This window comes from Chiroxiphia lanceolata, chromosome 3 (genome assembly GCF_009829145.1).
Source record: "Chiroxiphia lanceolata isolate bChiLan1 chromosome 3, bChiLan1.pri, whole genome shotgun sequence".
Taxonomy (NCBI): domain Eukaryota; kingdom Metazoa; phylum Chordata; class Aves; order Passeriformes; family Pipridae; genus Chiroxiphia; species Chiroxiphia lanceolata.
Window position 1 is genome coordinate 33,346,912 of NC_045639.1, and position 56,499 is coordinate 33,403,410.

The 56,499-nt window shown below is 39.8% G+C and overlaps 1 long non-coding RNA gene across 1 annotated transcript; it reads left to right on the forward strand.

The window, feature by feature from the left end:
- The first annotated feature begins 30,469 nt into the window (after window positions 1-30,469).
- Window positions 30,470-49,620, forward strand: LOC116784817. Its single transcript, XR_004356257.1, has 3 exons — window positions 30,470-30,545; window positions 41,554-41,561; window positions 49,608-49,620. It is a non-coding gene; the product is annotated as an uncharacterized LOC116784817 (long non-coding RNA).
- Window positions 49,621-56,499: the final 6,879 nt, after the last annotated feature.

Below are 56,499 nucleotides of genomic sequence, written 5' to 3' on the forward strand. Positions count from 1 at the left end.
ATTGCAGAAGCCAAAATAAATTTGAGAGCAGCCCAGAGGCTGCTCCCAGTTTATGCAAAAGGACAGTCAGAGAAAACAGCTATTATAAAGTTTGTGTAAGCAAAAGAAAAAAAGAATTCTGTAATAATTCCTGGCTTCTTTGGATATGTTTCCAACTTTGCAATTATTCAATTATTTATCCTGTGTGAGTGTACTCCACACTACTTTTAATCTACCAATTCTACTCTTGAGACTACTTTTTCATTTAGGAACCTAATTTAAGTGGTTTAGAACTTTTAAAAAGGGTTACTGTTGATGACATTGTTCATACTTCCTTTTAGTTCAGAAAGGACGTGTGTGGCATGCATGTGTGTGGCGCCATGTGCTGAAGCTGAAGAAAATCCACACAACCGTTTCTGAGGACAAAAGAGACAAACACATGGATTCGTTTGCTATAATAACAGGCTGGCAACATTTGACAGTGGTGCACTCAAAAGCTTGTCTCACTCATGTCACACATCCCTGCCTCTTCTGAATACTTTCCTTGGTTCTCCTCTTCAGAGCTGCGTTTCAGACCTCTGTGTGCCACTCTATTGCACCACAGTTGGTTTTACTCAAGTTTCTCTCTTGTGCCCTTTTGGGTCGTGACCTCCTGCATCTCTATCTGTGGCACCTGTTCTAGCTTTTCCTCTTCAGTTTCCCCTTGTCTTTTTCCCATCTGAGATTCGTGCTTGTTTTCACTGTGGTGAGGAGAGGAACAGCTTTACTATAGCCCTAAAAGCTGATTTGGCCCAAAGGCACAGCCATGCCATTCTTGCTGGCCTTGTATCATTGCCATTACCTTTTCCAGTCCCACGTTAGCCATCCCAAGGTCATCAAAGGCAGGCTGCAGCCCCCAGCAAAAGGAGCATGTTCTTTTCCCTGCACTGTGCCCAAGTGTACCATCATAGGCCGTAATGATACTGGTTTGTTCTCCTATGTAGGAGCAAAAGACATATTAATAGGAAAATGTCAATACAATTTGTGTTTTGAGGCAGTAATGGTTAAGAGCAAAGCTTCAGTTTCTCTGCAGAAAAAATGCTGATCCTTTTCCCAGCTAAACATGTTACGAGAAACACTGGAGGACAGACATGTAGAGGCCAGAGGCAGAACCAAGGTTCCTAGGATTCTGTTCAAGTTCTGAATATCTTCAGCTTCTCAGCAGCTAAAGTATCAGTGTTATTACTAACACGCAGGTTATGAATTGGTCACCAGGAAAGAGTGATGGGATCCTCTGCTGTTCAGTCTCTTTTGATCACAGATTTATGCCCTCTCTCCTTGTCGTTTCAAACCTCTCTCATTAGGAATTAAAACTGGAGTTTAAAGTATGGTCTCAAGATTCCTAAATGGCAGGCATACTTGAATACTTAAATACTTGAATGCTTATGTCCCTGTGATATCTAGAGAATTTGAGTATCTGTTTAAGTGCTTTGCTGAATCAGGGCAACTTCTATTTGTCATAATATTGGGTTTATTTATATATGCCCAACTCAAGTGTGTGGTGCTTTTGCTCGTCTTTCAGCTAGAGCCAGACCATGAATTTAGTGAGGTGTGTTAAGCAATCTGTTATGCTTTGAAATTGTGTGTTTAAAAGCTGTACTTTGACAAAGGTTTCATGATCCTTAAGTATACATGATTAAACATAAGCTCTGGAAACTAAGTTTAATTTAATGTAAACACTCTTCATAGTACCATAAACAAGAAAATGTGACTAAAATCTTTTTCTAAAACTGTCCGTTTTCCTGTGTTCTTGAAGATTGCGTTCTGAAATACTATTGCTAAATAGTGTTTAACAATACTACCTAGGAATGGTCTAAATATTTGCTCTTTTTTAATAATTCCTGTGGATTACCAATGCACACATATCCAAACATACTACATTTCTGATAAGTTACTTTATAGATCAACTATAGTGTAGACTACTATAGAACTGTAGGGTCAGAACTGAAGGGGCTTTGGGGTCATCTACTCCATATTGTGCCCTGATGGAGGATCAAGCAACTTATTGCCGTGCTCTTTTTCAGGGGACATACAGCCCCTTTAGAGTTCCCTAAAACAGGCTGCTACATAGTGCATACAAATTTGTCTTCACAGCCACCTTTCACAGTCCCTCCCAGATCCCTGTGGCACTGTGGGCAAATGAGTCAACCATGTACCCAGCCTATTCCCGCACATCTTCATTTATCCTCTGTTCCTGAAATCACCCATTGATGGAAAATCCACAACCTCCTGAGGTAGCTCCATAGTCCCATTTTTTCACTATCTGTATTTTTTTCTGTTTTTCCCAACAGATACACAACTTACATCTGTCTTGGCTGCAAATTAGTCTAGTTTCTTCTGTCAATGACCTCAGTGAACAGTGAGACCATCTTCTTTATAACAATCCTATTTGGAGGCTCTTATTTTCCCCAACTTTATAGTTTTTCCTCACTGTTTGCTCTTACCAATTGAAAACAATGATAAGAGCTACATCATAAAGCTTCTTTTCATGGAAATTATTATACAGCATGGGAAAGCAAGAATATGATCTGACTGAGGGAAAAAATCTTCTGCAACTTGTTTGCCACAGATTATCTCTGTAACTGTCACTTTGGGAATTTCTATAAATAAAATCACTATCACTCTTCTGAGAAGTGAGCATTTACTACCATTTTTTAAACAATGAAAAAATACAGATCTGTTTTTCATCTAAATTCTTTATATATTTGAAATCACTCGGAGAAGGGAGTCCAAAGAAATGTGGTTAGGTTTGACGAAAAGAAGTCTCCCAGTGGGATATTTAACAGAATACCTAGAAAACAGTGTTGAAAGACTTATAATATTTGGAACCCTTTTTTTTGACTCTTGTTCCATGACCTCTGAGCTTCAGAGGGCCTTACTTGGCTTTAACTCATTATCCTCTGTGGTGATAACACCTTGGACCCAGGGGAGGAAAGAAGGATTAATTGACCCACAGTTTGAGCAAGGCTTTTGCCTGACCTTGTGCGTATTGGTGATGGATGTTTGACTTTCAACTTTTTTGATATTCAAACACTGCACAAGATTTGGCTTTGCTAGTCTGCCTTTTCTTTTGCTTTTTCTACTGCTTTGTGAAATGCCAAGTGGAAGCAGGGATCTGTGCAGGTACCAATCTTCCCCCTCTTCTCAGTCTTCCCAAGCTGCCCAGTAATGCCTGGAGGAGTGCATGAAGTGAAGTGGTGATTCATCTGGTGAAAGGAGGTGGTAATTCACATATTGGCCCAAAGGGCTTTTCCTTTCTTTTTTCATCTGCTTTCTCTTGGTCCTCTAAGCTCAGAGCACTTTTCCTTAGGAAACACCTCAGGGAGGCAACAAAAATTCCGCTGTGTTTGGCAGGAGGGCACGCAAACAAGTATCTAGTGCCAGACAAATGTCACTGTCTGTGATCACCAGCAGCTTCAAATGCATCACTAGTTAATTTTCAATAAAAGGACATTAATGGCTGTTTTAAGCTTAGAAGGGAAAAAGTAAGATAAAAGTAATTTGAAAGGATATGGCAGTAGGTCACATAAATGTAATAAATGGATGTGACACAGAATAAATATTATGTTTATCAAGAAATACAATGAAAAATAAGAGTGAAAGAACAATGGGAGCTCTGCAAAATGTTGTCTTGCTTAATACGAAAATTTGCGCATAACTATCAGCATTTAGGGACTAATTCTGAAACTGCTGAGTACTCTTCCCTTCTGTTAACTACTGTGGGAGTTGAGAGCACCTGGCACCTTGAGAAATTGGGCTCTTTGGCGGTTTTAATTTAGTCTGACAATAACGCTGAATAAAAATATTCTTGGGGATAGCCCACAATTATATAGCATGAGCTCATTTCTTCATTATAAAATGTGAGCTGAAACCATTCATACCTGCCAGCCAATATTACAACAGGCAATTCCAGTTTTTCATTGCATGGGAAAAGCACTAGCGAGCTTTAATGAGTTTCAAAAATAGCTGCCACATCAGAAAATTGCAATGGTGCTTGTTTTTCTAATGCGAATACCTGTTCAGCAGACATCGCTTAAACAATGGCACCCAAATAGACCAGGGCATGTAAAATAGCTACCTCTATTTGTCAGCTGCACACCCATTGTTTTAAGTCAGAGCCAGCAGAGCAGCTTCAGCTGTACATTCCTGGGAAGTGAATAATATCAGTTGAGATTACGCTACAGTACCACATCTATTACAAGCACATTATAAAGATTGAATATAACCTAATTAGGAAATGCTGAAGTCGGCTGGGTGTGGATGTGGGCTGGGAAAGAGTCATTTTACATGACCTTCTCTTAATGAAAATGAGAGTTCACAGAGGATAAAGCAAAGGTAACAGTGTAGATTTCAGTCCCAAATCCAGATGTCACGTGCACATCCCATATTCCTCATGCCCTTCCTGCTAAGCTGAATGATTGCTCCCTGTTTCACTTCGATTAAACTCGTTTGTAAACACTTTGTGAATCCAGCATGACAAGCCAAATTTGGTCCCATTCTTAATTTTCATGCAGGTTAGAACTAGAGCTCTATTTTGACTTTTAGTGGTGGAAGGAAGAGGTTGCAGAGGGAGGCAGGGAGTTTCATCTTCACTGGATAAGTAAAGGGGCAAGGTCTTCCAACAGCTTCATGGGACCTCGCTTTTCTTGTAGATCTGGCTCTTCTGACACCCCTTCTTGTCTTAAGACAGGGTTGTTTCATTGCTTTCTGCTTGCAGCCTTACTACAACATCATGATCAGCATCATGGGATTTCACAGTTAAGAAAATCTGTATCAGCTGCCCTTGTATCTGCACGTTGTTAGCCAGGCGTGCTGCTGGCTAACAAGTCGCTGACAAAATGCCTTCAAACATGTCTCATGTCTTGCATTTACCTCCTGGTTCCAAAATGAAAGTTGCATTAATGCCAACAGCTGGAACAGATCAGTGCTCCAAGCTGGATTCATGCCTTACCACTGATTGGAACAGAGGTTGCAGAGAGAAAACTTCAGCATGCCAAGCTGAAAGTAGTTTACTGTGTTTATGGGACAAAGTCTCATCTGTACAGGTACTCACAAAGGACAGACCAGTCTTCCCATAGCACACCACAGAATAGTGCAATTGAGCATGCAGTCAAAACCAGTAAATATAACCTCAGACATCGTGGTCTGTCCTATAACTGAATACACTGTCAGAGTAGATACACTTGAGCAGAGCTCCACTGTTCATGTGCTTAAAATCAACAATTACCCATTTTCTTTGCCACGAATCTATTTTTGAGATCCTGTTCCCACCAGAAACAAAGGAATGATTCATCTCTTTTTATGTTGGCCTTTGCATATTAAATACTATGAAATCGATTCTCAGCTGATTTTACTGTAAGTTGAGAATAACTGTTAATATCAATGACATGATGCTGGTGTGAAATTACATTCAGGAATCACTTAAAGAAATGGACCTCATAGAAACGTGCCTTTACTATGTATTTTATACAGGGTGTACTTCTGCATCTCATGATGTTGCCATAGGTGTACAGTTCCTGTCCTCTGCCTTGTAGATTGGAACTAAGTCTGCTTCTGCCTTAGACTCTATAAACACTGGAGACTTATTTCTTCTCACAAATGGAGTTAGCTATATCTATCAAAATCTGCATTTAAAATGCAAAATGAAATTACCTATTCCACAGTCCTACAAATATTCTCTAGTTAACAACTTATACAAGTCACAAACCACCCAAGATCGTAAAGATGTGACTTTTCTTCTGTTCCCCAGTGTCCCCAAAGTGGTGAAGTGAGTTGCTACCTTATTTCTGAAGCACTAGTTTTGAGCCTGTTGTCTGTGGGGCCTTGTTGCCCAATTCTGAGGCCCAATTATGAAAGGTAAGTAAGAAAAGAATGCTTATTGTTAGTAGGTATGGATCTGCAAAGGAAAATTTTTAGGAGTCTGCAATTTGAGAAAGATGGAAGTAGCTAATCCAGGACACACCTTTTTCTTACATATGGCAAAGATGTAGTGCATTATTTTAGACTGAAGAGTATTAGTGGAAACAAAATACAGGAAAAGCTTAAAAATGGTTAGCATTATAAAATATAAAATAATTTTTTTTAAAGATACTTCCATTTCATAAGATACCTAGTGCATTTTCAGAAAAATGTCTGGAAACTTAATAACAAATATAACTGTTATACATGTTTCGATTTTCATAATCTTCACATCAATTATAGTAATATTTTTACCAGTACTTCTGTTATATAATTAGATAACCTGACGTCTGGCTAAGCAAACAACATACCATATGTGATTAAAACACTGATCAAATTGCACAGGGTAATAATATGACAGTGCTGGAAAAATTCATTTGCTTGTGATAAATAGTGCGTTTTTATCTCCCCAGACAAAAATACTTTCATCTGAAGAATATAACCATCACTAACTCCTTCTCTCTCTTTCTCCCCATCCCACACATATGTTATCATCCTGGAAGATCATTTGGGAAGCAAATGGACTAATCTTTTTAAATGTGTAAACAGCCTACGAACTGGCTATTAACTACATGCAAATGGTGCATTGCAAATGTAATAAGAAAACACCCACTTAATTCAGTAGGAATTTTGTCTGCAAAATTCCTGCTGCTTAGTCCAGAATCAGATGCTTATGTTTGAGTGGAGTTTTGTCACTTAGTGAATATTTTAAATCCTATTCTGTTTTAGCTAAATTATTGGTTCTGAGTAACCTCTTAAGAAAACTGGTATGACTGGAATACATATTTTAGTGAAGAAAGACGTGTACCAAACCTTAATCAACAGTCTTTCTGCTGAATGACATAATTTGTTTTTCTTAAGTATCCACAACACTTGGAAGTTTTTATTTGGGATTTGGTATGTTAAATGTTGACTTTCGTTTGTTGGTTTTTTTAAAATGGTGTCTACTATAGGTGTATTATACTTACACTTATGTCTGTCAAAACTGCTGGAGTGGAACAAACGGAGTCAGTTAGTAACATCTGCCAGTTTGCTAGAAACACACAGAGTGGTTTTTTTGCAAGATTTCGCAAGATTCAGTGCTCTGAAACCTCTAAGAACAGTTCCTTCTACTTGGCCTAAATTTTCAGAATGCTACACAGAGGTATGTGTTAGCCGAAACCAGATTATACATTTGAGTTGATATAATCTGATGACAGAATTAAAAAAAAGTACAAAAGTTTGTTTCAAGTCCTCCTGTAAGTGCAGTCAATATGGAATCTAATGAACCTTTCCAGATCTGAGCTAGCACTGCATAGAGAACAGAAAATCACACTTCTTTCCAACCATTTGTTTATTCAGCCTGACTGAATACTTATAAAATCTATTGCATGAATCTTTATATTTCACTTCTGTGTGTCTGTTCAAGACTATAAATCAGAAAAAAATGAAATTGCTTTCAGTATCTAGTTTTTCTCCATTTTGATCTGATTTGTAAGTGAGAGTGTCCTTTTTCCCCATTAGCTTTGAGTTCCTTAAAATATTTCAGGTAGATTCATCAATCTTCAGTTTGATGTTTGAGCCACATCAACTTAAAGCTAGGGTGTTAGTGCTTAGCTTTCTATTTCAAGCCATGTATGGTTGTCTCGTATTTCTATCCTCAAAGAGATGACTTTTCTACTCAGTCCATTCCATTTTTAACTGGACTCCTAACTGATGTGCAAATCGCAGTTGTATATTTTATGCAGTACAGGCGCAGCTTTTGGAAAAAAAGACCTTGGCACCATGGAAAAATGTCATGTGATGACTCTCTCATGACCTGTCCAACCATGAAAAAAAACTACTTAAAAAATGCATCATTGGAAAAAAATGCCAGAGCATATTTCAATACATTCCCTAGTGAATTCCATCAAGAAAGGAAGTTGTCTCACTCAGCGTTTACTCATAGCCAACCAGTTCCTGAAGTCCTGAACAAAGATTTACTTAGGCTCTGATTTGGTAGGATGTTCACATGGAGACGCAGAGGCAATCCTTCCTGACGGGATGCCAAAGCTCTCAGCATGTCCAGTGGTTTGGAGAAGGGAGGAAAGTATCAGCTAGGAGGAGACAGAGGATGGGATCTTATTTCTGCATCTCAGTGTTTTCACATTTACCTTGGTTTGGCCTTGCTTACTGTTGTATCGTGTTTGTTTTAAAAATGAGTCAGAATTTATGGAGCCATTCAGGAGGATGTCCAGCAATCTGTGATTCATGACATCCTGAAGAAATTGCATGCTGATTAATAATACCCTCTCTGCATGGAATAGCACTTCTGTGCTGTGAAAGGTAAGAAGTGCTGACAAATCCTTCTAACTTAATTCTGTCAAAGGCCTATTTTGTGATGTGCAGCCTTTCAGAGTATAAGTCTACCCCCCTAAAAGGCTTCCAGAGTATTTGGTGGTGCTCACAGGCCTCACAGAGCCCATCCCTCCACACATTGACCTACAAGAAATAAGGGGTCCTATTTAAAGTTATCTGAAAAACTGTTGCATATTTAAAATGTGAACTTCATAATTAAAGTTTTAGTTTGTAAAGCCAATCACCATGCCCAGCACACCCTGCTATAGAACAGTCCCAGGGATTTTGCCTGGGGGAGGTAATTGTACAGCCCACTTGAGTTCAAAGAGAAGGTTTTCGACTTCAGGTAGCCCACTCCCTGGGCTCCCTGGAACACATTGACTAGCTAGTTGTTTATGTCTAATTTTAGATTACACTGTCATTTAGAATAAATAAACCCCCACAATATTAACAAATTAATAGTATTAGCACTTAGAGAAATTAATTTTGAAATATGCAGTCTCTTCAAAGTAAAATGGAAATAAAAATGTAGAAAGGAAAATGCCATTAAAAGCAAGCTACTAAAATGACACAGCATGCTAATGGATGGGCTTTATAGTTCATTATTAATTCCCATGGAATTTGCTCCAGTAATCAGCCTTTCTCTCCCTCTGCAGTTGGTGCTTCTAACTAGGCGTAGATTGGGGGACTTTGCTGCTGAGATTTGGCAAAATGCCCTAAGCAGTAAGTGCTGCCTGGGCACCAAATTGACTTACCAAAACATAGGCCAATGACATTATTGTGCATGCCTTACTGTTGTGGGGGGGGATTCCTTTTCTGCAAGGTATGAAAGTTCTACCCTTCTCAACAGGAATTACCTGAAAGAAAATTATTGCCCAGGGAGATAAATACTGATCCGAACTGAATCACAGCTAAAAATTTCTGTGGGTGCAGACATGACAGTCAACACTAGAGAAAGATCAAGAAACATTGAACTTGTACATTCCAGCACTTCTCATGTTGTAGTATTTCCATGTGCTGTAAATAGCTCTGGCTTCAGCAGAGCAGTACAGGATATTGTAAACTGAAACACTTCCTAAAAAACACAATGCCTGCACAGGTGCAGTGAGCCAGCAGGATGACATAAAGAGTTGTTCTGTGACGCTCATCCTCACAAATATATGTCTCTTGATCTCTTTGGCCATAAGAAACCCTTTGGCCACCTTTCCTCTTAGCGTTGAAAACTCCAACATGCGAAGAATGTTTTCAAACAGGATGACAAGGCTACATCCTGCATGGATTTGAAAGGAATTGATTGCAAAGAGCAGGCAATAGCCCATTATATCCTTCCTGCTCAGTTGGCCCTCCTATCGCTGCTGATCTCAATATGGGGAAGTCCCAAATAAATAGGAGCTTTAAACTTCCCCTGTTGTACTGCATTCCTATTTGGCATCTAAACCCCTATTATTTGCTATCCAATGGGGAGACAAATGGATCATCGATTAGCTCATGGTAGGTTTGAATTGAGGAATGTGAGTACGTGAAATTGCAGCACCATTAGGTCACCCTGGACTGATAGCTGCTACAAACGAACCTCGCCCCATTGTTTTTCAAGGATCTTTCCCATTCCCTGTGGAACACAGATTCCCTGGTAAGTGCATCTGGCACATCTAGGCTGTGTCTAGGCTGAGGGTAGATGCTTGCTTTGGTATCCAGTGAGGATCCTGATCTTCTCACAGGACTATCAAGGTCTTGCCCTGAGCAGGTGGCAGCTCTCAGCTCAGTTTCCAAGTTGCTTCCTGTACAAACCAGGGCAGGGAGGAGACAGCATGTGTCTGAGTTTACCTCCAGGACGCAGCTGGGAAGTGACTGGTCTGCCCTCACCCAGGGGATCGGAAGTGCTTCTGGATCAACCAGTTTAGACAGGCCTCAGGCGGGTTCTACAACAACTGTTTGGTTTGATGGTGAGAGCCATCCCTTTCTAGGTTCAAAACATGAGCCACACCTCACCCTTGTTTGCATCTCACATCCAAACTCTTTTCACAGCATCCATATGGTGCTTCTTGATCTTCCAGCAGTAATGACCCTCTAGTAATCAGCCTTTCTCTCCCTCTGCAGTTGGTGCCTGTAATTAGGGGTAGATTGGGGACTGTGGGTAGGTTGGAATGAGGGATTGCTGCTCAAGGACTCCTTGCACTGATAGTGTCCTGCACTGGGGTGTTTTGAGCAGAACAGGACTCCCCCTAAGGTGCTGATGTCCTTCTGGCCACGTGGTAAGGATCTGCCAGGAGTGAAGTGAGGGATCTGCTGCAGAGATGAGGTGTGGGTTTGGCAGCAACTCACAGACCCATTGGCTACCACTGGGGCTCTGCTGTGGACATCTTGAAGGGAAGTCAGGGACCAGATTAATTCTGTGGCCAACAGCAGAGATGTGTTTTCTCTTAACTGTCCTGCAGTTACACAATAATTGTGTAACTTTTATCAGGTCTGTTTGTTCTTCCTCACAGTTCATCCATGTCTTATGTTTTCACTGTGTTTCTTTTTCCTAGTTTTAAAGAGTGAGAATTTCATATGATTTTCTGGGACAAGACTCCAGTGGTAACTGTGTCTTTCACTAATATGCTTTTTGTTAGCAACCAAATGTGACGATTAGTGTTTCATTTTCATAACAGAGGTCTCATAAGGAAAATGGCATAAGCAAATAATGCAGCATTTTGTATTGCTTAATTGACAGAAGGGAAAGGCTGAGATAATTTACCACTTCATCATCCCTCAAATTAAAAATCTGGTGCTTGAGGCCTCTACCCAGAACTCCTAGTTACTGTTGGGTTAAGGAAAAAAAGGTTATGGCAACAGGCCAACTTCTGATAAAATTATGATCTTCTAAGGCACTGATTCTGCTTTCATTAAGCGTTGTGCAAATCAGAAGGAAACTCCATAGGTATCAGGCAGCTGTAATGCGAAAACATCAGTAATATCTGGATCTTAGATATTCATAAAAAACCATGCAGTGTTCCTGTCTGTCCTACACTTGTTGATAGTTTAGTTTGAAGAAGAAGGTGCAGACCAAAATCCCAGACTGATGGTGATTACTTAATTCCTGTTTTTTATTTTACATATGTATATGTATAGATTTTATTTTACCTTGTATTTGGATAATTTCATGAATTAATTACCTTGTATTTGCATAATTTCATGAATTAATGAATAAAAGAGGAAATAAAAGAGTCTGCACTAAGTAGATAACATTGTACTTTTCCTTAAAAGCAAGTCCTCAATGTAATAGACTAAGCTAAGGTACTGACATGAAAATCAACTCTAAAGTGAAGATTAATATACTTTTAAAGTGTTCTCTGTATCTCCATGTATATCAGAGGAAGTAATTAATTTTTTTAGCAATGGCCGAGTGGTTCTGGATAAAAGGCTTAAAATTGGACTTTGAAAGTGTTATTGTTTTCATTAATTGGAGGGATGAACAGGATCAGAGCTGATGAGTCATTGCAGGAGCCTGCTGGAATGTTGCTCCAGCTTTGTATTGGGATTTGCAGGTGCACATTTCTTGGCCCAGATATTCAAAATTAGTAGGGAGGCATTCAACATTCAGCAAATTCTTACGAGATGGAGAATGTTTTCTACAAAGGAGTAGCCAAACTCCTCATGGCAACATACAGTGCACATAACAGTATGGAAATACAGTGATTTCTGATCTGCTTTGACTTTCAGCCTTGGTTTCTTTTTTTAGCAGTACAAACACAGTAACACACTAGTGAGCAGGACCCAGTATGAAGAGCTGTCTTGAATGTTTTCCTAAATTTTTTTTGCCATTTTTTTCCTCTAGCCTACACTGAAAGAAAAAGTGAACATCCTGGGACTGACAACCAGCCAAAAGCTCAGGGGCTTCTCACCTAGAAGTTTCCTGCAGAGCACAGCAGAGAGCATGTGCAAAAGGTGTGAGCTATTGTTATTCAGTTTGTAATCTGAACAAGTTGAGTCAGATCTGCTGTGCTCTGCAAAGGACTCTGCCTGTAAAATCCAGCTTACTCCATTGGTACCATATTACACTTCCCTAAAAATATTGAAAATTATGTTTCCTTTTAAACAACATGCATTTTTAATATGATTTGTATTTTTTATCACATATCTTGTAAGTGATAAAATTATGTTTTTGCTGTTCCTCCTAAGGTTTCCTTTAATCCTAAATGAGAAATTATAGTTGTATGCCTTTAATAGGACTTTTCTGACCTGACCAACAGAAAAAGATGGCTGTAATCATGGCAAATTATGCAATGAATCCGAATTGAGTTTGGTCCAGCTCTAGTCATTAATATGTAATACAGACTTTTGATTACATGATTCTAATCATGATTCCTTAAGTGACTTTATAACACTCATTCACAACAAATAGTTAGTAGGAAGACATGCTTAAGCAGAAGGACTTTGGAATTTATATTTATATACTTTACAACAGCAATAGCATGCATTGACAACTAGGAATGATACAGCGAAAACTGCCATTCCTAGCATGTCCCCTTGTTTGATGTTTGCTTTCTGTATCCCAGCATTTATCCTCTTTCTTCCTACCAGGCAATCTTACCTGGGCAAATTTTGATCACTTTCTATGTTTGTCTGGGATTTTAAGCCTTCCTGTTCTTGGTGAAAGGTCAGATGCTGTTTTTCATATGCCCTGAACTGACATGTGAGCTGACAGTTTTGGACCTGGCTTGTATTCAGAGGTCAAAGACAACTGTACTGTGAGTGGACACACAGTATGGATTTTAAACCTCACTTGCACAATGCCTGGTGGTTTGGCAAGCATGTGATATACCCCACACGCATTATACAGCCAACTTGGAGCTGTGCAATCAGTTCGACACTTACAGGAGGAATCAGCTTTAATTACTGGGCTTTGTGGAGGGACAGTAGGTCTAGGAAACCCCAAAGGTATGTATGGAGGTGCCACACAGAGGTGAAGCATCTGTGGTAGAGTTCAACTGGTCCTATCCTCAATTGCACAAGAATAGCTGTTGAATCAACCTTAATATTGTACTCCCTGTTAATTAGACTTGACTTTCTTGAGTGCTTTCTCAGAGACAAATTCTTATTGGAGATAGTATTTTTTCTAATTTGACCCAGCTCTAGTTTTTTTCAGGACTACAAGAGGTTTGGACACTGCTTCCTTGTGTGGTTTATTATGAATCCACATTAGAGAGTTAATTATGCTTGTGATCTCAAAGAACTCTTGATGATCTCCTGTGACAACCTCATTCATTCTGTGGCCTGCTGAGCACATGTATATAAGAGCCTCTGAAGTGTAGCTGAAACACTGATGTATAGTTCCTCTTTCAATTGACTCATTTTAACTGGAATTTAGTATAATCAGACATTCTATTTTTTTTTAGATTTATGTTATGATATAAGCACCACTAAGACTACAAATAAAGCCTTAGATCATTGTGAAACAGCCTCAAGAGTCCAAGAAAAACTCCAGGTTACCAGAAGAATGTTCACTTATGGGAGGAAAGATAAATATTTCTAAGACACACATCATAATTTTAGCAGTATCTGAAAGAATATTTTTTTTCAGTTTATCTTTTACCTTTGGTAATTAGAAGTTATAGTTCTTGCCCGGAGGATCTCCGGTTTCCATTTAACTTTAATTTCACTGCATGAATGGAATGTGGCCTTCTATTCAAAATCCACATGTTGCCCCGTGGCTTTCTCATGGCTGAGGATGTACCTGTCTGGTGCTAGAGTTGAAAAAACATTTTGGGTTGTGCAATGTCCTTTGCTTATGGATATATGGGACAGATTTGTACATAGCTAGGGCTGTTGGTGTCATTTCCATATATGTGAGCTTGTCAAATATATGTTTACATTTTAATCATGGTTGTGTTTATGCTTATTACATGGTTTTGTTTCATTAACTCTTTCATTCTGAATTTGCAGTCAAAAAGGGGTTCCCTATCCATTCTTTTCCAAGAACCACTATCATATAAGAATAAAGATAAACATTAAAAAAGAGGAATAATCTTTTGCCAAGGTTATAAATTCTAAGGAATTTAGTCAGTTTGTTTGACTAAAATGTTTTATTTTAAATAATAAGAGGTTTTATAACACACCACATCATTTCCCAACTAAGCTCTTTTGGGATCTGTAAAAGCAGTCAGAAAAACTGAAAAAAAAATTATCACGAGCTGGTTAATCATGAAATTTATTTCATGTAATTTCAGAACTCAGGCATCCAAAAATAATAAGATAGTTTCTCCCCAAATCATAAGAATCTAAGCAACAAAAAATGTTGAGGCTGTTTTTATTCCCTGCTGTTAGATACACTTTGTGTGACCTTCTACCTAGTCATACCTTGCTCTAAAAACAGCGCCTGATATTGTATTTCATTGTCCTTAAAGAGTCCACTATGTCCCTGGACATTCAGCAGGTCTCTCTGAAGTATCATCAGTTCCTGTGCAGTTTTAAGCAAATCAAAAATAGTTCTAAGTAAGAATCATTCCATATGTGCATTAAGTTAATCAGCACAAGTTTTCTCATTAATATGGTGTCTGCTTACACATACACATATTCGCAATAGCTGCTATGAAGCTTTAATGCTGTTTAAACAAAAGCTATGTACTGTATTTCTTAATTTAGCCTTACCAGTCCCAACATTTTACATAACCTGAGTCAAGCCTTGAGGTCAGCCTACAAATCACAGTATTAAAAAAACAAATAAATGTTGTACTTTTTTGTGTGTGTCTTTTTGTGTGTGTGTGTGTGTCTGGGGTGGGGCTGTGTGTCTTTATGACCTATTAAATAGTACCACCTGTTCATTCTTTTTGCAGCACAGAATTAAAGGAACTGTTTTTTTCATGAAACATAGTATATATCATAGGACTTTGAGTGAAAAGCTGTGTTGGCAGCTGTACTGCTATTGTAGCATCATTTAAAATGTTCCTGCTTTCCTTCCCTGCCAGCTATATATAAAGACATCTGAAGTGATGTAGAGGGAAAGATAGAGCAGTGTGGCTACCAAGGGCTTCAGAAGCTGTCACAAAATCAGTGACAGTCTAGTTTGAAAAAAGAAGTTTGTAATTTTAAGTACAGATTTTGGCATGTGCTTAAAAACACAGTGAGGAAATTTAAATGAAGAAGGAACGGTGGACTGAAAAAAGGATTAAAAAGCAAAATAATATATCTTAAATTTCCGGGTCCTAGCATATATGTCATTCCTAGAATGGCAGAGAAATAGGCAAAGTAAGCTAGGATTTCTAACATTGTATAGAAGGGTTTGTAGTATCTCTTGTGTTAAAATTGTAATGGGAATGGGTTTTTTAATTTCTGAAGATTGGTGCCAAAATCACTTACATTTTTGTTGTTAGACAAAACTATGTCTGCTAAAAGGCTCTTTTAATTTTGTCTAATAAAATCAGAATGAAAATTATATTAAAATATTTAAATCAAATTATATAGTTACATGAACTGTTAGACACTGAAGGCTGAGTCATACCATACTGCAAATGTAAATGCTGGTAATAATACTTTGCATTTTTTGATTCAAAGCACCCTTGATTATCAACTAGTTATCTACTGATTATCAATTATTTACTAATTTACCCTCTCTGACATAGCAGTGACTTCCATTTTATGCATGGAGTAATTTGGGTGTCTGATTTACCTGACACCACATTCTGATTCAATGATGCAGTGAAGATGAGACTTCAAATTTCTGTCTTCCACTGGCAGTTAATAATTTGATAAATTTAGGTAACTGAGTAAATGTGAACAAAGCTTTTCAGTTGTCAACATACATTATAAGGGATAATTTTAAATAATTAATTACTGATTGAATTTGATCTAGCTGACCTGGAAGTCTGCAACCTGTGTTTTCTCAAGAGTTTACATAGTTGTTTCCACCAAGTGAAAGTGAAGATAATTTGCTTTCAAGTCTGAAGTGCAGCATTTTACGTTCATTGTCCACTTCCAGAAAAGTGGAAGTGATTTCACAAGTGATATGGGTCTCTGAACATGAACCCTCATACTCGAACCTCAGGCTGTAGTGTCACCATGCACCTCACATGGTAAGGCAGACAGAGTACATTGCATTGCTCCGAATGTAAACTCTGGAAAACAAAGAATATGAGAGCAAGACACATATCACTTCTACAGTGCCATCTTGCCTCTTTCTGAAATGATGACACCACACACCAGAAATGGAATAGCTTTACAGATGATGTGAGGACACTTTGAAAAACAATGCCAAGGCAGAGTCCTTAAAGCTCTTTGTTCAGACAGCTCAGGTCAGTTACATTGAGTAGGAGATACTTATTTCACACGAGCCATCTCAAAGTCTGTAAATGTTATGTTTCTCCTTTCCTCTGCTCTCAACATGACTTCAGATCTACTGCATGGCTTTGACCTTCACTAAACGCTGGAGTTTTTTCTGCAGGATACATCCAGCTTGCTGGTAGTTTCTATGGTGATAGGAGAGCTTGTATACCTCTGCAGGCACAATCTGCAGAATTAATTGTCGACAAAAGTCTTGTTTCATGTACGTGTTTACTTCCCCTCTTGCTGCAGCCACAGCTCTGGCAAACTGCTACTCAGTTTGTTCACCATTCTCTACAGCTACATACAGCCCAGTGGCTGTAGCCAGACTGAGTACAGGGAATTATTGTGGTTTAAACCATTAGAATACAACCCCAGAAAAAAGCAATTATTTCTACTGTGTACTTTCCAGATTTTGGACACCTTGGAGGTTAAGTGTGACCAAAGCATGGAATGCCAAGCCTAGAGAGGGTGCCTCCAATTCACAGCCTGTTGCTGTAGCTGTGTAAGGACGGGGGGAGGGAGGGGACAGAGGGACCAGGTTCAGATGGAATAGCGAGCGTGTAGCTGCTGTCTTCTCTCACCTCTGGCTGCTCAGTTTTTTTCACAGCATTTGGCCTTTGCAAAGCAGGAACCTCTCACCGAATCATTCAGCAGCTTTATTTGACCACATTCAGTCTTTCATCTTTCCTCTATCTAATTAATGCTAATTTCCTTGATGATACTCCTAAAGTACAGTTGGAGCCTGGACGTAGATTACAGAGCACTTAACAATATCAACAGTAAATCAGATAGAGATTGTGAAGCACATATAATATGCATTTCCTGAGAGTTGTGAAGGGTGGGATTTTATCTTGCAGTGCATTAGTGCCCCTAAGATTGAATAACGCTATAAGTCACTCAGTTATCGTGACACTCGATTGCCTGGAAATCCTTTTGCATTACACCATGTGCCTATTTCATTTCTGTAGACAAATCAGTTTGGCATATGTAAACCTGAAACTATAATTTTGTCTTTTAGACAGTTTTCAAGAGTGATTTTCCCGAGGAGCAAAATGTGTTGAGAGAAATCAGGAGGGACTGAAATCATTGTATTTTGAACCCAGAAGTGTACCTGAGACATAAGAAAAGAACGCAGATTAAAACTAAAACATACATTCAGCTTGCACTGTAACAGGTATGGTATCATTGAATTAATGAAAATTATCCTCTGTTTTACAGACATTTGCCTCCAGCAAGAAAGGTATATGGGTTATTTGGTTATTTTTTAATGTAATGTTAGACCACTTGGCTCTATGACTTCAGCCAAATCATGCAGTCAGCATCATTCCATGGATTACTGAGAAGTCTTTCATATGACTATGTATGACTGCTTGCACAAGCAGATTTCAAGGTATATTTGTGGAATTACATTCAGAGCTGCAGGTGGAATTTGGATATCAAGCTTTAAATACATGTCCTAAATACTCTAAAAGCCAAACCTATCCAGCTCTGTAAGTCTGATTGCAGTTGTGCTCCATTGTCTGGTTACTTCCAGTGGTGGAAAGCAGAGATGAAATATGTCTCTTTTCGCCTGGTAGGATTTTGTCATCATTTCTTACTGATTACCCAGGCATCTGATGAAACCAGGGAATTCCCACAGATTTTGTCTCTGCTATTCTGAACAGTATCTCTTTGATGGCAATACATGCAGCCCAGTACAGTTTACAACTTTGACTCAGATTACTGTTGTAACTCTCAGTTACAGTATTGGCTCAGTTTCTTCTGTATCTCCTGTTACTGCCAAAGGTCAGAAAAGCTCTTAGTAGATCTTCCTAGCTAAAATACAGCATCTTCTAAAATCCATTCAAGGAAGGAAAACTCAACCAAATAGACACATTCCTCCAAACTTCTTCCCCATGTTTTTACCTGAGTTTTTATATAGATTATAAAATGAGAACAGGATCAGAGCACATGTATATAAATTTAGGGAAAATACTATAATGAGCTTTCTCCAGAGATGTTTTTCTGAGCCACCATGTATGAAAGTCCATTCATTTTTTTGATAATATATTAGCTTCAGTGACTACAGTTACCCAAACCCAAATTATTTTCATTGTATGTTATGATACCCATGTTTTCAGAACCTATGTGTTATTTAGTTGAAATACAGTAGCTGGCACTTCTACTGAAAAATCATTAAACATTTCCATATTGGCTTCCAACTTGTTTGGTGGTTTTGCCTGGCAGAATACAGTGCATCTTTGTGTGTTATTAATGGGCTGAGCTTCTGGACAAGACCATGCTTTTTGCCACTGTGGAATTTTCTTAGAAACAATGCATTATAAAACAGACAGAAACTTTCATACATCCAGAGGACTATTTTTGACAGAGTACGTTAAGTCACTTTCATTAGACAAAAGCTGCAATGGAGATTTCTTCCATTCAAAGCATAAATTAAGTGTTTTAAAAAAAAATTCTAGGCATTTTAGCAGTTGCAATACTGGGAGGAATATGGGAGGCTGTTAGTCTGCTGGTCCAGTCTTTGGCCTGTATGAGTCTTCACCTACTTTGACTCTAAGATGGATAACGGTATGAACACTTCAGATGCAGAAAGGTATAGAAGGGCTGCCAGATGTGAGTGATGCGGAAAAATCACTGTCAGACATTAGAGAAACCTTTCCAGGAGGACTGCGGGCTCTGGGATGGGAAATTTTACAGATTTCGTGGATTCACACTTCACAGATTTCACAGAATGCTCTGAGTTGGAAGGGATCCACAAGGATCATTGAGTCCAACTCTGAAGTGAATGGCCCATACAGGGATCAACACCAAAACCTTGGTATTATTAGCACCATGCTCTAACCAGCTGAGCTAATCTCAGGGTCAATGTGCCATTCCCAACAGCACTAGCAGCCATGTTCCACCCTGCTACATCCCCCAAGCACTCCTGAGATGTCCCAAAACCTAAATGCTGAAATATAGCATTTCAACATTAAGCACCCTTTCTGCCCTGGCACCCGGGAACCCTGTAGCAGAGCAGTCCATACTTATCTGCATACTCTGAAGCTCAACTAAGACCTCTCTGTGCTTCACGGCATGCTCAGCACAGATGGTAGAACAGGAGAGCAGCTGTGCATGGTCCTGTGCCCAGTGGGCAGGAGCTGGCAGAGCTGGTTCTTCTCATATGGAGGAGTTAAACAAGAAGTTTCTTTGGCTGTGCATCTGTCCTCTTAATCCTCACTCCTACAGCTGAACATGTCTTCTGAAATGACAGAAATGACAAAAAGCTGTCTAGGAATTGTCAGCCCTTTGAGATCTTTATACTACAAACAACTTTTGGGGAAACGTCCAGATATTGTCACCCCTGGAGCAGAAATAAACATGTGCCTTGGTCTCAGCTGCAGTACATCATAAAGCTGGGTAATGTGTTAAAGCTGGGAAGAGAGAGTTGTGCTGTTAAGCCAGCATGTGAGTTGTTGGGGAGTTAATGATACACTCTCCCGTGGGCTGTCTCCCTAGCGGGGTGCGGGGGTGGAGGGGAGTGGGAGGGGCAACTCTGTCAGACAGGCATAGAAGAATTTTCTGAAATTAACTGATCCAAATTCAACAAATGAGACCATGCCCCTTAAATGACAACAGGAAGGTCTCATGGAGATAAATATTTTATTGGCAGCGTTTCTGGTTTCCTTCATTTTAAAATGATTGGAATTGGGATAAAAACAGATTCAGGCAGACAAATTGGTCCCCTGAATCTCTTATTCATGAAGTTTAATATAGTAAAAGGTGAGGTAACAGTCACTCTTTAAATCTGCCTCAATCACTTGCACCAAATTTATGTATTTAACCACCAGCAATCTAAATTATTTCAAGTGAGCACCTTCCCAATCTTTCTGTTTACCCCGCCCCAAACCTACCCTCCTGCCTCAAGGCTTCTAGGTTTTGAATGAAGTGGTGTTATCTGTTATTTGTCAAAGTGAAGATTTCCTTCAGCTCAGTACAGGATGAAAACTTACAGTATGTCCCTAGCCTTGACTAGGTCACAAAGTGAAAGTCATACAAAGATAGGAGTCCATGTCCTAGGAGTTTCAGTGTTAATTTCCTGGGAGGGGGTGGGGATCTGACCAAGGTGGACTTGTATTTCCTGACTGGTTGGCAGAAGTGAATCTCTCAAAATGATTTTGTGCACAGTGGCTGCCCCATGCTTAGAAGTCTCATATCCTGGAATGAGACATAAAGAAATGAAAAAGGAAGCAGCAGTGGTTGAGTAAAAAAAAAAATATGTCAGGATATGAAAATGTGTATTGTTTTAAAGCAAGAGGAGTTTGGAGAAGGTTCTAACATAAGGTCTGCAGTGGAGGAAACAGAATATTTTTGATGAAAAATTTGTTCTCCCTTTTGCTGAAAGTTCTTCGCTCAATATTGCAAGAAAATTGCATTTTTAATCTACACTAACAAGATGAAAATTGAGATTGTTTTTTGCTTCAGCTGTGTATGCTCTACCACCAGCAGCCACTTGCTGGAAGCAACAACCTAAACTCGGGAACGTGCAGCACGTTCTTCAGCACCATCTACTGGCACTTTCCCCACCCACCACTTGGGCACTGCAACACCTACAGACCTTGAGAGAGTCAGGAAGAAAGAAAATTAGTAAAATCCTTCAACAGACCGTTGATACATAGCAAATCTAAAGACTAGCCTGACTGAATTGGTGCGTAAGTAGATTTTGATTCTAATAAGAAACAGTACAAATCAGTCAACTTAGAAGCTGTGTAACTGAGCTTACAGTTGTATAGGTCCCCTAACAAAAACGTAATGAAGGCCAGGGACAGAGTAAAACAGGTCAGATAAACTAGAACTCATGAGGTAATGGAAACACAAAATGAGGTTATCTGGGCAGGGAAAAAAGCTACAGGAAATGTAAGAAGATATTCCAAAAGAGCTTTTGGAAGCAGAGACTGCAAATAGGGTGTATTTCCTGAGATCTGTGCCTTAAAAATGGCATTCCTGAACAGGCATGGACTGTTATTCTCTAATTTTGCAACACTACTTTTTATTTGTAACACTGATTAAGAGGGAGGGATGACTGTGTTTTTTAAGAAGACAGTAGATAAACAAGCTCTGATCCCTCTGACTAGAGCAGCTCTACATACTGCTTCAGTGGGACAGAGCTGGTGTTATGTTTATTGACAGTCTTAAGAAACAGTGACATGAAAACAAAAAGGAAAATAAAATTTGGAGCACATCTAGACGCTGTAAATCAGTGCAAATCACTGACATCAAAAGCACTTACTGATTTGCTGCAGTGGAGGAACCTTTCTCTCTATTTGGTGCCTTTTCTGCCAGTGGAGTAAACCCAAGTTGTTGCACAGCCACTGACTGAGCCCTAAAATATATTCAGTATGTTGAGTAGTTTTCAGTGCCAATTCTCAGTATTCATTTCATTGACGAAAGATGGTGTGCCAGGTAGCCAGGAATGAGCTTTTCCTGGTGTTTCAGAAGACCAGAAAAAGTTACATAACAGAATGTGCTACTGACACATTTGAATAAATACTTGTTAAGCCTATCTAAGTTTTCTGGTGTTTTTGTTTTTTGATTATCTACAGCTCTATCTTCACAGATTTATAACAGTTCAGTGAAGCAGTACAGAGAAAAAGGTCTCCTCACCATAGAACTTGACCTCAGAGTCATCTAGTCCAATAAAAATTAATTGACAAAAGGCTTCTATACACAACTTTCTACTCACAACCTTTTCTTCTAATTAACATTGTACTTAATTGCAACATCAGCAAAATGCTGACAAAATTAATATTTTGCTGTATTGGTCTGCAATGTCTTTTTTAATGGCAACATCTTTTGAAAGATTGTCAAGTTGGCAGCTTGGCCTACTGACAATGATATTTAAGCAAAATTTCATTTATCATCAGTGCTTGCTTATGCTGTTGTTACAAATGCAAGTGCCTCCAGTTCTTAAAGGCAGGATAACTCAGTTACTAACTGTATCTGGAGAATCCAGTAAGCTGAATTTCCTCATGACATCTACAGGCTTGTGAGTTTTGTAAATTTTTTTGGAAGATGTTATTTCAAAAGGAAATACAAGGACCTGAGATGTCTTCCAAAGTTAATGGCTTTCTATCAATCTCTTATTGATAGAAATGGCCATATGTGTGGGCAACAGTTTATTATAGAAGTCAGTGGATGAACAGACCATGGGTAAAGCGAGACTGGACAAGCGAGGTTAGGGAGATGAAGGCTTGAAATTACAAATGCCAGTAACGTTCTTCGAAAAGGCAACTCATAAAGAATGGGCAAAGGCAGATTCAGAAAAACTAAAAATTTTAGAAAAATTTTCTTCAGAAGTTATTCTGGGATTGATGCAGATCAAGCTGTTTACTATTTACATGCTTCTTTAAAAAGACTAAAAGAAAACACTGGAGTATGCTCTTGGGGTTATAAAACATTCAACAGGCTCCTCTGCTGCAGTGCAATTTTATGTTTCCAAATTTAGTCATTTTAGCAACTATGAGCTCAGAAAGTTGCTACTGTACTCAACTGAAGATCAGAAGTTGGCAACGTATTATTCCAGATGGCTTTTAGACAGATCCAGGATGCCCAGACAGAGCTGAAAAGTGTTTGGTGAACATATGGGTGAGTGAATGGCTTGTAGATTTTGCGATACATTGATGGCATCACACTTCTGGCAAAACACAAACTACTTGTTCCTATTTATAAGAAATGAAAGCCTTGATAAGTGTTTGTCTTGGATGACAGTGCACCAAAGAATTTCCTAGTAACATCTATAGCAGAGTTAGAACAAATCCTAGAACTCAGAGATAAAAACATAAAACTAAGAAACCCCACAGCTGGAGTGCTAGAGCTGGAACTTGGCTGGGACATGCAGCTGTAGTGATAATCATATATCTTTTTAAGGGCTGCAACTCAGTGTCTCAGTCAGTGTTAAAATTTGGTCTTCAAGTGCAATTCAAAGTGCTGTTTCAAACTACCCTGTCTTCCATCCTCCAGGAACAAGTCAAAACTTGACATTAAAGGAAGATGTTATTTCTGGGTCTGAGGGTAGTCAAAGAGAGCTGAGAGCCAATACCTGAGCAGGTAGCCTGTGGTAGTAACAGATTTTAGCTCCTATTCCCTTCCCATTCAGCGTTTTCCACATGGCACATATATCTTTTGCTGGTACTGGCATAATATGTTCTGTATGCAAGTGCAGAGTAGCAAAGCCCAGAATAAGATTTAGGAAGAGTAAAACATGCCTCCCACATGCACGTGCAAAGGAGAGGATTTTTCCACATGTATCAACAAACTTGTCCAAGAACTACAATGAAAGGAATGTAGCTTCCTGTTAATAAAGCCAAAAACTCATGGCAAGGAGTATTTATAAATAATCCAGTGCTGATACTCCTACCTTCAGTTTGCATGGGGACATCTGTGCACCCGGAGAATGCATAGGCAGAAGGAAAAGAACTCCTAGCCAGTCCTTGCCCAATGTCAGGACTCAGCCAGCCCAGAGTCTCCTCCTGATGGGTAGGGTCCTACAGCTCAGTAAGCAAATCATATTACTGTATCAGTGAAGTAACTATGCTAGTAACTGTATTCTGTGTCACTTCCACTCTGTTTTAAATGTCAAATAGTGGATGACTCTCCATAGGAAATGAGAAGAACCAAGCATCCATTCACCTGTTTGCAGACATACAGCAAAGTCCAAATTTCTGGGTAATTCAACTATGCTGTCTTGTGTCAGGAACCTGAACACTGTTTAATGATGCAGGGTAATTACAGCTATGTAATGTGACAGCTGCATGTTGTTGTAGATCAACAGGATATAAGAGCACTTGGAACAGTTTTCTAGTAAACAGCATCAATAAGAGAGTGGTTGAGAGAGATTCTACCGGGAGAGCATGAAGAACACTGCCTTTGGGAAGAAAGCAAAGTTGGAAATTTCTACTTTGAGTGATCAGTAACAGGTCAAGGCTGGACTCCTTGTAAAGTATTCTATAATGTTTACTAGACAGAATTCAATAAACTAGTAATTGCTAGTTAAAACTAGCAATTTTTTTGTTCAATACAGAAATATATCCTTCTCTTAGTCTGCAGATCTGCATCAGTGTTCAACAGGCTCACATGCCCTCCTTCTCCAAGGTAAAGGAGCCCATGGGAATGCCATCTGGGGCTCTGCAGGAAGTCAATAAAATGTGCACATAATGCCCACTTCAGTCAACACTGATATCAAGTGTGATTTCATGAAGTTGAAGAATATTCAATAGCATTGCCTATTTATGTTTTAATGGACAAATTATTTTACTCCAGAGGACTGTTCATAGTCACCAAGAAAACTGAGTTTCTTACAGTCATTGCAATTGTGCTGTAATAGATAATTTAGTCACAATGCACAATCATAACAAATATCTCTCCTGCAGATGGCATATACAATAGTACTATAAAATAATTTACTTAATGGAAGTTTTGTCTCACCTGCAATTGTTTCATCTTTTAGGACAATATTTTTGGGAACAGAGGAGAAGTCATTCGTTTAACATCCATTTAAAATGAAGAGTACAGATTATTATACTTGAATATACTTGAATAATTGCAGTACTAGCAATAGGGTACAGGGCATGAGTGTTCAGTAAATACTACTTGTGACTCCTAGAACAGATATTTGAGCCTGCTTCAGTCTGATGATATGTGAAAGTTATAGGAGACTTACTTAAACTGAGCCTTTAGGTCTGGCTGAAGCATTCAAACCTATCCTTAAAAACCACCAAGTCATCTGAAATTTTTGCTTAAGCATTCAAGCACACCATCCAAGGTACAGCTAGGGCTCACTGACGCTAGTGCATCTTAACAACTGGTTAAAGTAACTTTAAAGAATTCTGAATTTAGAGAATGTTTTGTTTTGCTTTTATTTCCTAGCTACTTGTAAAAACTTGGCTTTTGGCCTTGCTTTTTACTATGCTTCATTAGCTATGAATCAGAACTTTAAGTCTCAAAGGGATGACAATCCAGCATTTACTAAGCTAAAACCAAGTCAAATTATTATCCGAGAAAAAATGCAGTCAAACTACTGTGCAGTGTTTGACAACTTTATTGGAAAGTCCAAAAGTACTTATTCAAAAAAGTACTATCTAAATCATAAGACGCAAAAACATTTCATGTTGATTACACGGTCCAACTGAGCATTTTCAAGAATACAATTTTTCATTTTATTATATCTCTAGAGAACTTGAAATATGCATAATACTGGGATATGCATAATACTGCCCTGCTGGGATGGGTAAGTAAACAAATGGTGGCAGCCTAAGTTGTTAATTATTTTTCTTGTTATAATAGAGTAATTACAATTCTTGCTAAGAGTGAAGAATGAAAGACTTTGGGAGGTATTCAGTAGATTTTAATACCAAAGTAAGAGCATGTGAGTAAGTTTTAATGATGTTGGATAGATTCAACTTCAAAGAGTGGGCATACTGAGGTCATTTAATTAAAAACGTACAGAATACGTGGATAGAATATGCTCTTGACTGGTTATTAGCCAAGAATATGCTCTTGATGGCTATTAGCCAAGGTAACGTATATGGCCAGCTTGCAAACCAAAATGCTAATGGCTGAAAACTTCAGTCAGAAGGACACTATTTTTTCATGGTGAAGAGAAGATCGTCTGTCAACCCTTGGCTACTTCTAGGCATATCGTAGTTTTATCTGAGAAAATAAGTTCTCATATGGTGCATGTATTTCAAATGCAGACTGGAGAGCTGAAAGCCACTTAAAAGGCTGCCTTTCCTGACACAGCAAACAAAGAAACCTGTGCAGTTGCAGTTTGGCTAGGAATATCACTGGTAAGGTACTCTGATAAAGACTGTAAGAGCTGGACATAAACTGCAAAACAGAAGGGTACAGACAAGTTTTCCAGCTGTGACATCTATATCTCTTTATTTTACCTAAAAGCACTGTCCTAGCTACAGCAGCCATCCACTGCATCCTAAGTAGATGCTCTGACTTGCTCTCTTTTCTTCCAAAAGTTTGGCTTTTAAAAGGTGCTTTTGGACAAGGACTTTTATGGGCAAAATCACAATTCAGCCCTTCAAAGGGCTGTTTTCTGTTTCTGCCTGAGCAGTATGGTGGAGTCAGCATCCTACGGAGTACCTGGTTAGAGGAGGGGCAAGCTGAAGGCTTTTAGGAAGAGGGACATGGCACAACTCTGTAAAGACAGGGATTATGCAGCAGTGCAAACAGCAGTAACTAGAGAAAATGGATTTCTATTAAGAAAAGGAAAAGGCCGGGAGAATGAGATGCTATGGGAGACGAGTGCTTTCAGCAAGATATCTCTCCTGTTCAGAGGCTGGGAGTGGTTAGACTCATTGGAAGAGTAGTAGAGAAGTACTGTGAGAAGAAATGCGGGGGTAGCCTCAAAGGTTGTCTTGTGCAATGTAGCAACTGATGGTTTCAAGTATGCAAGGCAGAAGATTGGAGTGTAATACCACATGCTTAAAAATGAATGCAGCTTCTCCTGCTGATCAGACCTGTAGCTGGATTATAAAATTTTGCGTGCCCCTGTCTCTCACTTGCATGGCTGCCACGCAAAGAGCACAGTGCTTGGCTGACCCTGGGCTGATGCACAAGCATCCAGAAGAGCTAAAAGTTGAGTTCTATCAAATGGTGGCTTGGAGTCACACAAGCTCTTAGAATAGGTATAAACCAGGAAGAGCAAAACAAAAATATATCTGTGAAATGTTCATCAACAAACATGTCAGATCAGATTATGATTATCCAGAGAAGGGCTGGTACATCAAACAGCAGCTTGGCTTTCTGAGGAGGGCGGCTTGTTGCATGTGGGGTATTTGGTGGCCTTCTTTGTGGGAGACAGCAAAAATTGCCCAGAAGAAAATATGATGAAGGGCTATTTTCAAAGAGCTCAGCTGACTCCTCAGAAGTTATTTGCGGCTATGATTTCTCCCATAAGTAATACGGCATTTTTCTGTTTCAACAAAAACGTATGTTATGTGTCTGCATGTGGTGAACTGCAGATGGGCTGGAGAGGAGGAAAAATTCATTTCAACCTTGCATGTTGAAACACTTCATGCAGTGTGAACTTATTTTCTCTTTAAACTAAATATATGTTTGTGTACATTAAAAAAGTGCTGATTTTAACTATTTTTGTTTCGGATCTGGGAACCCAAAGGGCAATCATCTGAACAAATTTTTGCTTTTACTGAGCTATTATTACACCTTAGAGACCTGACCAGTTCCAGTGGTGAATTTGAAGGTAATTTGACAAGACGTGTGGAATCTAAGGTAGAAGAAGTGTAGATAGAGAGTCATTTTCTTGCAGCAAAAAAAGATTAAGAGTATAAACCAACCTGAAGTGATGACTCAGCAACAAGGTGCCACAAAAATTTCTTTCCAAACATTGTGGCATCTGTTAATGCCAGGAAACCTGACAAAAGTTAAAAAATGCGATTGAGATGTTCAAAGTAAGACCCTGAATTCTACTTCAAGCACTGGTGATGACATTTCCTGGTATGTCCATGCAGGAAAAGAATAGTTCCATTGTTATAATGGTAGGACTACCTTGCCAGCAAAATCCAGTAGCATGTGTGACAATAATAATGAAGACTCAAAAGTCCTACATATTAGCACATGCCAGCAACTAAACTAAAAACTCTCCAAGAATCCTGGCCATGCATTTTGCTTTCTAGCATGTCCCAAAGACCAGGTCACCAAATCTTCTTGGCTGTCTTCTGTCCTTGCTAATGCTGATGCTGATGCAGCACAACCTGCAAACACACTCCCTCATTTCGCTGTGATACTAGTATCACAGTGAGAATATTTATATCCATAAATTTAGATATCTAAAATAAGGAAATTGATTTGCATTTCATTTTGATGGTTATCTGAACTGACTGTCATACTCTGGAAAGCGAATCACGGGTGCTCGTTTTGGCGGCTGGCAGCTGCTCACTCCCATACGCTTTCCCAGCATCTCTCTCTGTCTCAGAGCACGCACTCTGTCGTTGCTGGGTGGCCGGTGGTGTTGGTAAATGAAAGGAGCGTTTTCGACTGAGTACACAGAGATGAGGAGGTGTAATGCCAATGGGTAATTCAGAAGTAAAAACTAGGTAGTTGTTCTAAAGTAATAATTAAGATTTATCATCTGTAAAATTCTCTCACCACATCTAAACCAAAGAATGTTTTGGAACACCTGCACTTTGCTGTTGGAAGCTCATTTGAGCTGGAAAATTCTTCCTCCAGAGGCAATTTATTACCCATGTAACGGATGCTATTCTGTTGAATATGTAGCACATTGAGGTTTGGCTACCAGTTTCACTCTTTCAACGCAAAGTGAAAATATGGAGATTGTGGCTTTGGAAGAATTTCTTTTATTGATGTGGAAAACTGAGAATTTAACTTGGAAATTCTTTGATTAACTCCTGATTCTGTTTATGCAGGGAAAAGACTGTTATTATTGGAAATTAGGTTCAAATACATTCAATAACAAGCTCCCTTCTTCAGAAACAGCTCTTGTCTCACCTTTTGATGGGTCACCATTCCCTGAACAAAAAGTCTATCTTTCAATAGGCTGCTATCATGATTTTATATATTTTAAAAAATTACAAAGTTATATACTTTACAAATGGGGAAAATGAAGGTCTGAGAGGCAAAAAGGGAACATTTTATCTGTCTGATGTGGTTTTAAACTGTTGAGAGCAATTAAGAAGCTAACAACTCTGGAAAAAACCTGTGCACCCTGAATCAGATTAAATCACTTGATTTTTCTATGAATGACGTACAATATATTTCCACAGTTTTAGAACACACTTCTCTGGAGTATGTGCCTACCAATCTGACTGATGTACAAGATTAGAGAAACTCTAAAACTAGAAATCTAATCACTTCTTATTTCCTTCCTAAATCTTTATTTGAAAAAGTATTTTTGTTTCCTTTTGTATTTTAATTTCAGTAAGCACAGGAAGACAGGTATGACTTTGTTCATTTTGTGTATAGAACTGCTAAGGAATTACCACACTAGATTACTCACATCTATCTGGTATCTGATTATTCAAAAACATATACAAGAAATTGTGAAATGGCTAATCACAAAGTGAAACGCACTCATGTGAAACAGCTGTGGAGCTGTCATTGGTCTTTTAATTTCAAACGTTTCAAAGTGATCAGAATTTTACATTCCTTGTTCTAGTTCACTTCAAAATGACATTGACAAGAATGCTGCTGTTATACAGTCCACAGTGGTTTGACCATGTGATTATAGCAGTTTTAATATTGTTCTTAGTTTTGAACAGCTTGTGAATCTTTCTCATTTAAAGTGAAATATAAGGTCTGCTTTGTTTTAACTGCAAATGAATAGAAATTTGTAAACAAAACCAGCTAAAAGTAAATCATTTTGATACTTCCCTGGTGTGGATAGCTGTAGCTCAAATAAGTTTTTTCTTGAGGCCAATCCCCTATCAGTCCTAAAGGAAGGACTAGATTTATGTATTCTCTCCTTACCTTCTTCTTTGTACATTCATATTTGGAATAATGTCTTGGCAAATGTTCTAGGGAAGTGCCAGATCTGCAAAGACAAAGAACAGGTATTGCTATTTTTGCTGTGAAGCTTAAGTTTATATAATGGAGAATGACAGGCTGCTCGTGCAAGTGCAGCAGTATAAGTAAACAAAGTGGAAGGAAATATCTCAGAAGCCGACATCAGCAGATAAACTTAGCCATAAAAGGTGTAGAGAACAATTTATGGGCTCTTTGTGTTAAGGGTTGAGGTAGGAATTGCTGTAGTCATACAGTTTGTTGCTATTGAAATAAAAATAATAATACTACTACACAGTTCTGATCAAATCCATTACTTTAAGGTAGTTATTAAGGCCAGTACTTAAAAACTATTAGCCCAAAGGGCAGGTATGTGGTGACATGGAAGTGGTTTATCGGAATTGTATCATTCTGTAAACAAAGTTGTGTATCTCAGATTTCACAACGACTCTTTTGGATATGGCCTTTCAACTAAAGCATAAACTCTGTTAGTAAAGAAGAGACAAGCTGCACTTCAAGAACTGTTTATTAAACAAATATAAAATCAGATCTCCTGTTCTTTCTTTCTTTCTTTCTTTCCTTCTTTTTCATTTTTTTTCTCATTTAATGCTGTATTTATAATGTTACTTTAATGTTAACTATATGTATCCTTGCATCATTCATATTTGAATTATTCAGGGTCCTTTTCCAAGCCTTATTGTCAAAGCAACTGCAAACTGCAAAAGTTGTGTTTCCTTCCAGCTAAGGTAACTGCCCCATTCTTGTCACTGGGGCTCCTTAATCACTGGCTTCCAAAAACTTCAGTCTGCAGATAATAAAAAGAGAGAGAGACCATGTTATAAACAGCAGAGTTCCCCCTTCCATGCAAGGCTAAATCTGTGTCCTGATTTAGACAGGAGTGAGGAGAATTGAGTCTATCTGGATTTTTCTCTTCCACCCTCCAGTTCTTATTTTAGTTTCTTTCATCAGCTGAGCAATTGAAAACACTCTTCTTCCAGGCTCTCAGCATGAACAACAGGAGGTATGAGAGTCATAACACATGATAATGTCAATTAAATCTCTATCCTGTATCATTGCCATATCCATCTGTAAGATGCTCTTTCCCTCCTGGCTGTGGGTTCAAAAGAAAGGTCTTGCTGCATGGAGCTGCTGGCACAAAGTAGCTTCAAGGCCCCAGTCCTCATCTGGGGATAGTGACTGGAGTCACCCTGCCGTGGGGAACACCTCCTCATGCCTGAGGTGGACAGTGAGTGACTTTGTGGTTTTTTTTCCACTCAGCATTGCTTTCTGTGTTGTCGTTCAATTCTGCTTTCCTACTCCCCCCACTAGGGCTGCTTTTGCACTCCTAATCCATTTGCACACTCTTTTGAGTGGAGGTGGAATTACTTCTACTTCCACCACTAGTCTTGATGGGTACAGAGCACTCCTCCAGGCACCAGCAATTCTCTCAAGGTTTGAACACACAGTAAATACTGTACATTTGGGTCAGTTTGGTATCAATATACAAAATGGCTAAATAATTATCCCAGGTCACCAAAGAAGTTGATGGCACAATGGGGGCTTAAACCCCCAATTCCCACATCCTAGATTGCTTCTGTAATCTACATAGTTATTTCCCCCTCTTCTGTGTTCACATTACTGCAGGAAAGGAAGTGGTGCTGGGGCTGCTCTTCTGCCTTACTCATGTAATGAGTGCTGATGCCCTACAGCCTCGCCATTGCCTCATGTACCCCCATGCAGAGCCTTACCTTAAATAAACTTCTTGGCATTTAGTGATTAAATCTCTCTGATCATCTTACAGTATGCTTGTGCAACAACATAGAAGTTGGTACGCATTTTTTCTCTTATGAGCTTACCTCCAGGAAGATGAGAAACCACAAGGAATCTGAGTGCTTTGAACATCGGCTTTGCATGGAATTCCTACCATCTCCCCCGATAAATGCTTGGAATCAAAGCTATTTTCAGATGTCCCCAAAGAATATTTTCATCAATTTGCTGAGATCATGACTAATAGCTTTATTAATGAGAAATGTTTCTGATTGCCTGTTCAGCAGCAAAAAAAAAATATGAGAGCACATATTTTTTGGCCAGATCTTTCAGACATTTTTTCCTCACCTTTAGACTTTCCTCTGGCACACATGAATGAATTAACTGTGCAGCCCTCTGCTATTGCCAAGATCCTTCGTATCCTGCTTTATAGATGAAAGGATGAGGAATCTATGGATCTGCTTTGCATCTCTCACTGCAGGCAAAGTCCCCTTTATCACCAAGAAACACACTATGGCTCGGTTAAGATTTTAGGTACAGACTTGCTGTGTTCAGGCGCAGGTCAGAGCTCGGCAGGCAGTTGCCAGCTGGCTCTAAACCTCATGACCACTCGAGGCAGACAAGCAGTATTTCAGTCTTGAACATTAAGCTACTGTGACACTGGCATGTGTGCTTCTTTGTGGTGTCCCTATTACCAAGCTAGTAAACACAATTCCAAGTCTTAGGTCTTGATCTGGATTTTGAATTCCACAGCTAAACACCACACTTGCAAAAGTGTTGAACTAGTCTGGCCAGAAGGTTGAAGGTTAGTATTTTCAACAGGTTCTGGAAATCACGTAACTCAGAAGCATCTGTATTTACTATACACTTTTCAAAATTAGGGCCAAGGTCTTATTTTGAGAAAGTAATATTTGATCCACTATAAAGTTAGTGGCACACAGAACATTTAATACTGAAAAGGGGCTGGGCTGAAGACTTCTTAATACTTCAAGTACCTAATTTCTATATGGCAGAGACAAAGTGAGGGCCTGTTTCTACCCCTGCTTCTCTATCAGGTGGCTATTTGCTTCCAATATGATGGCTTTGATCTGTAAGCTCTCTTTATTAAAAATACATAAGGATAACAACCTAATCTACTACTAGCAGTGTATTAACAATGTTTTAGACTTAAGAGTATGAACTTGCAGACACAATTCAGGTGTGACTACAACCCATGCAGCATCAATATTTTTCATCTTGTACATTATGTATGAGAGACCATCATGATGGTCTTACTTGGAGCTCACATCTAACAGGAATTAAGTTGAGAAAAGTGCTTTTAAAAACTTTTGTAAACGTCTCCATACTTTTCTGTGGATACCCCTTTAAAATTACTGTTTTATTGCAACCTCGTTGCTGAAAACAGCTTTCCTCTTTCCTTTGCTCTTAAAGCATGGGATAACTCAGAAGTAGAAAAGATGGTAGCTGCTTTTAAAATACCTAGCATTTGAAACTGGAGATAAAAACCATATATGGCAGCTCTGGCATTACAACACCTCACAAAGAGGTAACATAAGGTGACACTTAGCTTTGAAAGTAGCTGAATTCTAAGGCTATAGCTGAAGTCTGTGGGAAGAGTCAAATTGTTATTTAACAATTTCTCAGTGATGGACACTGCACTGTTTCCTGTCCAACAGCTTCCACCTGATCCTTTACCTGTCTCACATATTTACAAGATTATCTAAAGGCAAATTTCATGAAAAAAAGTGACAAAGAGTTTTATTTTGCTTTATTTTATTTTAAAGCGGCTTCTGAATGGCCTTGCTGAAATTGGAATAAACCTGGCTGACTTTTATGTAAGTGTCCAGACAGTTTATTTTCAGTATAATAGTTTAAAATAAAATCTGTAAGCTAGTTTGACTGAAAGGGTAGGCTCTTGGCTGTTCTGCTGTAAGGGTTGTTCTTTACTATATAATCTCTGCTAAATTCAGCAGAGATTGTTCTGTGAGTACTGAACTAGTGGGTTTCAAGACCCCAAAACTTGTTTACATTGAGAAGAAATGTTTTAGCAGAAGAGATTTTTACCCACTCTTTTAAAAATACTTCTTCTCAGAGTAGCAGAAAAGGGGATGTGTTGCTCAGCAAGTTACAAAGCATTATTTTCTTTGCTATTTTTTCATCTCTGGCTCTACATGCAACTTCAGTGGGTGCAGACTCCAGCCTTAATGGTCAAGGTCCACTTCCTTACTGCTGAAGAATCTGGCCCTACCAGCACTCCATTACATTGAGCAGGAAATAAAATATCCTAAAAGGTGCCCCAGCATAAGAGAATGGGAGAGTAAGTGTAAATAAAGCAGAGGCTGGGCAGACCAACAAGAAATGTTTAACATTCCATGCTCTCCACAAAGGGCAGGTCAAGGAAAGGGAATGAGTGGTTGGGATGAAGCACATGCCACGGATATTTTTCAAGTACTGTTCTGCAGAGTATATTCAGTCACGTAAACATCCACAACAAACAGAACAGCCTTGTTCTTGAACGTGACAGACATCCTGAGATCCCTCTATATACACTGGAGATGGGTCTTACTATGCAGGGAAGCCACAGCTGCTGAATTCACAGCACTGTATTTGAATTCATAGGCACAAATAATATTGAAAATGCCAGACAGTCTTGGATATGACCAGTTGAACAATTGCTTGCTCATGCCCAAGTCAAACCAATGTATTGTCAAGAGTCACATCTGTGCACTGAATGACTCTGCGCAGTAAGAGGTGGCAGAAGTGAACTTGTCAAAAGTTGTATCTCAAGGTTTGGGGGAAAGCTAAAAAAACCCTTGACAACAAATGAAAGTTCCAGATGTAGTAGGCAATACTTCTTACTCTTTCCTATTCTCAGATGCAACCAAAATTAACTGCATGAAAATCAGAGTTATTAACCCTATCTTTTAATTTATATAGACTGGATCTTTTAATTTATGTGGACTGGAAACAATGGGTTTGATTACAGCTCAAGTCACTCAAGGCTTTGAATTTATGAAGCTGCAATAATGTAAAAGTGGTAGGAGACAAAAATTATGTTTACTTTTTGTTTCCATTGAAACTTAATCCATACAATGTTTTATAGCAGTTTGGTCTACACAAAGCTACAAAACATTCAGCAGAGGTAAAACATATTTGTGAACTAAACCTTCCTCCCTCATTAATCAGTGACTACCCCAATCTGAGAACAGTCATGCAGACATACAGAAGCAAGCGCATGTCACTGAAATAGCCACACAATAGGGAAAACATAAGCTGCACTCTGCAAACAATGGTATGGAAAAGAGTACTGTCAAGGTCACAGATACCCATGAGGAAGATATATGCCCACTTGCTTATCTGAAGACTATTTTGTTAACCAGGGCAGAATCACCAATGGCTTCTTGAAGGGGCAGAAGTCCTCCACAAGCATCCCATGAGTTCACACCATACTCCAGCTGCTTCAAAGATTCAGCAGTGACCAACAGGTTGCATTGGTTGGCAAAACCTATTGTTTATTGGGAAGGAGGGAGAGGTAACTGCACCGGCACTACAAATCTCTACTCTTAGGGATTACAAAGGAACAGAAGGAACAGAATAGTTTTCTTAATTCCACTTTGAAAGACTTGAACATATCCCAGGTTAACATTAACAGTTCTCTAGAAAAACATATGGTTTTCGATGCCATGCTTAAAACTACTTCTGCCTTACTGCAGAAGAGTGACATAGCTCTACTACCTGGGTCAAGAACTGTAACCATTTTCCCTTTTTTTCTTTTTTTTGTATTGGTTAATAGTTAGTAGCTATTTTGCCTCTTGTGCAGTTTGAAACCCCTTACTGGGTAGTTTGCTTGGTGATCCAGAGAAAGGTATGCTTCCAGGAACTTAAGACTTTAGCAGACATGCGATTTTAATTTTTTTTTTTTTTAAGATGGCAGGGTTCAGAAATCTAGCTGGAGTTCATGAACCTATTCTTCCTGTAATTGAAACCCATGTTTTACTCAGGGTTGATTCAATTTTTAAAATAAATGTTTTCCTAGTTACAGGGAAAGCCAATTCTATGTATAAGGGGTAGAATAACACCCTTCCAAAATCCATGTGTCATGGGTGGGTGGCCTATATACAGGATATGCATGCACAAAAAGTCTAGCTAAGAGATTTTTCTTCTCTCTCTCATCTGTTCTCTCCTGCCTACTCCCCTGCCACACTTTCTGTCATTTTTCTGCCTTCTCACGGAGCTATTTGCATATCAACTGCCATATTTTTTAAAAATAAATTTGTGGTCATTATTTTCAATTTCTCTAAATGGAAACTGAGCTTAGATTTCACCAACACAGATTCTTTATTGAGTTTTGACTTAAGTACAGTTTACTTTTCCTTAAGGGAGTTGGGTGTCTCAACTTGGATTACTGACATAAACACAGTGATAAGAGGTTCTTACTGCTTGGGCATGTCATCTATTCAGTTACCAATAGCATCTACTGTCTTGAAGCATCTGGAATACCAAGTGTCTCTGCAGAGACCAAGTGTGTGGAGAGCAGGGACATGCAACACTAATGTCCACAACTTAACCCTTGCAGGAAGGGAAAGATGGAAACCTCCAGTGCTCTCTAGTCTTTATGCCTGAGTCCTGCAGCCCTTTTGCACAGTGGAGTATCACTGGTGTCCCATCACTCTGCAGGAAAAGATCCCCGAGGACAGCAGGATTTTTCCTTTCCTGGACTGTGGTCATACACAAATGAAATTCCCATTCACACTGGGGAAAATTCCATGTACGGATCAGCGGCAGCACAATCTTAGGTATGCAACCATCTGCCAAGAACAGACACACTGATTTTCTTTCATAAACTGATGGAATTACCCTTTGCAAAGGGGAGATAAATTATTAAAAGCATGTTAGGGTGTCAGACAGGAAAATGTAAATAACTACATATAACAGCAGCTGTTCCTGATCAGGTTCCATTCTTTGATCTTTAGAAAGATGGGTATTAATTAGCAGGGTCAACACTAAGCTTTTCTTAACAATGCTCTTCTGAACCACCCAAATAATAGATAGTTGCTTGTAGTTTTGCTAAGCTAAGCTTCTCTGGGAAGGATTCTTCAGATAAATGGGATAACAAAATTACCTTAATATAAACAGTTCTGAAGTTAGGCCATATCTGTAATAGATAGAGGATCCATTTTATTTACAACCATGGAATGGAATTCTTTGAAATCTTAAATGAAATGAGTTCCAATCATATTGAGATTGCTGTTATGCCACTGAGATTGCAATCACTGCTTGTGACATGGATACCCATCTGCTGTGCCAGGTTCCTTCTGCAAAAGTCACCACATTGCAGGCTCCAAGATTGCTGAAACACTCCTGTGAAGCTGCATTCAGTATTGTACTACTGCATTGAATACACTGGATAAACTGCAGAGTTCTATTGATGCCCATGTGACTGGACCCCATGATGGAGTGCAGTATCAGACCCTGAGGCTGCTACCAAATCCAGAAGAGTCAAATCCTAAAGCCTAGCAGCAAACCATACAGCAAGAGTTAAACACCGGACACTCAGTATATTCTTGAGCAGGGTCTGACTAGTCTTTAATGTTCAGTTTCTGATTCTGATTCTGTTCCAAACTGGAACAAGTTACACCTGTAATTTAATTATGGGTCATAAAATTTACAGGCAACATCTTTCTTGTTGACATGGTATAATCATGCGACCTTTTTTCAATTAAAGTCATAGCAACCCCTATGGAGGGAGTCTACTGAAAGAGTGGGAAATGACCTTGGTTTCTCCTATTTTCACACAACAATAGGGATTAGAAGTTCAGGTCTGTGATTATGTGTCTCTCTGCCACAAGACACGCGGAAGACTAGTCCATGTGAGTTTGCACATGTGTTCAAGACAGGCCCAGTATGGCCCAAAGTAATAGAATTAGAATTTATGTTTCGCAATTTCCAGGGTCGAATGTTCAGAGAATCGTGGACATGCCATCTTATCTAACTGCTAATGTAGTTTGACAGCAAAATAGCTCATCCTCTCAAAAAGGATGTGTAGTCAAATACACAAACACTTCCTCCTACATCTGACTGGAAAAGTAGAAAAAATGTAAACTAATCTGCCACCAGTACATTGCTAAGGTTATAGTGGTTGCATAGTTGGGAAGTATTGCATTGAGTGTCATGAAGCGAAATATGTGGTACTTTTAAGACTAATCTTTCCCATTTTTTAGCACACATTGCAGAATCATAAGATTATGTTTCATTTTCAGCATGCAAACTGACCTACAGATTTCAACCAGGTCTTCATCAATCCCTACATCCAGCTTGTTCTCCAGGACTGGTCAGCTACAAGGCTGAATTGCTAATGCCTCTGTGGCTGCTTGCAGTACCAGGGAACCATGGCAAACCACAGTGTCTAGCTCCATGCTCCCCATTCCGCTACTTTTAACAGCCACACTTACACACACATTACTTCTAGGCATGACTCACTATCCACCTCCCTCAGGAAAAGCTGGGGCTCACTGAATTGCAGAATGTTTGTGACTGTGTCCCCCCACTGAAACACTTATGTAATGTGCTTGATTTGGTAAAGAAATGAGGTGCACAAATGCCTCAGCAACGTGAGCTGTATGTACTCAAAGAACCTAGCTGGAAACCAGCAAATGGGGGTAGGAAGTGTTTCATTTGAATTTTGAAATTCATATTTAACGTGGACAGACTTGAGTTTTAGGTGATAATTAGATGCAATATCAGAGCTGTATCTTACTTTTGAGTTCCCTGAAGATAGCATCAAATTATTGACTTTAAAAAGTGTTGAGATGTGTCCATTTCCTAAAATGATACTTTTTTCTTCATCCTTCTTCATGTCTTTTGTGCAACCATGTAAACTGTAGCAAAACATTACCAGCTCAGAGTGCTTGTGGGGCCCTGCCTGCAGTGATGCTCAGGTGCATTACAAGCAGGAATGGAGAGGAAACTTTCAGAAATAAACCCATATCTTTCTGTGAAGTGTGTTCCCTCTGTGTTGGAGTGGAGGTGATGGGTTCCTTTCTTCTTCGGTGGACCTAAGCCCTGAGTTTATGGTATTTAACTCTGAGGGGATAAAACGTACAAATATTGTGTCTTCTCACACCTTCTCTGTTCTCCTGCCATCCACAGTTTATAGACAGAGCACTGCTTGTCCCTCTACTGAGACTCTTAACTCTCAGTCTCCAAAACACTTTATTTCTGCCTAGGGAAAACGAGGCTAATAGGTAAAAAACGTGGGGATGTGTTTGGAAGAGTGATCCCAGTCATTCTTTCTGCTGGCTGCAATTTTGCAGACTACTACTGACTAGTCCATAGCAACAACTAACAACAGGGACTTCTCTGTATCCCCTTCTGTCTGAAGGCTAAGTACTAAAAACAGATGCTAATTGTATGGTTCCAGAAAAAAATAAAAAGAGCGTGCTGGGGTGACTCAGGACATACTCCCGCTGTTGTGCAAGGACAAATAGTATTTAGATATGTGGAGATTTGTCTGTGGTTAGCTGTGGCTTGTCTGGGGGCAGGGGAAGGCTATGCGTGTGTATGCAAAAACTCAGAAGCACCACCCTGGACTATTTTAAGTCTTGGAGATGAAACTGGTGATTATCTTCTGAGTTGTTAGCAAATGACTACTCAGTGCCATGGTGGGACAAATTGAACTCCGTGACAAATAAAGAATGGGATAATAAACAGAATTTTATGTGTTTCTTTTGAAGCATAAAACTTGCTACAAATTACATATTGTTAAACAAAGGCATAAAAACTTATTGGAAAACAGAGGGTGGCAACACTTAGACAAAAATGTAAATGTGACTCTGGTACATATATTTTTACCTGAGGGAAATCAATGCCTGTGAAAACACTCGACAAGAATGCTTATGAAAATGAAAACACTCAAGGCAAGAATTTATTACTCTAAAATTATATTTTTTTTACTGTATTCTCAATATCCAGTCAAGTGATAGGAGTGCACTTCTCTGGATTGCAGTCACCCTTCTTTCTGTGCTTGACTATAAGCACTGACAAGGAACTTAGGACAACATTTTAAACCTCAAGTTCGACATTTCAGTTTATAATTAGGCATCTAAATAGCATCATTATCTTAGCTAATAAGCACATGAACAGAAAACTACTTTAGTTGCTTATTTAGATGACTTAGAAGTAAGCCTGACAATGCTGTCTAGAGCCTTCCTGCACCTTCAGTTACTTCAGTTGGAGGGCCTGTTACATGGCATTGCATACTGCAGCTGGTTTTTGTCACTGTAAAGCTCCACATGCTGGAGTCAGGTTATTAATTAGGAAATATTTTTTGTCACTCACTCTGCTGTGACTTACACCCATAAAGGACCTGCAGCATGCTTTGGTTCCAAGCAGTTGTCTTCCCCAAGCTCTTATTCAAGTGTTTTCTTGAATGTTTGAATAAAAAAAAAAAAGTTCTTATTATAGAGATCATAGAATCAACCGGGTTGGAAAAGACCTCTGAGATCATTAAGTCTAACCCTCGATCCAACACCGCCGCAGTTACTAGACCATGGCACTCAGTGCCACATCCAGTCTCATCTTAAAAACCTCCAGGGATGGTGAATTCACCACCTCCCTGGGTAGCTCATTCCAATGTCTGATTACTCTCTCCATAAAAAATTTCTTCCTAATATCCAACCTAAACCTCCCCTGGCACAGCTTAAGATTGTGCTCTCTTGTCCTACTGCTGGTTGTCTGGGAGAAGAGATTGACGCTCACCTGGCTACAACCTCCTTTCAGGGAGTTGTAGAGAGTGATGAGGTCTCCCCTGAGCCTCCTCTTCTCCAGGCTAAACAGCCCCAGCTCCCTCAGCCTCTCCTCATAGGACTTGTGCTCGAGTCCCTTCACCAGCTTCGTTGCTCTTCTCTGGACCTGCTCCAGCACCTCAACATCCTTCCTGAAATGAGGGGCCCACAACTGGACACAGTACTCGAGGTGTGGCCTCACCAGCGCTGAGTACAGGGGAAGAATCACTTCCCTGAACCTGCTGGCCACACTGTTCCTGATCCAGGCCAGGATGCCATTGGCCTTCTTGGCCACCTGGGCACACTGCTGGCTCATGTTCAGCTTTTTGGGAGTCTCAAAACTCCCAGGTCCCTTTCTGCCTGGCTGCTCTCCAACCACTCTGTCCCCAGCCTGTAGCGCTGCACGGTGTTGCTGTGACCAAAGTGCAGGACCCGGCACTCGGCCTTGTTGAACCTCATCCCGTTGGATTCAGCCCAACTCTCCAGTCTGTCCAGGTCCCTCTGAAGAGCCCTCCTGCCTTCCAGCTGATCGACACTCCCCCCAGCTTGGTGTCATCTGCAAATTTGCTAATGGTGGACTCAATCCCCTCATTCAGATCATTGATAAAGATATTAAATAGAACTGGACCCAAAACTGATCCCTGAGGGACACCACTAGTGACCGGCTGCCAACTGGATGCAGCCCCGTTCCACCACCACTCTCTGGGCTCGGCCCTCCAGCCAGTTCTTAATCCAGCAGAGAATGCCCCTGTCCAAGCTGTGGGCTGCCAGCTTTTCCAGGAGTATGCTGTGGGAGATGGTGTCAAAGGCTTTGCTGAAGTCCAGGTAGACCACATCCACAGCCTTCCCCTCATCCAGCAGGTGGGTCACCTGATCATAAAAGGAGATCAGGTTGGTCAGACAGGACCTGCCCTTCCTAAACCCATGCTGGCTGGATCTGATCCCTGGTCCATCCTGTATATGTTTTGTGATTGCAGAAGGCCAAGTCTGTTTTCCTTGATATGGTCCTTCCTTGTCTCACTTGATCTAAATTCTGTCTTTAGGGCATCTTCTTCACTTTCTGGGCAGACATAATTCTTTGTATATGCTCTAAACTGCTAATAAGTTTGTTTACAACAGCTTACTTACAGACTGTAAGTCATTAGCAAGAAGGAAAACTATTTTTACAGCCATTAAAAATTAAAATTATGCTCTTGACATCTTTAGAAACTAAGCCTTCTAGTTATGAGGTCTCATTTCTTGCAATGAAATTTCAGGTTCATTGCTAAACGTTACACTACTCGCCAGTTCCAACCTCCAGGCTTCAAAATCCTTTAGTAATCTCTCCAGATCAGACAGGACTGCTGTCAGGTTGAAGCCTGGAGTGAAGGAGGAGCAGCAGTGGTATACTGGAGGTAGCCCTGTAAGACTCTGTAGCAGTGGGAAGCTGCCTCTGGTGTCCAGGGCCAGAAGAGCAGCAGCAGTCAGCTACTTGCCCGTGGTCACCAAAAAGCTCTTGATGACAGAAGGCCACAGCTTGCTGGTCTCTGGCTTTGCACTCCTCAGTGTAACTGTCTGTGGATGGAAGGAACAACCTTCATGTTGGGCATGAAGACATTAATTTATTTTCCTATCATGCACTGTCCTGTCAGGGCTAGGTATGACGGTGTGATCTGTATATTTACATTAATTCTTAAGGCAATTATGTCCCGAATATTTGTAAGCAATGTCTGTGGCAGGCCTAAAGAAGATCTCCATTTCCTCTGCCTGTGTACATTTTGGGGGATGCTGGTGTGACTGGTAAATGAAGAACCTGATAAATGAAGAAACCAGGATAACTTGCTTCCAAACTTTTAGCAAATTCATGGCAATTGCAGGCACAGAGTCAACAGTAGCAGCCCACTGCACTAAAGGCAGACAGGGCTCTTTGCTTGTGGGGTCCTCCAGTATTTGGAGCCATATCTGCACTATCCTGCTTTTTTAAAGCTGCAAATGTTCTTAGGCTGATACCTGTGAATGTGAGCTTTAGTTAAGAAGGAAAATAGTAATTTAAAGGCAAGTATTCAGTGTGATAACAAGAAGTTTGAAAATGAAAACCCTTAATGTCCTCAAATCATGAGGAAGCAAAGGCAACATTTAAATCTTCTTTATTTAAATCTAAAATTTTTAATCCAACTTTTGGTGGATGCCCAGCAATGGTCTCGGTTTCACTCAGTTATTTGGCTTTCCCTACTTGTGTCCTGCCACTGGAGCACAACAGTGTCCAACTGTGTTTCTCTTACCAGTGATGCTGGAACAAGAGGGTTTGCCACCATGAAGCTTACGTTTACACTGGCTCTACCATGGCCCATTTTTGTGGTTCTTTCCCTCCTTCTTGCCAAATTCTTAGGTTTCAACTGCCAGAAATAAGAATATGGGGTGAGTGAAGGGTTATAGGGTGAGTGAAAAGCAAAGATGGGGGGTGTGATGACAAAGGGAGTAGACTGGGAAGTTTGGGGGGAAATTGAGAAGAGGAGGAAGTTGAGACATCAGGAATGCATGTAAGACTCAAATGCTGTGTGTCATTGAACCTCCAGCACTTCCAAGACAGAGTTCTAAACAACATTATTTTTGTCTGGTTACTATAAACCAATAAACAGGAAATGTGTTTTCGTAATAAACAAAGGACAGGAAAAAGGAAACACCACTAATCAAACAGGAACATGGCCTGGGAACACAAAAAGGAACAAACAAAGGTTATGTTTTTCCCCATTCTCACTCAGGATTGAGAATGATAACGAGTATGACAAAGGATGGGACTAAAAAGAGACAGTTGTGGCAGGACAGAAACAAAGACCAACATTCTCAAAGACATTTTGGGCCTTGTTTACTTCTAGGAAAGACGATGGGAGCTCTTGGTGCAAACTCTAACTGCTGTTCCACCTCTTCCACTGAGAGTTTTACAAGGTTGTCTGTGTATGAAACTGTAACTACCTCACCTCAGATCTATCTCTTGTCTTTTGCCCATGTTTGCATCAACAGAGTGAAGCTATTTAGCATGAAAACATTTACAATACTCAGCAGTCATCATAGGCTGTGCTCATGCTGGATGGAAATTAAAAATATAATTTCTTTCACTTTTATATATATACACATTATATATATACACATTATATATATATGTATATATATATATATATACACACATATATATATACATATATATATATATGCGCATTTGTTTGTGCAGGAACACCCTATTTCCAGAATTTCTAGGTTTTACTTCAGGGCTAGGGAGTATCCTTTAATGTATTCTTTGCCCTTTCTTCAAATGTTTGTTCTGTATTTTAGCCACAAAAACCTCTTTAGAAAACAGACTGCTTCTGTAGAGCAACTTCAGTCAAAAATAAGTGCAAGTGTTCCTCTAGATGTTTTTCCATGAGGTTCATCCAGAAAACAAAACTACTTTCTTGGAAATATTCTGTTACAAATTTGATTGGTATATGATTCACTTAATAATTCCATGGCTTTACGTTGCACCTAAAACACAAAGGTGAACAATGAATAATCATGTGGATTTCCTTTCTACAAATAGGATATTCATAAATAAAGTGCTCAAGGGAGAAAATGAGCTTCTAGTGGGTAAAAGCTAGCAGCATTTGAAACACGTGATTGTTCATCATTAATGACCTAGATAATGAGGCTACTGCACTGCAAGCAAGTTTGCAGAGAGTACAATACCAGCAGAAGTGGCTGATGCACCAGCTAGTTCTGGTGCCATTCTGGGAGACCTTGACATGTTGAAGAAATGAGCCAACAGGAAATTTATGAAGTTCCAAAAAAGGGAAGTGCAAAGTCCTTTCCGTGAGAAGGAGTAGCTCTTTTGCACCAGTACATTCTGAATGTTGACCAGCTGGAAAGCAGGCCTGGGATCCTAATGTACTGTAAGTTGGCCATAAACTGGCACTGTGGTGGTACTCACTGAGAAGACAAGAGGCAATGGGCACACACTGAAATACAAGAAATTCCATTTAAACATAAGAAAAAACTGTTACTGTAGGGGTGATCATAGCTTGGCACCAGGTTTTCCAGAGGGGTTGTGGAGTCTCCATTCTTGACAATATTCAAAAGCTGACTGAGCAACTTAGCTCACCCTGCTTTAGCAAGGTGAAGCTGGACTTGATGATCATGAGAGGTCCCTTCCTATGTCAACTACTTTGTGATGGTGTAAAATTAAATAAAAAACCTTCCACAATAACAACAGGCTGAAGATCAAATGACTGGCAATTCACAGTGAAGGACAAGAAGGGGAATATTCTGCCAAGCACCTCTGACTACCTCATTTCTGAACCCAAAAAAGCAAGGAGATGCTACTGAACAGGGTTCTGGAAATGGAGGTGACTGGAGACCTGACATTGGTAGGGATCGAGGAATTGAAGGAGAACTCTGAGGTTTCTTCCACCAGACACTACAGATGGCTGAACCAGAAGGCATTTGGTGAGGAAAATCATGGGTTCTGGAATGAGAGAAAAGAGGTGCAGGTGGAGTCTCAGCAGGCTGTTTGGAGAGGGTTTAGATGCTGGCACAGTAGCTGGTAGAGATGTGGCTGGCTCCTACTGTGTGCCTCAGTCCTCTTAGTTCTCCTGGACACAGGGTGGTGTCCATCCCAGATGGAGCTTCAACTTGAGAACAGGCGTGGGTCTGGCATGAGTGCTTTCTCATTCAGCTCTGGTCTTCATCTGCTTCTCTCACTTTTCCTCTCAATTGGCTTTAGCTGATCATCGAATTCCTACCAACCATGACAAAATGACTTAGGCACCCCTCATGCAGTGCTTTGGAAACTACTAGCCAGCATAAGGATGGCAGAAGGATGGGCTGAAGCATATCCGTTTCCCTTGTCTCTTCTGGGTCCTTGTGCCAGAAAATAGCACTGCAGAGGTCTGGAGAAAAGAAACTAGCCAAGACTGACATACACCACCTTCATGACCTTCTCATGTGGTAGCTTAAAGAAAGGAGTGAGATACCGCTCCATCAGAGATCCAGGTATTTTCATCTCCCAGCCTAATTAGCAGTGGACTGTGCCTATAGCTATATTCTTCCATCAGGGAAGCACACGTATGATTGCTTTGCTCATGGTCAGGATAAAGAAATTGCTTCACTGCTGGGCCAGGAGCTTGACTCTGACAGGCTGTGAACACATTTTCTAGACCTTCATCTTCCCTTCAAAGACCCCAGCTTCAGTTAACAGACATGCCTTTAACTGGCATCAGAGGGTAACTTGAGGTGTTGACTGCCTTCAGCTCATTTAAGCTGTCAAATGCAGATCTTTTTCATGAGTTTCTCTCGTTGCTGCAGTCTCTGTCATCCAGTTTTGTCTTCCCAATACAAGTAAAAGCTGCTGGCAGAGAATAATATGTGGAGAAATAAGAGGTTCAGAGTGAACAGCCCTTCCTATATGGCAGATAATTTCATTAGGCAAAGGGCCCAGTCAGACTGGGCAAATACAATATAATTAAGCTACTTTAGCTTAATTTTGATAATAAAGGGACTCATCTCTGCTAAAATGACAGCAACAGGAGAAACCTCAAGTTTTGCCTAGAAGAAACCATGCTGAGGTCATGAGCAGAAATACAAAGTGTGGTGAGCAGGTCAGATCTCTGACTGGGCACACAAAATACCACGCATGGTTCATCTTCAGAGCACATAAGGGTATCAGCATGTATCACCAAACATGGCTGTGGTTTAAAACACTGGTAATTATGATTCTCAGACATATAAGCCAGATCTACAGCTTTAATAAAGTACCACATTTTCCTTCAGGTCATAGTTTGAACCCATGCCTGATTCTGATAAAACTTCTGTTACTTTATTTTTTTGCTGATCACAAGTATGAAGAATTTTGGTAATAATGGTCAAGCACTCACACTGGCCAAAAGCACAGCTAGCAAATTCCTTATGCAGTCCATTTCTTCTCAGTATTATTAGTAAAACTATTTGAACTTTAATCAATCTTTTCAGTTCTTGGCTAGGCTCTCATGCGGATGTTTGAATGAAAAATGAAAAAACTCTAATGAAAAATTCCCTACAGACATTTTGTGCCACTAAGCTGATACAGGTGCAATACACCATCTCACTAAAGCAAATTACTCTGGCTTTGAAAACCTGAGACTTTTATTCTCGAGTCCAAATTTTAAAACCTTTAAAAATAAAATGTTAGAAGTAGAAACCTGGGAGTAAAGTAAACCAAAGTCTGCATAAGTTAGTTTTGGCTAAATTAGTAAAGAAAACAGAACAAAATAGGAAGGAGAAATCCACAAACATAAAGGCATTTACAGTGTAATTTTTTCATAGTGGATTTTCACCAAAACTTGTGCATAAACTGAAAACTTCATTAAAATATAAAGCCTAAAAGAGTTTAGTGGACAGGGCTCTTGTTTATTATGTGAAACTGTGATGTCAGTCCAAGTGGAGGCTGTAATGAAAATAATTACATGATTTCAGTCTGGTTTCTTTGAAGGTTAACCCAACATCACAAACCCATCATGTCATAAAACATCCATGGGCAAGGCCAGGGTTCCTTCCATCCAGAAAGCCCTAAGAATGTATGGACAGAACATATACTAACCTACAAATCATTTGTGGGACTGTGGCTCAGTAAACATAGGTTAAAATCTTCTGAAGCATATTATCAATCGTTTGGAAAAGATGAATGGCCAGTTTTTTCAGAAACATGCATGTGTCTGTCTTGAGCATGAAGAATATTCTCTAGGTGTGAACGGACTCAGTATTTGCATAAAAAAATACCCGAGGGTACCTGATTTGCAGGTTAGTCCTGAGCACTGTGCACACTCATGTCACACAATGCAGACCATTTAAAGGGTAAAGCAAACAGGATCTTTGTAGGAATATGCTATAAACTGAGAATGGAGAAGGTGGAAAAAGGGGAATTAATCTGAGACAGGAAACTCACCCACATACCAAAAGCTTGACAAGAGTTTTATGAGATGCTGAAGAGAAACTCCTTTCATGAGGCCCCACAATGGGCCTGAACCAGGCTCCACTATCCAAACGTATCACAAACTTCTTCATGTGAGTCTGTTCCTAAAGAAGGTAAAGGTGGGAGAAAGAAAGTCCCGATTTTGATTTAGAAAAAAGGGAGCATTTTCTTTCAAGACAGAAGATTCGTGATATGCTGCCTCTGTCTGTTGCTGACTGGGAAAACAACTGCAGAGAAATTCTCTATTAACTGGCTGTTATAATTTCCCCTGGGTTAAGAGAATTACACTGGGCCTTTATTGAGGCTCAGCCACTGTGAGCTGAGGTAACTGTCACACACGTACACATAAAAGGCTGCCTTTATTTATTACAGTATATGAGCCACAGCCTTAGCAAAGTACCTGCATTAAATTCAATCTCTTGCTAAGGAGCTCTTTATTCCAGTGTTTGAGGAAGAACGGTTGTCTCTTGCAAAGCATGCATTTCAGATTTCTAACTCAGGCTGTCAGGTGGGCTGGGAGGGATGCTCTGCTCCCACAGCTCTCCTTGACCACTTTTCCTCTCATGTCCTGCACTAACAGCTAACAGCAGAGTGGGTGCACTGCTCCCAGTTAGTGCCTGGATACCTTCTCAGACACTGTGTAAGGAGTCCTGGGAGTCTCCTGGAAATGGAAATGCTAATTGTGAAGCCAGTTGAAGGTGCTGAGGGTCAGAGCAAGACTCTGGGGTAGGAGGGAACCTACGTTGGCTGCATGCATTTACACCTCAATATTCATTACCACGTGCCTTTTCCTCAGTACAGGTACCAAAAGCAAATCAACCCCTTTTCATGAGAAGAGGGCAGTGACATTCTTTATTCTACATATCCTGAACACTCTCCTTTTTGGGGAGGTGGGCCTTAGACTCTCCTGTCTTCCACAGGTTTTAGTGGTTAGATGAATCATGAGGAAACACCTTTGCCAGGAACACTGTGTGTCAGACCCTATGACAGCACAAACAGAAAATGCCTGAGAAGCAGACCTGCAGGCAACATAGATCTGCTAATAGCTTATTTAAGAAGGGCTTAAACATGTAACAGCATGGACATATCCACACTTCAATACTTATGACATGCTGAGAGGCAGTAATTTAAGCAGGTAGACAGCTCCAGTGCCTCCCTGGGCAGGTGCGTTGGAAAAGCTGCCTGGGGATTTGAGGGCTGAATTCAAGTAGCCGAAATGGTCTCAGGCCCTCTGAGACCTGATCCTCCCATGGTTTCCTAAACACAGAGTAGGAAACATATTCTTCTGCATGAGTGCAAGAGAAAATGTGCTATTAATGAAAAAAACCCACACTGTTACAAGTCTTTGTGATTTCTGCAAGGGAGACATTGTCACAAGCCCAGGCAGCTGGATTTCAGTGAAGCCTTTAGAGGCAGGTTTATTCAGCTCTGCCACTGCACTCCAGTGCACACGAGCCCCTCAAGTGCCTATGCAGTACTGTGGAGCACATTCAGACTCCAGCTAGCCCCCTAATACCCAGCTCTAGATGTATTTTCCTGACCCATATTTCTCATCACTGTGGCAGTCTTTGGCTCTGGTTTGTAAAAGCTAGCACTAGAAGAAATAATGCATTATTTTTTTTTGTTCTGAATTTGTTGGATATTTTCCCATCTGTCAACACCAGTCCCCCTGCAAAGCAGCAAGTTAGAAAGACTTCTGCTAAATGCTGCCACCTAAATAAGTAACCACTAAATTCCGCTGACTGAGCATTTTTGCGTGATGTATGAGCAATCCAGACGTGCCTGGTGGCTGGAACTGACACAGACAGTCCGGGTTTCCAGGCAAGTGCTGGCTGCCTGGGCTGTGGTCCAGACCTGAGCACGAAGTCAGGCCTAGACTGAAGTAGTCAGGACACCACACGATGTTGCGGTGCTTTGTTTTGGGTACACACAGATTCAGGAAGTCCAGGGATACAAGGTATATTCCCTAATAACAAATGCAGAAGAGCACAAGTCCTGAGGTCTTCCATAATTCAACAGCTTTGTAAACATAATAACCACTGATAAGTTGTATAGACATTCTTTGAATTTTATTTAGAATTAGGAATTTTCATGGACTTAGAATTTGGTTGGTTAGGACCTTCAAAGACCATGAGTGAAAGGATTTACATTTGAAAGGCAAATGCCATAAGCCATATGCTAATCCCTCAAATCATCTTCTCTGGAGATAAGTAGCAAGCGTATCTGCAGTTCTAAACCAAAGGAGAAATTGATGCTATTTTCAAATTACTTTTTAATGATTTATAAACACAGAATGATGGCAGAATGTCACTTGCGTCATGGCTAACACAGCATGCAAGTGGAAAGGAGTGATTGCTCTATACAACATACCTCTACCTCTACCTCAGAAGTTCTCTTGAGTCTTGAGAGGGCCCCCAGAACTCTCCTTCTCCTAAAACATTAATTAGTTTATTGGTATTGTCATGTATTTAGTTTTTCTTAGCATCCAATAGCAGGTATACATTTGCTATTACACCTTTGTTGGAAATTTAATTGCTGCTGTTCTTAGACTGAACTATTGTTTCAGTTCCAAATAAATCACCTTAAGAAAGAAAATATCTTTTTCTCAAGATTATTTTTTAATAGAAAACAAATACAGTTTTTAAAATATTCTCCATGTTTCTAACCTCATTTTTATGTTTCCTTTCTTTGAACTAATTTCTCATTCCTGACTAGTTTTGTTTCCCAGTATCCCATCTGAAATTCATTACATTACATTACATTCAACCACCTTTTTACCATCTCAAAAGGCGGAGCTGATAACAGACAACTTTCTTGAGCTTACTTTTATTCAGAGAAAAGTAATATATTACTATAGGGACCAACTTTCTTTTCTTCTGGCTATTGATACTATCATCTGATATCCATAAATGAAGCTTTTTTTATTCTGTATATATCCATATATAATACAACTGTCTGGAGAATCAATGTGAACTTTTAAAAATAATTAAACCACTGTAAAATCTCCTTTATATGTGATAGCAAGTGAAAACCTTGTACGATTAAAGTATCAGTATTGGTTTGGTTTAGTTCCCAGATGTGCATATTCCACTTCTCCCACAGCTCTCTGAAGACCTGTTTGGCTCAGTATAGCAAGATTATTAAAAAACCCCCCAGTGACATCCATGTTAGTGCAGAACATCTTGGCTGCTAGAAGGATTCTGAAGTGTGAATGTATTCCTGTTGGATGCTAGGCTGTGACATCACCTTGTCCCAAATCCTATCTTTATGGTTTCAACTGCTTTGCTTTCCCATGCTTACAGCAGTTTAAACTCCTCCAACAGCTTTTTGGTTCAGTGGAGAATTTTTTGACTCTTTCATCCAAAGTCTAACAAGCAAACATTGAGCATGAGGTGATGGAGCATGAGGGGAGGGCTTTATTTGCTGAACTCTGCCTCTCAGGGGAAGTTTATTGGCATATTTGAAGAACTGAGGATGTTTTTGTAGTACAGAAGCCAAGTTGACCGCGATAAGACCCTGTGGGGTGGAACATCAGGGTATTTTCTGTGTTTAGTTAAACTTTTATATCTGTGAGTAATTTAAAATGCTGATTAGATTTTATTGAAGACTTGTGATTCCATTTTCTCAAGAGGTCTATAAACATGAGGGTCATCTTAGTCTATGAACAACCCATCTTCCAATGCCAAGATCTAAAAGAAACAAACAAAAAACTCCAAAATCTCTCCTAAGATAATAGTAGAGATTCTAAAGACCTATAAATTAATAAGCTGTCCAAATGGAAGAGAGGGTGAAGTCTAGGAGAGTCAATGATTTCCCAAAATAATGTGCTAAGCAAGCCAGAGTCTGATCCTAGGCTTGTTGAAGGCAGTGAAGGGACTCCTTTCATTCCAACATGAGTCCAACAATTCCATTACATCCAATTGCACCATGAAATATAGGGAATTATGACTCAAATGTTATGACATACTACAGTCATCTGGACACAGGACATGTGAAAGGAACTACTTTATGGACAAGAACAACAGAGCTTGAACTTTATATATGTGAGATTATCTTATAAATCTGTGGGATAGTAGAAGTTACCAGTGCAATCATTAGTTGAACAGTAATAGGAATCCTTGCTTTAGTTTGTCTCATCAACACAAACAGACAGAGCCCACAAATATATAAGGCAAAACTACTTCCAAATTCCTGTCTTTCCTTGCTGAGCTGACATTTATATGGTGTGTGGAATAGGTACAGCAGCATGTTGTGCACACCAACCATTGTGTTGTGACTGCTACCCTGTGGAAACTTCCTGTTCAGTATATAGCTAGCATATAGCCAAGAAATATTCACGCTAAACATTACTCCTGTTGGAAACAACCTTCCAAAAAACCAATGTTTATGGTAGTCACCAGAAGAATTACAAATGCGCAGCAATTCCGTACACTTTGAACCTGAAATACTTGATAACTTACCAGGAAATCTGCCCCGCTTTTTCCCATTGGCTGACATGACTGACTTTCATTTTCCAACTAACCCAGACTGTTTTCTTGTGACAAAGTGAACAGGCAAACACAGAAACCTCTCTACTTTCTGTAGCAGGGATTGTAATCATCTATATGCATAAACTATGAAAACACAAATTAAATAACTTCTATAATACTTTGCTAGTTGTATGTTGGATCTTTTCCTGTGCTAAGCTTCTCTGCTTCTTTAGGACCATAGTTTCACACCAGTTGTGTTATCTGCTTTAAACAGCCACATAAGTAGAGATCCTCTGGGGAGAAGAAGATGGGACTGTTGCAACTGATGTGATTTTGACCCATCCACGGTGAAGAAAGAATTGCTTGTGGTTATGACAAAACAGGATATATTTGTGGGTTAGATTTGTAGTATTAGTCTAAATACCTTTTTCTAATTATGATTGCTTTAAAAGGCAACCCATTCAAAGTCTTAATTTTGCAACATCTTCCTCAAAACAAAAATTGGAAACCTAAACATCTAAAGATGCGCTTCTGATTTTCACATATTTGTATCTAAATTCACGAGCACCCATCTGCTGCTCTTCAGTATTAACTAAAAACAAATAATGGTATTAGGAAAAGACAATTATTTTTCAGGGGCTTTTTTGTTTTGGAAAATGAAACTTTAATAGGATTCTGGGGTATTTTTGCCGCATAGGCCATGTAAAGGACTATGAGAAATATAAGTTCAAGCACCAGGTTTTTCTCAGTTCTAGAGCTGAGGGATGAAGCAGCCAGCCAAGAAACACCACAGAGGAATGTGTTGAGGGAATAGCAGTTCAGGTAGATGGTTTGGCATGTTTCCTTCTATTACATTGTTAAATTCTGGAGGCCTGAGCTTGCCAGGACTCAGTGTAGCCTTCTGCATAAGTTACAGCCCAATGGGGCTCCCAGATTCACTACATACACATATCAGAAAACTGCCAGCAATTCTGCAGAAAATGTAACTCTTTGAAAACCAGATGCAGCCTGCAGCGGTAGAGAGGCTGGTATTGATATGCTCACAGTATGCCCAGAAAATCCCACCTCATCAGCCTCTTGCCATCTTGCCATTTTAAGAAACCTTTCTGGAGTCTCCTATAAATTATTATTTTTCTAGAACAATACGCCTTTCATGGAATTGCATAGTTTTTGTCACAAAAACACAACCCCTAAGAAGTTTTCATTCTCTTTTAAAATGCTTTAGAAGTTCTGCAGTAATTTGTTCAGGTTTTTGATTACTTTCTGTCTTTATCCCTATTTAATTTTGTGAAATGCTTTCATAAAGGAAATAATTCATTAATGGTGGTAGCCCTTAGCACTGGCCTAAATGAGGAAGGGAAGTCTGGATTCCCTGTTGCTGGTGATGGCAGTACATAGGAAATCCTTGCCCAAGGCTCCCACCCAGTACTTGGCACAGGACATGGTTGGAGAGCAAAAGGTCAGAGTCTGGGGAAGTGCTATATTGAAGGTGATTACGATTTATTAGGGCTATACACAAACAAATCCTCTGCACTAATTAGGGAGACTGGCAGAGAAGGGAGTAAATTGCAGCTGAAAAGGAGGACAGGAAGGTGAACTGATAAGAGCCTCCCTGACCAGCAGCCTGCAGGCACTGCTGTCAGTGCCGCCCATTCTCAGTCCCATGCTGAACTACAGGCCAAATTAAAATCAGTGCTGCCCATTTTGGGCCATGGTCTCAACAGGACCCTGATTTCAACTATCATCTCTAGAGACTTTATTCAAGAGGAAGGAATTTGAGTGATAGAAAGCAGAGGAACAACAGGGAGATTCCTTAGAGCTCTCAAAAAGTTTATCCAGTGAAGAAAATACAGGCTTCATGGCTTTGAAGTACTTGTAGGTTATCTCTGCAAAGAACTGCTTCAGGGAAGAACCAAGAGTGAAAAAGATCCTTTCTCAGACTCTTTCATTTGGTGTCTAAATATTACTCTGTCTTTTGTTTGGAGTGACAGAATCAGGTTTTCCTACTTTCACTGAACCTCAAAACTCTCTGTGATGGAAAATTGTCTTGTTTAATCTTTTCATAGTGGCTTATTTGGTCTTTGGCTTTACTATTTCACTCCTGATTCTATAGTCTCCATCTGTAAAGCACACTCAATGTAGCACTGTCTTGAATTTTGTCTGCTGTTTTTGTTACTAGGAGAGTGATTTCAGTGATAAATGTTTATAACACAGCTTGAGGAATTTCATCCTCCCCTGGTAAACTGTGTAGGAGATTGCCTTAATGGACAAAGAAAAATGTCCACTGGACTTTAGCCAGGAGCTTGGACTTGCTTATAAAGAAGAAAATACAAGTAAAACCTTCTGGTACTGTGTACAGAAGGTACATTTAAAAAATATTCACCTCTCTTCTCACAACCTAAAATAGAACTAGTGATATATTAATGTATTTTTTGCTATTTTATGGCAAATCACTTAGTTGTGACAAGTTTAATTCTGCCTTTTGATCAGATGTCTTACAAGGCTGTGCTGCTTTATTTTTTTCTACAAATACCTCTAACTGGGAAAATAAATTACAGATGACTGTGGAAAACTGAACTCAGAATTACGAGAAGAGAAAGTGATAATAGCCTTTATTCACAGGTGTAAGGAGTCTGATTTGAAACAGCAAATTGAGAGCTGCAGCCCAGTTTAACTAGTTTACTAGAGTAAGACTTGGGACATAAATTCAGCAAAGCCATGATGTTAGTTTGATTTATGCTTGTGCAGTTTGTTTAATCAGGGCCTGAATAAAGACTTCAGGATTTGAGCTGTTCTGAAGGCTACGTGAGACAGGGTGTTCCCATGCTGAAGTTAAATTCCCTGTAGACCAGTTTCTGGTCTACTGAAGAGAAGCAGAATCACCCCTGTGTTGTCTGCCTAATCTGTTGTGTTGCATTTATTGTAAAGGAAATATACATACTCAGAGCTAACAGACAGAAGCCTAAAAGTATCCATGCCAAATAGTTGATGATCATTTCACTGCTTGCTTAAATAGCCTGTAGATGCCTAGCACTTACAAAGGAGAGTTTCAAACAGGATGTAAATATCGCTGAGCTAGCAGCCAAAATGCACTACTGCCTTTCTCAGCCTGAGAACAGTAATTGAAAACTATGAATCATCCTCTGTGTTTCTTCCCTTCACTCCCAGGTTAAATGTCCATTAACCGTATCCCCACAGAAAACGTTATGTGCCAAGAATGGAAAAGCATGGCAACAACAGTCCCATGTGGCTGATGGAGCGATTAAAAGCTGATGGGTCCCTTCTGCCACTGCATCTCAAAAAGGGAAGAGAGGATGCCTCTTTTTCTTTAGAGCACCTTAGCCCTGCCTCTGAGTCTGGGTTGGAGAAGGATGGATGCTCTTTCTGCTGTTGGCATTGCCTGAGGTTCTCTGAAATAAGAGATTGACTGTTCTTCATTGAAGCCCTGGAGAACCAGAATTTCTATCCCATATTTCTAGAAAAGACTATCCATCCAAAGTGAGATTAGAATGGAAATGTGGGCTTAAGCCTGCCCCCTCCTCTCAGGATCACAGGCTCCCTGACCCATGGTATCCTCCCTATTCAGCTGTCAGGAAGCCCAGAAAGCATGTGAACTGCCGATAGAGAAAGCCAAGTAAGCCTGCAAGGGAAGCAGGCAGCTTGCCATCCTGCCTGGCTTCTGTCACAGCCAATGTGCTGCTCAGAAACCTGCCAATTACAGTTTTGAAAGGTTTTTTTCTCAATGGAGAATTTGCTGTGAGAAATTTCCAGCCATCTCTGCTCTGTGTTGCTGCTGCTGCTCAAAATGAGAAAGACAAAATGGCCTAGAGAGCCTCACACAGGGAAGGTGTAGGGCCTTGGGAGACCTGGCCCTGCAGGCCCTGCAGTCCTGGCTGCCACAACCCAATCACAAATGCATTTCCGAACTGTCAGATATTCCCTCCAGAATTATGTATGCGTCTTCACTCTAGTGTGATCGCAAATCAGTTCATGTACCTTGCCAGGGACTTCAAAGGGTTTTTGTGCAACACTGTAGTCACCTGATAAAAAGTCAGAGTCCTGGTCAATATTCTTTGAATTTATCACAGATAAAGACTGCCGTTGCCTCAGGGCGATTAAAGTATTTAAAAAAAAATGCAGATAAGAAAAAATGCACCAAGAAATGTGTGTTTATTTATAAATCCTGGTCAAGCTTGTTTGCTGCATGAGTCTGGTGTTCAGTACAACTCCTGAGGAGAAGGCAGCCAAGATAAGCAGGGAAGTCACCACAGCTTCGTGATATTCTGCTCATCTTCCTGTTTCAGTTCAAAATAGATTGCAGGACATCTTGCCAAAGGTTGAAAATAAAGCCACCCTTTTTAAGACCAAAGAGATAATGAGGATCACATGAGCTCGCCTCCCATAT